This window comes from Dipteris shenzhenensis, chromosome 28 (genome assembly GCF_047967505.1).
Source record: "Dipteris shenzhenensis isolate YYH24624 ecotype China chromosome 28, Dip_SZ_1.0, whole genome shotgun sequence".
Classification (NCBI taxonomy): domain Eukaryota; kingdom Viridiplantae; phylum Streptophyta; class Polypodiopsida; order Gleicheniales; family Dipteridaceae; genus Dipteris; species Dipteris shenzhenensis.
In genome coordinates, this window is record NC_141623.1 from 49,145,698 (window position 1) to 49,199,475 (window position 53,778).

General features: G+C 39.7%; 1 protein-coding gene across 1 annotated transcript; it reads right to left on the reverse strand.

Moving 5' to 3' along the window:
- Positions 1–5,163: 5,163 nt before the first annotated feature.
- On the reverse strand, positions 5,164–19,231 carry LOC147883668 (triacylglycerol lipase 1-like). Its single transcript, XM_087399553.1, has 9 exons — positions 19,024–19,231; positions 7,671–7,781; positions 7,389–7,529; positions 7,032–7,142; positions 6,698–6,841; positions 6,557–6,597; positions 6,380–6,459; positions 6,166–6,261; positions 5,164–5,390 (listed from the first exon to the last, which is right to left on the reverse strand). The coding sequence occupies exons 1-9, from the start codon at positions 19,189–19,191 to the stop codon at positions 5,164–5,166; spliced, it is 1,119 nt and encodes a 372-aa protein (XP_087255679.1). The 5' UTR covers positions 19,192–19,231.
- Positions 19,232–53,778: the final 34,547 nt, after the last annotated feature.

Genomic DNA, 53,778 nt, shown 5'->3' on the forward strand with positions numbered 1-53,778 from the left:
ATCCCCCATCATATTGACCTCATTACTTCAGCTAAGGAGACATTGGATAAGCTCAAGAATATTTACGCCACATCTACTGGACTTAAGGAGCACACTTTATCAGCTATATTGCATGATCTATCCCTCTCTGCCTCTCTAAGGTGGTAGATGATGCTTAATGCTATGTGTTTTTGTGGAGAGTCAATAAAGATTCTCTACCTTGAGTTCTCCCTCTACACTAAATCTATTTGGAGTCAATAAGAAGTACTCTACCCGAGTTTGTCCCCCAAAAATGAATTTATTGTCTTTTACTTTGGTATGATGGTATTGACAGCCCAATTCAAAGTAAGGGGGGGTGACGAGTGATGGTTTGCCCTTGCCAGTTGCAAGTTGATTGAGAAGTCACTATCAAATGGAAGGTGTTAGATAGTTGGACTTTCTCTTTGCAGTATTGCGGTGGAGGGGGGATCGGTCTACTCTTTACATGTTGCATCTCACACTCTTTTCTCTGAAGGGGGGTGTTAGAGATATCATAGCCAAAGAGTGTGTGTGAGATGTAATGTGTGATGTGTTGTACTAGGAGATCTAGCACTAGTTCATGTGTGAGTGCCACGTGTCACTTTGGGACTTATCCCATATGCACTTGGTGCTAGTGTGTGTGTGTAGCCTATATAAGGATTGTACTTCACTTGTCTCATTTAGTGATGATGATGAATGAAGGAAAGCCTTCCATGGTTTCTACATTTTTGTATCACTGTTCTTCACTCCTTAGCCTATCTTTCTCTCTCACTCTCACCATGTTTCTAACAAAAATTACATCCATGCATCAACGTATATTCACAAAAGTATGGAAATAGTATTACTAGAGTTTAATTATATCTACTATCATGAAAAAAATTGTTCCATATGTACTTTCACTAAACTCTTACAAGAGCTAAAGACAAGTGTATATCCATCTAGGAATAAGCCCAAATCTTGATACGGTGCAGTAATATGTGAAATGGCTAGCATTATCATCAACAAGAAAATGATGATGAATGTGGCAAGGATCATTGTAAATGTTGCATGCTCCATCACCTTCATGTCCCAATACATATTTAATGACATTATCAACCATGAAACATACCATTCATTATCACAAAAAGGTTGTTGGTTACAAATTTTTATTAATTGAGACAAATCTATTGATTTATGAAGTACAAATAGCCAGATGAGCTTTGCTTATTTAGCAATTGAAGAAAGGCATAAAATTTACATGAAGTTGTTTGTATGGGGAGTTGCAAGGAAGGTTTTTTACTAGGAGGGTCAGTATTTAATTGTGCTAAAAATGCAATATCAAGATTAAATTTAGAAAAATATTATCATTGAAGGGATGCAAGTAATTATACTCAATTTCATGTCTCTTTAGCACTATATACAATGGAATATAATATAATCATTGCTAAATTATGATGACCTCATACTTTTCATAAACATCAATAATGAAAAACTTCATATTTACCAAGACTGCATATATGCACTCAAGTATTAAAGTATGCTTTTTAACCTTGGATATCCCACTATTGTCTTGGTGCACATTATATATTTGTTGCTCCATCCAAAAATGAACACTATTTTTTCTGAAATCACCATCATGCCATCAACAATCACCATCATCATCATGCGATCAACAATTGCCATCACCATCATGCCATCAACAATCCATTTGAAAATTAAAAGCAAATCATGATATTGCTCCAAACTCTGCCAAAGATATAGCAACCAAGAATTGCATCTTACTGAGACATAAGATGACCCCTGACCCGAGGAAGAAAAAGAATCTTGAATCAATCATCTGAGATCCAAATATCTAGCCTAGTCATAGTACCCCCACCTAATTTGTACCTATCCAAAAAGTGGTCACATGTCTACATGTAGTTATGTGATGACTGGGTACCTTCGTGTTATTAATCTAGCAAGTCACGTAGGTGTGTGCACCAATGATGAGCAAGTCATCCACTCATAGAATGAAGACCAATCTCTTGTTCCCCCTCAACAACTAAGTATATGATGGTACATACGATCTTTGTAATGTAGGTTCATCCGCTAATATCAAGATCTCTCGTACAACACCTTGCAAAATATCCAAACTCTAATCTAAGGTAGAGATATCAAATTAGAGATTCTCCACTAGTTGCATCTGGATACCTGACCTTATCTCCAATTGTCTCTAAAGCGTACTAGCTTTGAAGAGTTGTATGCAAGATATTAAAGTCCTCTAAAATCTTCACAACATACTCCTCTACTAATGGCTTCCTAGTCCTTAAATCGTCAACTAGTTTTATCGAATGAATCTCCATTCTTGTGCAATTGGTAACGTGCATGTGGCTTCTTGAACATCTATCTCTATTATAGAACTCGCTCTATGTGCCACAATCTTCTAGCACGAGGCATCAAATGCTTTTACAGTGATGTCACCACCTTTTTCTATTCTAAAGGTCTTCAACCCTGTTCTTTCAGTACCTAAGTGCACTTGGACTAGAACATGTCCCCAAAACATGCTATAGTAATAACAACAAAGACGCTAACTATCAATGCCTCAGTCTTTGGATACTTCATCTTCTGATTGCCCCGTCTATTCTATCTGTTGAGTCAAAGGCTTCAAGGCCTTTGATGATTGCCTTTAAGGGCTGCCATCAGTCTATTTCAATGACTTCAAACATATACAAACATTAAGTTGATCCTAGTCCTCACATTTTTCTATTTTGATCCCAATGGTATCAGAGTAGCATGGTTCCTTTTGATATGAAGAAGGTTGGAGGGAGTCTGTGCAGCAAATTGCAGTGGGGACGTAGTCGGTACAGGAGGGAGCACGGTTGGGATATTTTCCAATTTTGTAATTTGTCCCTACCCTGGACTAGTGGTAATACCATACTCCATTAGCCTCTCCCTCCCTCCATTGCGCATCAGGTTGGATCTAGTCTTCACCCATGTGCATGTACACCTTGTGGCCAAGGGGATTTTTTTTTCTTTTCTCTGGCAATCAATGTCGCAGCAGTTGATGGGTCTAGAAATCTTACATCATGGGACCCATCCAAGATTGCAGAAGCAAGATTGTATCCTTCAGCACAATTCGCCAAAATATGCATGTACTTAGCTTTGAAAGTACTTAGTGGTGATTCTAGGGGTAATCAAAATATACATTACAAGGTGAAATAAAACCAAAAGAGAGCATGTGCAACATAGAAAGGCTTGCCATAACACCACACATCCCTTACAAGTGACTACGATAGTGTGCAATTCGTTCCTCAACAAGTGTTGGCACCACATCATTAAATTCATCCATGTTATGCATGCTAACTAAAGATCCACTCATATTCACTACCAACGTTTTCCACAATAGCCTCCATGATGTGTGTCTTTGCGATTTCTTGCATGTGGATGAAGAGATAGCATGAGTAGAAATGGAGTGCACAAGTTATAGAACATGTATACTAGGCCATTACCACCAAATGGTTTCAATCTTTTCTCCCTCTTCAAGTGGATGAAATCAAACACCGATCATTGTTACCAATAGCTTTTAGAAAAGGCTACCATAGTAAAGATATGCCTTGCGACACATTGCAACTCTAATGACTTGCACCATGTGGGGACATCAACTTTGTGCATGCATCTATGTGTTAAGGGTCATCAAACAACCAAGGAGCAATCACAATCATAGTATGTCATACAACCTTTATGGTAGTAATATATTAATGCACCTCAAACTCAAGATGTAGCACACAAGTAGCTCCATGTAAGAGTACGTGCAACTTACCATAGGATGTCCATGTTATTTGCATTATTGTAGCATGGTCTCTTGCATTGAACTTATAAAAAAAAAGTTATTTCATTTCAAGCCTCTTCCATTTTTTAACACATCCTTTCCAAGATGAATTTCTTAGTATCTTACAATTTGTTTTTGATTGTCTACCATTCATAGGTGAAGAAAAATGGTTTACTATATCCATGATCCTTTTCATATTATACCATAACAAAATGAGTGAAAAAGATTGCAACAGTTTGCAGCATCCAAAAGATATCTTTCCACCAACTAGCACCAACATCTATCTACAATGGTTTCTATAAGATCTGCTCTCACTTGTCTATGAAGAAATATTGGAAGCAGCTTATTCGAATGTATCCAAAATAGAGCAATTGTGTTTGCATCTTGTAGGGCTAACTAAAAAGGAGGCAACGTGCCAATGCCTTGCAAGAGCAAGCTGAGGGTATGCACATAGCAGGAAATCCAAGCAATCTGACCATACATTTCCATGATATGTTGATTGATAGGCTTGTATTTGGAGGCATTTTGTGTGACAATGGTGGTGACATCTTTTGGGTCACCCAACTTTGCGATTGCTCTGTCATCTATCCACTCAAGATATGCTCGACATTCAAAGATGCATTGATAGCCTCAAGAAAACAAACCCTTTGGACACATGGATGTTATATTGACCAAAGGCCTACTCTAATAGCTTGTCCAACCATAAATCACAATGGTATAACCATATGCACACAAGGGAGGGGTGCAAGAATGCCATCTATACTGGCACAAACCTGACTACAAAGTCTGTTGGTGTATCAATTAAACCTTCATCGTTCTATGTACCCAGTGCAAAGATCTTTATTATAGGTGCTGATTGTTACTGACCTAATTCAAAAAATTCCTTCCATTATTCCTTCCAATGACTAACTCCTTGTTAGAGAGACTAACTATCAGCCCAAACACTCCAAAAGAAAGCCAACTTTCAAATGTAAACTCCTTGCTAGAGAGACTAACTATCAGCCCAAACACTCCAAAAGAAAGCCAACTTTCAAAGGTAAACTGCGCACTGGCCTTGATAACATTCATACATCTGCAAAAACATCGCAGCACCAATCCTGTAATTTCTTCCATAAAATACATACTATTACAAATTCATGTACAACCATGTGTGGGCCTCCATAAAAGAGCCCTGTGTTTAGAAGCAACTGCCCACAATATATATTGGGTCTCTAGACTGATGACCTCTTAGCAATAGATTACATTGTGATACAAGTTGCCTTTGGCCCTTGACACTCATAAAACCCATTCAATTTATATTTTTCGACAGATACAATGGTCCCATCATAAGATGGTACAACTCATTCTGACAGATGTACTGGAGCCATCATAAAACTGAGCTATCCAGTTGTGATTTGAAGAAATTGATTAGACCACAGCAATTTCTCAAGCATAAGAAGAACATCATACGGGTCAGCCAAAGCATCTTGTCCTCCATATGCCATCCACACAGGAAGATCTTTGGGAATGCTAGAAAGATCATATTCTGGTGCTGAAGTCCTTGAATAATGCCTCAAATTTCCAACCCAGCCATAGTCAAACTTCTCAAACGTACCCTTTCTGATCACTGCTAACAACAGCAATGTAAACAGATACTTTGAGCTTCATAAAGTAAAAACACCAAAGCTCACACATTCAGGATTTTTAGCACAAAAAAAGGAAAATTCACAAAAATACATAAACATGCACAATAGAGAGAGAGGCGGAGGGGAGAGATTATATATATATATATATATATATATATATATAATATCACAAAAACACATAAACATGCACAATAGAGAGAGAGGCGGGAGGGGCGGGGGGAGAGATTTTATATATATATATATATATATATATATATATATATATATATATATAGAGAGAGAGAGAGAGAGAGAGAGAGAGAAGAAAACCAAATTTAAAAAGGAAACAAAGCAATTCTTATTATCTCATCATTACTTGAGTAAGCTGCCCTTTGAATCTCAACAGCACATTTAACGATTTCACTCCTCCAGTCATTACATTCAAGTTTCCAAAAGCTGACTAGAAGTAGCAGTGACGAGAAAGAACAAGTTTCACATCAACTGGCAGATTCTATGTTTAACTTCCAACACCTCAAATGTGAAATTATTAAAAACAGATACTCTATTTAGTACGAGCAGGAGCACATAATGAAAGCTTGTCAAATAAGAAATGTGTAATCTCCAGAGCTATCATCATTCAAAAAACACACCCTGATTCCTCCTTAGTGATTAAGGTTTCATGAGGTACAGTGTCTTCTTTGCTAGCCAGATGAGATTACCATTAGACTTGTGCAGATAGAGACTATTCAAACTTATTTGAGGAACAAAAAAACATACTCTGAAAAAGATGCTCAATATTCTTTGTAGATGACGGATGTGGTTCAAATTTCAGATAATATGGGATTCTTGAAACGTTAAAACAGCAGTTTGGTCCTGCAAGAAGGCACCAAGTGCTGGATCTATTGAGAAACTGTGTCAATGAATACTAAATGGCACTGTGGAAAATCTGAACAAAAATCCTTTGGTGGCACATGGATAAGCATGTATGTACCTGTAATTGATGTCAGCAGGTCCCCACAGTTCACTTCATTTGAAGAGCAAACCATATCCACAATCTGAACAGCTAACTCACTGCCCAGAAGCAATCCATGTTTGGCTTCTTTGATAACTGGGGGTAAAACAATCTTTATATGTGGACAGAGAGAGAGGGAGAGAGACAGATCCTTACCTTCGAAGATTGAGCTGGTGGACCCCTATGCTTTTCACGAACTGAGCAAAAGGTGATCCAATGTCAACCATGAGTACTTCAATCACACTCCAGCCATGAGCTTATTTAGAAATTTAAAGCTCAAAAAAGGTAGGCAATTACTTGATCAAGATGCATATGCACTGCTGCATGAGCAAATGGAGAAGTGATATTGGAAAGAAAAGCAATAGGACTCAACAGGGCAGCTGCTGAGATCATTTTCGTTACACTTGGCTCAGTAAATGCAGCAAAGGCCATTATAGTTCCCTGAAAATCCAAACAAAGCATGTCCTCCTTTGAAGAGAGCAAAAAGAGGCAGCAATGGACAGTCTTTTTTCAAGCACATCAACAGAAGCACGAAAATAAAAGACGATATATTATTATGTAAGAAAGGCTTTATATCTGACATTTGGGTTGGCATAGAGTCAGGCAATTCATTGTCACAAACCAAACAAACCTGAGAATGACCAACATAATACACTTGTGACTGTGATACATTATAAACCAGCTCAAGCATCGCAGGGAGGTCATGCCCTGCCAGTTCATCCCAGCTCCAATCCCAGAATTCCTGTGATGAAGAGTTCAATCAATAAACTAGCCACTCAAACAATTTGACTAGTCAGTGCCTCACTAAACAACATTACCAAGCACATACTTATGAAAAGAATGAAGCCATGTCTTTGCTTACTATCTATTGCCACCATAATCTTCTCTTTCCTTCTTAAAAGTAGAAGAGGAGGCAGGGGTGGATGTATTTTCCTAACTCCCTTAAACCGTTTTATATATGCAGATAATTTGAGAATGAGAAAGAGACCTTTGTGCCTTTTGATAGGGACACATGTCCATGACTCCAGCGTGTTCCTCGCACATTACCAACCCAAACATCAAAGCCTGAATCTGCCAATATAAAGCCTAGTGATTGGTCCGGTGTGTTTTCAAACCAGGTATCGCCACCCTATTCCAAGCCAGTAGGGAAAAAATTTCAAGGGTGTCACAAATATCCAAGCTGAAATCTAATGATTGGACTGTAGACTTTTCCAAACCCGCATTACACCCTGTTTTGCACCATTTTGATAGACTACACCTATGTACTGACCTGGAACAAGCCATGCTGCAGAAACACAGGGGGTCCTGAGATCGATGACTGTCCATGACGGCCATGTGGAATTCTCTGTACTCCAAGGATAAAGCCATCATCTGTAGTAACCTACAGGTAGGCCAGATCAAGACAAATGGTACCATTTGAGCTTTGGCAAAGTTAACAAGCACATACTATGGATAGTATTAGCTGCAATACCATGCTTAATATTTTGAACAATATACATGAAGTTTTCTTGTATATAAAGGGCCTAATAACACGTCATATTATTCCCTTCAATAGTTAAGAGAAGACCATATTTGTGCTACAATTAACAAGCATACTCCAAGACAATTAATTCTCTAGACATGCCACGTAAGTGAACCAACTAATTTTTAAAAATAGTAAATACAGAAAGGCAGCGAATAAACCAAAGCTTATTGTGCTACAATTAACAAGCGTACCCCAAGAGAAATAATTCTCTAGACAGGCCACAAGTAAACCAATTGATTTTAAAAAATAGTAAATTCAGAAATGTAGACAGTAAACCAAAGCCTATTTTCTGCTGCACGGAATCTACAGCAGCTAGTGGTAATGTGGTATCAAAGCTCCCTCCAACACTAGTTATCAGAAATCCCCTGCTCTACCTTGACTGCCAAAATTCCAGCAATCTCGCATTCTCATAGCATGTTGAGTAATAAAGGGAGCGCTAACAGCAGACAATGAAGTATTTGACAAGACTTTGTAGCACAAATATGGGCCATCCATAAATCCACTTGTCATTATAGAATCCCTGAAATCCATATGAGACCTAGGGCTGCTGCTATATCAATCCTGAATAGTACCAAAACATTATTCTTATGCTGTCGGTGTATTATGTCGTGTATCATGGCAACATTTCACAATTTACCATGCCATTATTGACCTTATGTGGTGAATATGATAATCAAAATTTATTCCTACAAAAAAAGTGGTACTTGCTAGATTGAAACTTTTGACAAATAGAAAACAAATGGTAGGACTTTCCAAAGATTGACCACCCTCGCTTTCATCTGAAAGTCAGATTACCAATATGAGCATTGTAAGAAATCCTAGATTTACAAATAGAATGGAAAGAATCCACCTGGCATAGATTAGAGCTGCCAGACTGTGCTGAAAAGCATGTACCAGCGGTGGGCTTCGGGCTGGAAAGAGTACAGCATCAATTGCAAGTTGAAGGAGGTCCTGATGTTGAGTTGGTAGAAGACAAAAGTCAGGCTTCAGATTTCGAAATTAGGGTTTGCTGTAGAGGGAGGCGATTCAGTGACCAAACAGTCCGGTTGTGGGCAGAAATATGTCGCCAGCGATAGCACGATCAACCTGTTGGGGCTCGATCTGTTGATAGAGGCGAGATCTTGGAAAAAGATGGACTCGTTTGCAGTAGAAGAAGATGGCGAATTTCTGGCACCTACGCCTTGTTTGCAGAAATCCGGGCAGCAAGATGACGATAGAGGCTGCAAAGGGGATCTGTTCGAACCAGAGGTCTTGTATGCAGGTATGCAAAAGAGCTGGCTGACGCAGGCAATCGAGAACTATGCAAGATGGAGGCCTGACGAAGGGCACGGCTTGCTGCAAGGATATGGCGCAATCACAAACGGCAAAAAAAGGCGAAACATATTTCAGGAATTTGCATTTTGATTCGTGCACCTATTGCTGGGTGGTGGTTACCAAATATTAAAAAGTGGGTTTAGAGAATCCTTGGGTTGTCTAGGGTTAGGCCTTGGGTGTAGGGCTGGTTGCCCTTTTTAGGCCCTCTAGGCACCCTTTTGTAGGTTGGTGCTTGGTGCCAAAAGGTGTGTCTATTCTAAGGGGTATGACCCTTGGAATAGGTGTACCTTTTCATGAAGGGGTGTAACCCTGTTTTAAAGAGGGGTGTCCCAACACGAAAAGATGTGTCCTTTTTTTTTCCACGATGGGGTGTGTCCCTTGGGTGAGGAGTCAAAACTCTTCATCAAAAGGTGCGTCCCTTGGTTTTGGGACAGCCCAAGCACATCAAAAGACACGATTTTTGTCGTGTCCATTCACATCAACTCGTGATGTAAGGGAGATGGAGAGGCCACTGATGACTTTAGGTGGGGTTGGCGCTAAAAGATTTTACGTTCATTCTCTCCATCTCTTTCACGCACAACGTGCGTGGATATCCTTCTGGCGGAAAAAGATGTATCAGATAGGCGCTAGAAGGTGGGGGGAATTTCCTACAGGTAGGAGCGAAATTTGCTCTGATACCACTATAAGAAATCCTAGATTTACTATATTTAGAAATGTGCTAAGGAACAGAAAGGAGACTGAAATAGTAGAGAACAAGGAATATTTGTATTGCTTAGGTGTCTGTCAAGTGTCATCCATACAGTTGGGCCTCTCTTATATAGAGAGTGAAGAGTCACACATGAAAAGGTGTGTACTCCAAAGTGTATGTGCATGAAGAGGTGTGTACCCCTTGTGAAGGGTGTGACCCTTGATGAGAGGGTACATTACAATGGTAGTGTCTCTTCAATAGAATGTCTCTTGTGAAGGGTTGTGCCTCATAGGAAGTGTCCCGTCGAAAGGGCATACCCTTCCACAAGTGTCCATTCATCAAACCATCCATTAGTCTAAGGTATAGAGAAAGGAATACGTCACAGATCGTGACAAGCATCCTTTCACTTCTCTAACTAAAGTGAAACAAAGATCCCTGATAGCCTACTACAATTTGAAGAGAAGACAAGGCATGACAACCTAGGGAATTATCGCTGAGTGATGGCGTTCCATTGACCAATCCCTCTCAATCAATACTCCATCTACCACTCATCCAAATTGGGCTAACTTGCCAGTTATCAACCTATTCTCTATTGGCCTTTCCTCACATCCCACATGTCTTCTTAGCCTTCAATGGGCGACTAAGGGAAAGGCCAAATGGCCTCCTATATATAAGGTGAGGGCTGGCAGTCTGCCCCCCTCAGAATCTGACCACCTCGGCTCCAAGCTGGTCTGTATATTGATGGACTTGGGTCGATTTCTAACAGAAGCACCATTTGGAAATAGGTATACATGTACAATAGAATGATGTGTAAGGCTGACAAGGTTTCAAAAATCTAAAGATGGTGAAGGGTTCATGCACAAATTGGCCATGCGAGTGCAGCTTTTGGCCAATTGACCCAGCATCTAGTGTTTCATGTGGCATTAGTTAAAATATACATTGATCCAAGATAAAACATTGTTGGATCCCCGGAGATTGCAGACACGTCACAAAGCTAGACCTAGAGAAGATTCTTCTCCAAGGTTGAAGAGTGGAGGCAGAAACCATAGCAGATTTTCTCCATCAAAGTTCAAGCATTTGAGGACTCTGGAAGCAGTAACTTGTAAGCATTTGACCACTGTGAGGCCTCTTGTCAGCATACAAGGAGGCCATGCAAATTGATCAAACTATTTGAACTTCAGCAGAAGGAGATGTCACATGCATCCCTAATAGAGATATGCACATGCATTCTCCTCCTAATACCATCACCTTCTCAATTTGTGATGCTCTCCTTCAGAGGGTGTTTGTATATGCAGACCTGGATTTTGTACAGGTGGATCTATAGCAGCAAGAGGTGAATCTACAGAACAACAGCACATTCAGGTCAGCTACCACATCAGCTGTTGGCCATGTCAGCAGGGTGACTGCCACATCAGCAGTCGGCCAGCTCAGCAGTAGGTCAAGGGTATGCCACCTCAGTACTCGACTCTTCTACAGACCTAATTGGCCCCTACTCTAGTCGAGTCTCTTCTGGACAGGTTGGACCTATAGAAGGAGCCCCTTCCCTCATTCTAGAGCATCAGCTGCTGGCCATGTCAGCAGGCTGACTGCCACAGCAGTCAGCCAGCTCAGCAAGCCATACCCAACATATCCATAAAGGGTGACACGACCACGATCGCTCCTGGAAATCCAGACCTGCACACAAGCACAAACCAACAGTCATAGGACCACAAAGAGAGGTGCGAGCATGCTCACCACCCAACCGTGATGCTCACAGGTCTAGGACCCGTAGAATCCATAGGGCACCCATAGGACCTCAAGACTGTGCTTGGAATCCGGGCTACGCTAGAAAGCAAGTGTGTGTCCGCAACATGATTCCAGGATGCAAACCAGCAAGGAAGAGCTAGACTTGCTCTGAGTTGCGTGCATGAAAACTGAACCCATGGGCCTCTTATATAGACTCTGGCCCAGTGCCGCTAAAAATAGCTGAAACCCAACCTGAGAATCGCTTGCCTAACCACTAGCCTCCCTAGGCTATCAAAGCTAGTCTTGTGCGCCTAAGCACACGTCAGATACAATCCGTGTACATGACATACTCCCCTTCCTCTAAGAACTCACTCCGAGTTCAAAAGAAAGTCCGGAAACTCTCTTTGAAGGTTAGTCAATGTCTCCCATGTAGAGTCCTCCTTGACACGATCCTTCCACTTAATCTAGTATTCCGTAATCGTCCTATTTCTAACTTGACATTCACAAAAGCCAAGAATACTCTCAGGCTCATGTGGTATAAAGGTTAAATCTTCAACCTCTAAAGTTCCTGAGGAGTTACTACCTGATCCTCAGCACCCAACACTTCTTTCAGTCTACTGACATGAAAGACTAGATGAATCCTTACATTAGTAGGCAAATCCAATTCATATGCAACTTGGCCAATTCTTTGGATAACCCTAAATGGACCACAGTATCTAGGGGATAACTTCCTAAACCTGTCTAATACTGAGACTCTTGGATTCCTTAGGAATATGCAAGTATACCATTGTTCCAATAGAGAACTCTCTAGGCGAATGATGTCTATTAGCATAGAATCTGTACCTATCTTGGGCACTTCTAATAGACTTTTGGCAAACTGCAACATGTCTTGCAAAAATGTTTTCACAGCATCAATCTTGATTCCCTTGAATTCGACCATTACTGGAGATTTAGGTTGAAACCCGTGGGCCGTACATAAGCATAAAAGGACTGAAACCAATACTAGAATGGTTTGCACTGTTATAAGCAAACTCAACCACAGGTAAGTAATCTTCCCATGATGACTGATATGCGCAAAGCATATCCTCTAGAAGTTGATTCACAACGTATGTCTCACCATCAGATTGTGCATGTTCAAAGGAGCTCAAACTAAGAGTGGTATCCAACTTCTCAAAGACAAGCATTCAGAATTTTCTCGTAAACTTAGAGTCCCGATCATGGACTATGTTAGCCGGTGACCCGTACAAACGAAACAATTGGTCAACGAATTGTTGAGCCAACTAAGTTGCTGTGACTGCGGATCTAGTAGGTATAAATCTAGCCATCTTTGTCAAGCGGTCCATGATAACCCATATGGAGTCATGACCCTTGCGCATTCGTGGCAATCCCGTAATAAAATCCATGGAAATACTTTCCCACTTATTACCAGGAATGTCCAAGGGTTGTAGCAACCCCACACTTATAGAGCGTTCTGCCTTGGTCACTTTACAAATACGGCAACCTACCACATAGTTTGGAACAAATTCTCTCATCTTAGGTGAGTAAAAACTATGTTTCACAAAGACAAGTTCCTATGTACTCCAGGATGTCCTGCACTAGGTGCGTCATGACACCTCTTCTTGGATCGAAGATTCGACACATCTGCTACACAAAGTTTTTTATTTCGGAATAGCAAGCCATCCCAAATCATCCACTGACCTCCCACCGCCGAAACCGTAGGTGGCACAATCCCTGAGTCTTGGTCAATCATACCGGTACCATCCTCGACCTTCTGCCAATAATGATTGAAATGACTATCAGTCGCGCAAAGCCCTCTCAAAGATTGAAATAGGTCAGAGGATATCTCGGTAAATGACAAAGCATTCACCATCTTAATCCAACTTAGAGCATCATCAACAGTATTAAAAGAATCTTCCCTATAACGAATCTCAAAATCAAAATCCTGCATCAACCCAGTCAATCGAGCCTTCCTGCTCCTCAAGAATCATCCCCTTCACACATATCGCATCAATTGATGATCAGTCAACTACAGGTAATGCCTCCAAACCTTGAGAGCATATACGATTGCATAAAGCTCCTTTTCCATGGTAGGACAACAATATTGAGTATCATCAAGCTTTTTACTCTCAAAAGCTACAGATCGGCCCTCTTGGAATAATGCTACACCGATGGCATAGTCACTCGCATTAGCCTCCAACACATAAGGCCGAGTAGGATCGAGCAACGCTAGAATAGGCGCACTCTTGATACAATTTTTCAGAGTATCGATGAAACCTTGGACCAAATAATTACTCCAAATATTCTCTCTTATGCTCTCTCTCTCACTCCCTCTCTCCACAGATGCACTAGGGCCCAGGACAAAACGTCGGGTTGGACCCCCCCGAAGGTTTTCATTCATGAAGAGAGAAAGCTGTTACAAAAGTTCAGCATAGAGCTGCTTGATACAAAAATCCAACGTGAATCCATATTACAAGAGCTTCAAGCTCCTTTCAAATTGGCAACATGCCACTTGTCTAAAATCTAGACTAAGTCCTATTACATGCCACTAAGGGCAACTCTGGAGTCTTCGAAGCACTTGGTCACGCGAACCGCCTCCTAGATGCTTGTTAGGCTCCCGTAGCGCTTAGGAAAATAACTCTTCCTAGTACCTGCAACAATTAATTAATTTGCACCACCATGGCACCCATTAATTGTTAACACTTTACATGTAAATAACACATTGTGGACTAATTTCTAGTCACGGTGGGCGTCCCCACTGAACACATGTGCACACATAACAAATATAAAAATATATATTTATTCTCTGGTTGACTGAAGTCAACGCTCTTGATCATAATTAAGAGGCTTTGACCAAGGGTCGAGGCGCCTTAATTATAATCAAGTCTCTCAACCGAAGTTGGCACATCTTGGTTAACAGTAGTTAATCCTCTTGGCGCATGCCAAGTCTCGTTGGCCGAAGTCAACACTCTCTGACCGTAGTCAGCTCTGTGGTTCTCTGGTTAACCGCAGTTAACCCTCTTGGTAATAAACCAAGTCTCCCCGACCAAAGTCAAGTATTTTTGACCATAGTCAATTCTTTGACCATTAAAAGAACTCTTTGACCATAATTAACACATATGAAAACTCTTTAATTATGATCAAATAAATGGTCAACTGTACTTTGACTTAGGATATTTACATTGTGGTGACATCCCCTCGGCTTCTATTCAGTTGACCTCAACTGAAAAGCTTCCTTGTGAACATCCAAAAGCTGTGGATGATCGAACAACATGTCTTCATCCATCCACTTGGCATCCAATGCCGTATAATTCTTAAATTTTACAAGATACCTGTAAAACTCCTTGCCCTGAGGGCCTTTGTGTACAGTATGGTACACAATCTGCTCTAGCTGAAGGACCTCCTCCAGCTCATCCACTTCTGGTGGATCCTCTTATACTGGCTCTGTAGGTTCTGGCCCCTAGAATTTCTTTAGAAGACTCACATGGAATGCATTGTGAATCCTCCAATACTCTGGCAATGCCAACCTGTATGCAACTTCATTTATTCTTTCTGTAATCCTGAAAGGGCCATTGTACCTGGAAGATAACTTCGCATACACTTTCTGTTTGCCTTTAAACTTGCGGAGCCTAGCTTTCTCGAACTTCAAAAGTACCCAATCCCTTTCCTTGAGATTTAACCGTCTCCAATGCTTCTCTTGAGACCTTTCAATTGCTGTCCGGACTTGGCTGTAAGCTGTCTGGAGGTCTCTCACAAACTGATCAACTGCAAATATTTAATCCTTGGTCCTCAGGATAGGTGGCACAATCACCTTCCCATAAATGACCTCAAAGGGGGCTTTCCCTATAGAGCTGTGTACTATATTATTGTAAGCAAACTCTACCAATGGTAGGTACTTTTCCCAGTTTGAACCTTGGTCACCCACGTAGCATTTCAGCATATCCAATGCTGTAGAATTTGCTACTTCACTTTGACCATCTGTCTGGGGATGGAAAGAAGAAGAAAAATTCAAATTCGTCCCCATATTATCAAATAAAGCTCTCCAAAATAGACTGGTCATTAAGTAAATGATATGTTTCATGAAGAAATAAGTCTTGCTGTAAACCAAGATATCATCCAAGAACATAACAACAAACTTGCCCAAGAACTCTCGGAACAAGTCATTCATCATTTGTTGGAAAGTCGTGGGAGCATTGGTCAATTCAAAAGGTAATACGAGAAACTCGTAATGACCATATCTAGTCCGAAATGCTGTCCTTTCTATATGTTTAACATAAATCCGAATCTGGTAGTAGCCAGCAGTCCGTGAGTCAATATTAATGAAAGACTTTGGCGTTTGCTCCTGCCAATCTATGTATTAAGTCTTCAGCACGAGGGAGAGGATACTTATTCTTAACCGTGATTTTATTCAGTCTTTAATAATCCACACACATTCTCCATGTTTCATACTTTCTTCTTCCTCAAAAGAACAGGAGCACCCCAAGGTGATTTGTTTGGGCAAATATACCCCAACTTCAAGTATTATTGAAGTTGCTGAGCTAACTCGTTCTCCTCTAAACTGGCTCATCCTATAAGGTGGTATACCTATAGGCTGAGAACCATGGACCAAATCTATGTGATAGTCTACTACCAATTCTGGAGGCAAGCCTATCAACAATTGTTCAGGAAATACATCTAAAATCATTCAACAACTTCTTTAATTCAATATGTTCAACCACACTAAAATCATTTGCATCAAACACAAATATAACAAATGAAGAAAATAGAATCAAAACACATTGAAACTCATCATAAAGAAGTTGTCTGTAATATATTTCGAACTTCAATCGCATTAACAAGAAGTCCCTCAGAGGAATGTAAATCATCACACTGTATCAAAAGTCGGGTGTCTGCATACAAAGGAAAAAGGGTATGAGCTTCCCAATCAAAATGGACATGATGGGTTTTAAACCATTCAATGCCCAACAACAAGTCTACATGATCCAAGTGCATAACATAGCACTCCAAAATATCGTCTTAGGCTTGAATCCAGACGGGAAGTCGATCCACCTTGCAATCCCAAAACTGCTTCTTAGCTGGAAGCTGCACCTCGTAGGTGTGATCACTAGGCATCGTAATCAACTGTAGCTTCTGCACAAGTTTGTGATTAACAAAGTTGTGAGAACTACCTAGGTCAAAAAGAATGTGAACCCATGTCCCTTGGATCTCACCATAAGCCCGGTAAAGATCATGGTGAATTATTAAAAAATCCGGACCTTCACACAAGCACAAACCAAATGATCATAGGATCACAAAGAGAGGCGCAAACATGCTCACGGGTCCAAGACCCGTAGAATTTGAGCATCCCCGGGCCACAGGCTTGGCTACTGGCACAAACATCTACATCCAACTAGTCCACAACGTTCTGGAGTCACATACCACAAGAAGGCACCCATAGGGCCTTAGGACTGCGCTGGGAATCCGCGCTATGCTAGAAAGCAAGTGCACATCCGTAACACGATCCAGGATCCAGACCAACAAGGAAGAGCTAGACGTGCTCTGACTTGCGTGAATGAAAACTGAACCCCTATGCCCCTTATATAGGCTCTAGCCCAGTGCCGCTAAAAATAGCTAGAACCCTAACTCGTCCGTTGCCCTTGCAACCCAACCTGAGAATCGCCTGCCTAGCCACTAGCCTCCCAGACTATCAAAGCTAGTCTTGTGCGCCTAAGCACACGTTAGATACAATCCGTGCACATGACAAAGGGCAAGCCATATTCTTTGAGCAATTGGGGATTGCCAAGATCAAAGCAATAAAGTAGAAAGTTCGCATATCGCAAAGTCTTCCACTGTGAGCTAGTCTATGTGTGTGTGATAAACATCATAGACATGATGAGTGATGTGGGATTTCTCTCTTATTCCAGGTAGCACTCATGCTTCTGCATTGTGAGAGAAACATCTAGCCCTCATGCCCGTTAATTCTTCGAGCACTTGCTGACAAGCAATGATATACTGCAGTCAGCCAGCAAGGAGGGTGCACACCTATAAAGCGAAGCCCTCGCCTCCTCATTCTTCACCTTCTACTGCAGCCTCAACTTTCTCTTCCAAGCAGCAGCCTTTGAACCAGTAGGCATGGGTAGCTTGGAGAGTTGAGGAGATTATACATTTTGGAGATGCATGCACTCCACCTAAGTTAGAACCAAAAGTTAAACAGTAATTAGAAGGAGCATCTTACATCATGGATCTATGATGGCTGTACCTCCCTTCAGCTTCCACTTTAGGTATTGAACTACCTCTTCACCGTGAAGCATCCTTGCCATGGTGTAAACTACACAACAAGGGTGGTACAACCCAAGATTAAAAATGAAGGGATGTGAAAATCATGAGAAACATTTACAGCTTCATCCCAGTTAGGAGACAAGAGAAGGCTAATATTTGTGGTGCAGGAAGCGGCCCACATTAGGAATTGATGGAGGGGCATTTCCTCAGTATCCAGGCAAGAGAAGGGCTCTTGGCCATGCGAGGCCTCCACGAAGCCCAATAGTTTAAGTAACAGCAAGCACACTAGTACTAATGTAAGCGAGCCCTCCTTGCCTTGCTCCTAGTACAGGCTACATGGGATACTTAGCTTGAGATGTCATACTTAGCTTGTCTACATGTGCAACCAAGAAACAATCGAGAATCCAAAATTTGAAGTCCTCACATTCGAAATTGCTATTGCCAACAACGCAATTTGACGTATAATAAAAACCAATGATTCAATATCACCTTTCTTACGCTCTCTCCACTCTCTATCCCGCCTGCCTCCTTGATTTTTCCGAGCGTGAAAGGGCATGTGCAAATTTTGCCGCTGCTGGTTTGATAAACCTCTTTGGTCTCGTTCTTGCTAGTGCTATTTCACTGATTGAACTTCTCAGGTAAGAACTTCTCAGGTAAGAAACAGCACATTCATTGATGGCAGGGACCAGATAATTATCTTCGACCATTGCAATAGACTCATAAAGTGGAACACAAGTATGCCCGTACGATGTTTTTCTGGCAAGGTAGAGTCAGTAATGTTTAATGTGGCCTCCGAATTCAAAATACGTATATTATGAGCTACATCAACGTCTAATACGTGTTTTGTTTTATATATTGCTGTACGTCAGAGGAACCAGGTTTCTAAGCAAAAGGCTAGACATCAACACTAAGATCCTTGCACTTCAGAGACCAACTGTGAAGCATCTCTCCCATGCCATCAGGAAAGCGTAAGGCATACTGCACAACCAGAGACAGGATTCTGAGGAAAGGGTGTGAAGATCACGAAGACCCATCATGGAGGCGACGGAGAGGGCTGGTGCAAGAAGGTGCCCACAACAGAATTCGACGGAGGATGAGGAGAAACAGGTGATTTACCGAGTATTCGAGACAAGGGTAACCCCAGGGATGAAGAATGGCGGAGCAGAGACTGGAATTGTGAAGGTGCAGGGGCTCCTGACCAAGCGAGCCCCCCACGAAGCCCAGCACTCCCAGTAGAAGCAAGCACAGCATGGTCCTCATCCTATGGCTCTCTGGCTCCATCATCCAAGAGTGCTTGCTTGTAGATCCTTTTTCGTGTTGTAATTTGTAAAGTATATTTTCTTTATTTTAAAAAGGGGGAATAAAAAGGAAAAAAGATTTGCCTATCTTCACGGAATTAATCCGTCCTAAATGCATGTCCCTAGCTTTATCCGATGAAAGTGGCGTTTATTTCATGGGAAAGCCAATTTATTCATTTCCTATACATATACATATTATGTGTGTGTGTGTGTGTGTGTGTGTCTCTCTCTCTCTCTCTCTATATATGTGTGTGTACATGTTACCAATTATGAAGTTGAGATCACTAGTATGTGAATTCTTTAAGATTTTGCCAAAGGAGTTTGATATAAATGTAATAATCAAAGGGAAATCATCTTGATTTGAAAACCCCACTTTATTATGCAAGAATGTAATCTAGGAAGTTTACTAGAATATCATTAAACGAAACATTCTTAACACCTATAGATGTGGAAGATGGAGTCCCTTTACGTTTCCCCATGAAGATCGGGAATTTGATATAAGATGAAGTCCACATGAAGAAAAGAATCAAGAGTTTGATATAAATGTAATAATGAAAGGGAAATCACCTTCATTTGAAAACACCACTTTATTATGCAAGAATGCAATTTGTAAAAGTGTCTAGAGATGCTCTTTCATCATTAACCGGAACATTCTTAACACATGTAGACAAGGATGATGTAGCTCCTTTATTACTTTTGTAACATTTTTCCCATGGAGAAATCCAAGAGTTTGATATAATTGTAATAATGAAAGGGATTTTATTTTGATTTGGAAATGCCACTTTATTATGCAAGAATGCAATTTGTAAAAGTGTCTAGAGATGCTCTTTCTTTATTGAACATCATTAAACGAAACATTCCAAACACATGTTGATGAGGAAAATGTAGTCCCTTTATATCTTCCTGTGAGAAAAGAATCCCGGAGTTTGATGTAAATGTAATAATGAAAGGGAATTTGATATGAAAACGTCACTTTATTGTGCAAGAATGCAATCTGTAGAGTATCTACAGATACTCTTTCTTTACTGAATATCATTAAACGGAACATTCTTAACACATGTAGATGAGAAAGATGTTGTTCCTTTATTACTTTTTAAACATTGTGCAAGAATGCAATCTGTAAAGTATCCAGAGATACTCCTTCTTTATCGAATATCATTAAACAGAACATTCTTAACACATGTCGACGAGGAAGATGTTGTTCCTTTAATACTTTTTAAACATATCCCATGAAGAAAAGAATCAAGTTGTTGCCTAATTTGCATTAATTCATCCGAATTTTTTTTAATTCGAAAAAATGGGTCAAATATGCATTTTTTCCAATTTAAGTCAGAGCAACCCTGAGTTATCATGTTTTATTTATACAAACGCTTTCTTCATATTCGTACGAATAACACACTTTATTTGTATGAATATAAGCACTATAAAGAGACTAGACCTTCATTTACAGCTTGTATTCAAACGAATACTCCTATCATTTGCTTCTTCCCTACTTGCCTACTAGTGCCCTCACTTGCCTACCAGTGCACTCGTTTTGCTCTCGCACAGGTAAACTTATTTCACATGTTCGAGACTAGCACTCATCTCTCTTATGAGAGTTGTGTGTTGCAGTCTCAGTTTCAATATTCATGTTTGCATGTTTGCATGTTTGCATTCAGGGCTAGCACTCATCTCTTTAACGAGAGTTGTGTGGTGTAGTCTCCGCTTTGATTTTAATGTTTGTTTTTAATATAAGGCTGTTACTCATCTCTCTTGTGAGAGTTGTTGTTGCAGTCTCGGTTTCAATATTCATGTTTGCATGTTTGCATTCGGGGCTAGCACTCATCATCTCTTTTATGAGAGTTGTGTGTTATAGTGTTCGCTTTGATTTTAATGTTTGTTGTTTATCTAAGGTGGCACTCATCTCTCTTGCGAGAGTTGTGTGTTGCAGTCTCAGTTTCAATATTTGTATTTGCATTTGGGGCTAGCATTCATCTCTTTTACAAGAGTTGTGTGTTGTAGTCTACACTTTGATTTTAATGTTTGTTTTTAATCTAAGACCGGCACTCATCTCTCTTGCTAGAGTTGTGTGTTGCAGTCTCAATTTTTATACACGCTTAGTCTCGCACTCATCTCTCTTATCAATCTTGAGAGTTGTCTGTCGCAGTCTAAGTTTAGAGATGTTTTCATAGACGCTCAGTTTGGCACTCATGTCTCTCTTGAGAGTTGTGTGCCATAGTCTAAGATTGATATGATGTGATGTGTTCATAAACACTATAGGTTTGGCACTCAATTGTCCCTTGATAGTTGTGTGTTGTTGCAGTTAAAGCCTAGTATTAGATGTACATGACCAGTTAGTCAACACATTCACAAGGTCTTATAAATAGATTTGTTGTGATTTGATATGAGTAAAGACGTAGGTTTGGCATTGAATTGGTTTTGAATTCTATGTTGCAGCTTCATGGCTCACGTGGGAGAGAGGATAAGGTCTGATCTCACTAAAATCCAAAAGAAGGTGCTAATGAATGAGAACGTGCACTTCTTAATGAATGTCGATCAAGACATCATTGAGACCGCTTTCAACTAAGCGGCGTGCAAAATCCTGCACGAATGATGGCTGAGGGTGGAGCAAGGGCATTGCGTGAACAATTTCCAAAAAACTTTTTAGGACAATCTGGAGATCAATTCATGCGTCACTTTGCATTGGAGAGTCAGTGATGTCTTGGTCAAATAGATCGAGACATCCTTGCCTGCGACACAAAGTGGGAGGATCCTACCATAGAAGCTAGAGTCACACACATTAAACATGTGTGGCGAGCCTTTAAGGGCGAGGGAGCTGCCTCATCCTTCATTCCACAAGTGCACCCACATCCCCAGCACCCACCTCAATTATCATTGCATCCCCAAGTATCATTGCATCCCCTTCCTTCACAGTCACAACCACTGCATCCCTTGCATCCACAGCCACAACCATTGCATCCCCCACATCCATAGCCACAACCACTGCTTTCCTTTTTTGCACATGGTCCTCCACGCCTTGTATCACCATATCCACATCCGACTTACGTTCTGACATTTGTTGCACATCCCCCAAAGAGGCCACATCATGATTCTCGCCTTCACCAGTAATCACACCACCAAAATAGCATGCTGAACCCGTTGAAGCGAGCATGCCACAATGACCAACACTCGTGCTTCTCCAACGAAGGATGTTCGATTCACACCAGTAGCACAACAGCTGTGGCACTAACATATCTGGCAATGTTAGCATGTGCCACATTTCCATCAGCTCATTGGATCCCCATAAAATTTGCGCATGCATGGTGTTGAAGCACTCCAGGATAGTAGAGGATTTGCAGAGGAAAGCATTGGCAGAAGCCACATGCATGGGGGATGTCACACACCCAAGTGGTCTAGTATCTGAGACTAATCATTGATAATATTCCCATTTTGGAATGGAAATCATTTGGATAGATGGATGACCTATCTCAGACATGATGGAAAGAGGCCCTCTTCAATGGGTCACAGAGATGATGCAAAAATGCATGTTAGAGCTCCACGTGTCTGTCAACATGTTTTTGATATTCTAAGTGCGCTTGTATGCACTGTTCATTACATGCACCAACATAACGTCCTACATAATGATTTGCATTCTCGAAGTCATCCGAAGAAGTGTATCTGGGCATTTTTTATTGGGGAATGATGACACCGACGAGAACCAACAAGCAGTATGCGGCATTGAAGAGTAATAATCCTACGATTGTTACGTCTTTTGCTCAAAGATTTTGCCATGTAGCTCCATGGTGCCTTTCCACTAATCCCCCACCTTTTAGTACTGCACAAGATGTATACGCAATGTCCCACCATATTCTTAAGATGATAAGCGTTTGTGAACCACAACTTATACTGGTCCTACCATGCTTTGATCGTGTAGCTGCGAAGACTTTGTAGTCCAAGGCAAGCGCACAAACCCAAACAATTCTCCACCAACAATAGAGTTTTGTAGTGTTTTTAATATTGCAGCAAGTTGTGGTTTGCAGCTCATTCCCAACCAAGGACTTAGACTAACGCTAATACAACTTTGTACATTTTGTGACATGATGGCTCATAACATGATCATTTTTTGTATATTGTTGAGTCCTGAGCATTTAAATATTATTTGTATAATTTGAAATTAAGCAAGCTATTTAAGTAAGTGTCATGTTGCTACGATTTTAAAAAATAAGGAAATTGAAATAAAGTAATATTGCTACGATTCATGTATGATGTTGCTATAGTTTTAAAAAAACTAATAATCTGAAATTAAGTAATTTGTTTAAATAAGTGTCATGCTACTATGATTGAATTTAATAAGTGTTTTGTTGCTATTCTTTAATATGGTTTAATGCAATTATCATTATTTTATACACATTCGTACGTTCTTGATGCGTTAATTGTGTCATGTTTTAGGGTTAATTTTAGGATTGAAATGAGCATAGAGGGAGCGAATGTACCCAATCAGGAGCATCTCGAGGTATCTATGGACACATTCCAAACGCTGTAGGGTCTCAAGAGGCCAATTTGGATGAGCAACTAAATCATGTTGAGGCTCAAGCGATTTTGAATGAGCAACGAGAGATGCTTGGAAGGGAGGGATTAGGTGTGTTCGCCATGGGTCTGGTGGATGACGAGACCATGCAAGGTGAGCCATTATCTCTTCACCACGGGTCTGGTGGATGATGAGACCATGTAAGGTGAGCCAGTATCTCTTCGACAAGTGGCCAGGCGAGTGAGTTTGTAAGAAACACATTGTTTCATCATCTTTAGAAATAAGTATTCACATCCCAAGTTATCTGATCTACGACACAAGGCTCTTGCGCACATTCTGCTCCAACAATTCATAGAAGTTGAAGGGAACATGCCAAATGATCAACAAATTCTTGTCCACTTCATCTAGCAAGTGTACGTACACGATGTCTTGCATCGATGCATAGACTGGACCGATAGGGACATCTTACCGAACACAAGTGAGCAAGGATTGAGTACAGAGAGCCAACATCTTCAGAGGCATTGTGTATTGAGTCCATAGGCACACAATGACCTTATTGACCTAGCTATGTCTACCATACCTCTCCGCCAATTGGGTGTTATCGATGAGGACTTGCAAGCTGAGATTGCAAGACAAGCCAAAGAGATTGAGGACTTACAAGCACGTGTCCACACACTAGAGATGCAGCTCTAACAATATTGAACCAAATCGGGGACTTATATGTAGAAGATGATGTTGATACCTTTGATATTGTGGACTTGACCAATTTGGATAGCCAGGGTGTAGGACCTAGCACTCATGGTACTTCTGATGTGGACCCTAGCACATTGGTCGATTGAGATGTTTTTCACACAAACATCTTTTATGAGACACTCTATTGTGAACATGTGTATCTGGATTCTGGAATGCAATTTTATAAAGATGATCTTGAAATATATTGACTCTTTTTCAAGTTCCGTATGCAATACAATTTTGTAAACATGTTACAGTCCTTAACCTTTTGCTTTTAATGTTCTACTTCTTTGTGCTCCGTTTTCCTCTCTTGCTTGCACAATAGAAAGACTTGGGAAATGTGGATTATAGAAACACATTATAGCAATGGACATAGAGTGCATGAATTAACTCCAACACAACTTTTTTCCAAGGCGACATGTTAAGAACAAAAGAAGACAATATGGACACCCGACCATTATAATAACACAACGAAGCATACATGCACCAGAGTTAAACGACCATAATTTTCCACAAAAGCGTACAAGTCAAGATGACGAGACAAGATGGATACGAGCATATGTGACCTTTCATAACTTAACACTTGATGGCTTTAACTGATTGCGTTCTTTGAATGAATAAAATCATAGACACTCCAATTTTGGTCACATGCACCTGATGATGCAGCAACAAAGAGCACACATGTTGCAATATGCTACAATTCCAATGTCTCTCCACCATATTCCTTCCACCAAGTAGGTGCAACCGTCATCTTAATAGGATCAAGATTCCAAGGATTGCCAAAAGAACCTTCACGGTTTGTATACTTCACTCGTTGTTGATAGGCCAATTTGCCTTGCTCACCTGGAAGCAAGTTTCAACAAACGTCTTGAAAGTTATGTATGACCTCCGGAATCTGTGATTGAGCATGCATATTGGTATTGTGGATGCTCCGTGCAAAGGGGTTGTGGATACTCCATGCAAAGGGGTATGCATTTGTTTCCATCTCTTACTTGCCAAAAGCAAGACCTATTCCTTTTCCTTAGCTACAAAGCGCACAGATTCTCTAACTTGTCGTATTGTTTCAGACATCTTCCAATATACTTTATCCATAACAAAGGCATCCGCGTCAACCATCCTCAATACAAGCACAAATGGCTCACATCTTCTTTGATTTTTTCTACATTTCTCCAAAATGCAGATGATTGTACAAGATGTGCACGTCTATTACCCGGCATTGTGTACTCGCGCTTCTTCTCAAGCTAGTTCATCCATCGTCTATCATCAATAGTCTCGATTAAAGCCTGGCACACTTCCAACAATTGAGCAAGCACAATAAAAGATGTGGCAAATCTAGTTTGACAAAATTGTCGTAGCGCCTTTGCTGAGTGCTCTTTGAATACTGCATGCAAGTATTGATGGCTCTTTTTAAAAATAACAATCTACAAGATATTTTAAAAATAACAATCACATTAGCATCTTGTAGAACTGGTTGCACAAATGGCAATTGTCCGATATCTTTTAACAACAAGTTTAGAGTATGAGTACCACAAGGCAGGTCCCATGTAATCGTGGGATACTTTGCTATTATCTTCTTACCCGCTGTCTTTTAGTTTAATGCATTATCTGTTACTAATGCAGTAATATTCTCATTGCGACCAATTTTGTGAATTGCTATTTCATATATTCTAAAAATATATGTTGTAGTTTTTTCTTTTAGGGAGGTGTCAATACTCTCCAAGAACATTGTTCCCTTGGGAATAATGCACATTACATTTATCAACGATATGGCATGGTTACTAGTCCATCCATCAAAAGCAAGAGTGCACCCATATGTAGGAAATTTTTTTCTTTAGACAATCTACCACAATCTTTTTTACTCTATCAAGATGATACCACCTGTAAACTTGTGTCCACAATGTTTACACTGCAAGAAAGAGACTGAGGCATGCACTTTCCATATCTCCATCACATATGACCAAATCTTGCCACGCACCATGCTTTTGAAGTTGCATGCAAATACATAAATGATAAATAAAATATAGCTTAAACACATAAAGGACACATAAATAATTCTAAAAGAACACAATACAATAAATATTTCATTAAAAGTAATAAATATTCATCCAAACACACTTTCAAGAATATAAGATTATGGATACATCCATTCAATGACAAGTACAATAGTATTTATCTTTCCTCCATTCATTCACATTCTCTTAAAAGAATACAAAATATTGATTCAAAAGAAAGTATAAGAATAAGTGATTATAAATGCAAATCATTCATTCACATTCTCCTAAAAGAATATAAAGTATTCTTTCAAAAGAAGTATAAGAATGAGTGAATATAAATGGAAATCATGCATTCACATTCTATTGAAAGAATATTCAATATTCATTCAAAAGAAAGTGTAAGAATGAGTGAATGTAAGTGCAAATCATTCATTCACATTCTCCTAAAAGAATGTACAAAGAAAGTGTAAGAATTAGTGAATGTAAATGGAAATCATTCATTCACATTCTTTGAAAGACTATAGAGTATTCTTTCAAATAAAGAAAGTTAAGAATGAGTGATTATAAGTCCAAATAATTCATTCACATTCTTTGAAAGAATATAAAGCATGCTTTCGAAAAACGTGTAAGAATGAGTGAATGTAAATGAAAATCATTCATTCACATTCTATTGAAAGAATATTCAATATTCATTCAAAAGAAAGTGTAAGAATGTTAAAAATTTTAATTAATTCAAACAAAGAAGTAACAACTTTAATTCAAACAAAGAATTAATCTTTATAATTCACTTTCAAAGGAAAACTCTAGACACTCTTGCCAAGTAAAAGGACTAAAACAACAAACACCTAAATAAGACAAGCAAACCCACAATAACAATTCAAACAAGACCCACAATCACAACTAATACATGAGACCTACAACTCTCAACAAGCAAACAAACACACAAAAACAACTCACAAAAGAGATCTTAGGCACTCAACAGAGAGACCCTTGAACTCCCACATACAAAAATAAACCCATTTACTAGGCTGAGAGAGCCGACATCTTGCATAGAAGACCCTGAGTCACTTCCTCTAATTTGTTCTTTCTTTTCAATACCCACACCAATGCAATCGTTACCCAATAGGTCAAAGTTTATAGAGTCTCCCGGGAAAACATATAAGATCACACCTTCCCCCACGGTTTTTGTTTTGCTCTCATCCCATAAGACAACCTTTTTCTCTTTCCAAGATTCACGAATGAAATTGTCAGTTTCTAATGAAGAAACTGGCATTGCCTCAACATAAGGTCGCTCAGGCTCACTTGGTGCAGCTTCTTCAGTTACCGCATCATCTAAAGAATCACCAACATGTTTTAGAGAGCCCTTAGGCCACTTGACAACGCTCCAAATTGCCTCACCAACAAGCACTGCATCCATAGTGGGAAATGGCAAGAGCATTTCACTATTGATAGACTTCTCCACTATCACCGATACATTTTCTGTCCCAATCTTCACACCACTACAGTAGGCCTCCGGATCTATTGCACACACTCCACCAATTCCAACCACTTCATTCCCCACCATCATCATGACCTTCTCCCCGCTTCTGATAACCATCCCCTGTCATTACGATTACGGAGAATTAATTATGAACAAATTACAACCAAAGAATTTCATAAGACCATCAAACATGTCCTAGAGGGGAAGAATGGCATTGGTGCAAATCTCTATAAAGCATGAATGAGTCTATACAAAATTTTCATGAAAGCATGAATTATTTCCCTAAAAATTTTAGCAATTTGATAAAACTTTTTCTAAAGCATGAATTATTTTCACCATCGTCATGACCTGATTCATGCATCTGATAGTAGCCATCCCCTCTCATTACGATGACAAGAAATTGATTATGAACAAACTACAACCAAAGAATTTCATAAGACCAACAAAGTTGTCCTTGTAGCGGGGGGAGAATGGCACCAGTGCCATTCTCCATGTGAATTTGGCTAACCTATGGAGAATTGCATATATCCCATCTTTGAAAAGGGGAATGGCACCAGTGCCATTCTCCCCATGCATTGACTTGTGAAAAACATTTGTCTTCATAAGAGGAGAACAGACTAGTGCCATTCTTCCTTTGGAAGACAAAATTTTGACTTGGGACTTTGCCTTGGGAGAATGCCAATGGTGCCATGCTCCCTTTGCAAAGCCAAAATTTTATATTAGGACATTGCAATGGGAGAATGGAACTGGAGAATAGGAAAATGGAGAATGGCACTAGTGCCATTCTCCTAATGGAAAATGGAGAATGGCACTAGTGCCATTCTCCCAATGGAATGTCCTAATTTTTTGGCTTTGTAATAGGAAAATGGAGAATGGCACTAGGAATAGGAAAATGGAGAATGGCACTAGTGCCATTCTCCCAATGGAATGTCCTAATTTTTTGGCTTTGTAATAAGAAAATGGAGAATGGCACTAGTGCCATTCTCCCATTGGAAAATGGAGAATGGCAGTAGTGCCATTCTCCCAATGGAATGTCCTAATTCAAAATTTTGGCTTCACAAAGGTAGAAGGGCACCAATGCCATTCTCCCATTGGAATTAGTGGTATGTCAATCTATAGGTTTAGTGCCATTCTCCATTGTAATAGGAAAATGGAGAATGGCACTAGGAATAGGAAAATGGAGAATGGCACTAGTGCCATTCTCCCATTGGAAAACGGAGAATGGCACTAGTGCCATTCTCCCAATGGAATGTCCCAATTTTTTGGCTTTGTAATAGGAAAATGGAGAATGGCACTAGGAATAGGAAAATGGAGAATGGCACTAGTGCAGTTCTCCCATTGGAAAATGGAGAATGGCACTAGTGCCATTCTCCCAATGGAATGTCCCAATGGAATGTCCTAATTTTTTGGCTTTGTAATAGGAAAATGAAGAATGCCACTAGTGCCACTCTCCCATTGGAAAATGGAGAATGGCACTAGTGCCATTCTCCAAATGGAATGTCCTAATTCAAAATTTTGGCTTCACAAAGGCAAAAGGGCACCAATGCCATTCTCCCATTGGAATTAGTGGAATGTCAATCTATAGGTTTAGTGCCATTCTCCATTGTAATAGGAAAATGGAGAAAGGCACTAGGCATTGGAAAATGTGCCATTCTCCCAATGGAATGTCCTAATTTTTTGGCTTTGTAATAGGAAAATGGAGAAAGGCACTAGTGCCATTCTAATGGAGAAAGGCACTAGTGCCATTGTAATAGGAAAATTAGTGGAATGTCAATCTATAGGTTTAGTTTGTCTAGATTACCACTAGGGGAGAATGGCAGTGATGCCAATCTCATGCTGGCACCTAGGCATAATGACATTGAGATCATCAAACTCACATGTGCCATTTTGACTCTGTGAAGCCAAAACTTTGAATCTGGGAGAATGGCACTAGTGCCATTTCCCCTTTGCACAGCCAAGATTTGAATCAGGAAATCATAATGGGAGAATGGCACTGGTGCCATTCCCCTTATGCAATGGGAGAATGGAAGTGGAGCAAATTTAAAAAAAAATTAGCTTTGTAAAATGGGGAGATTGGAGGATGGGAGTGTGTGTGTGTGTGTGTGTGTGTGTGTGTGTGTGTGAACGTGGTATTCATTTGAAACCATACACTATTTTACTTCCATTTATTCATATATGTGGTAAAGTTGATCGATATTACTTTATGAAACCTAGCTCGTTATGTGAGTTTATTCACGTTAGTTTGGTTATGCTAGGTTGGTCAAGTTACAAATTTTTATGTTAGAGTATGTTTTTTCTTGATCAAGGTCCAAGTAATGTAAAATTTTGCTTTTCGTATATCTCGCCGTCCTTGCTGTCTTGACTTAAGAGGTAAACTTACCGCCCAATACAATATTCTCCTATACATTTCGTTGTGCTCTCTCTCTCTCTCTCTCTCTCTCTCTCTCTCTCTCTCTCTCTCTCTCTCTCTCTCTCTCTCTCTCTCTCTCTCTCTCTGTGGCTTTGACCTCAGCTCAGACGTGCCCCTCTGTAGGCTAAGGTGCCCTTAAGTTGGCAGCTTGAATGCTTATGCTGTTTTCACACTAGAGCTGCCTAGGTCCCTCTATGGTGCATTGAATGCATCTGTGCCATGGGTTGGATGGGGCGGGCAATCTTGCCCATCCATGATGTGTGGGTGGTGCCCATGGTGCGCCAATGAGAGTAACTCCTTTTGAATAAAGGTGCACTTGAATTATGTCCTTAATCTACTTGATCTAGATGCTTAATGTTTTAGAATTATCATCCTTAACTCCTAGCCCATCAATTTCTTAAGAAGCACTCTTTAAGGAAGGGGCTAGCATAGGGGCGATGAGGGGATGGAGCGAATAAGAAGGAATGTCACATCCAAGCAAGGGATGGGATGGCTTATCTAGGGGCGAGGGGGATGGCGTAGCCAAGAGGTGCAACGAGATGGGGAAGGGGATGGCAAAAAGCATGCAAAAACCGCTCTTTAATTGAAAATCAGGTGTGAAAGTACTTTACTTTTCACTTTTGCATCAAGTTAACCTCCAACTCGTTGTTAGGACATCCCCTAAGCACATCTTCAAATTGTGTAAATCACAATTTCAACCTAAAAGATAATGGATTGATATTTTAACCTCTTTTACAAAGTTGTAGATAGCAATTCAAGCTTTATAACACATCAAAAAGATCCCCAATCGAAGTTTGGGACCAAAAGTTATGAGTGAAATAGTGACTGCTACGTTTTTCTTGGAAGAGGAGACTCGGATTGTGTTAAATCAAATTTTCAGCCTAATGATCATGGACTTATATTTTGACCTTTCCTACAAAGTTGTAGACAGAAATTCAATATTTCTAATGCGTTAAAAAGATTTTCAATCTGAGTTTGGGATCAAAAATTATAATCAAAATAGTGACTACTATGTGAATTAAATTTCAATCGAATAGTTCATGGATTCAGATTTTGACCTCTTCTACAAAGTTGTAGATAGAAATTTGAGATTTCCAACGCATCAAAAAACTCTTCAATCAAAGTTTGGGATCAAAAGTTATGATCAAAATAGTGACTGCTGTTGCTTTTTTCTTGGAAGAGGCAACTTGTTGTGTCAATGCAAAACATCGAGATAGTGGATAACTTTACTTGTAGGCACTAGTTCCCCAAGTCATTATAAGTGCATCTAAATTTCTTTGAAGCATATCATTTCATAGTGAGTTCAATCTTGAACTCGATGTTGGATATTGAGTGCAAGCTTGAACTAGATGTCAAACATCGAGTTGAAGCTTTGACTTGATGTTAGACATCAACATTAAGCTTGTAGTCGATGTCTCGCATTGAGTTCCAGCTTTAATTCCTTCAAGAATGTCAAATTTAACTTTTTTAGGATTCGTGATTACGTTGAATCTATTTGCTTTCAAAAATCATGTTATTTCTTGGATTTTTTTTGTTATTAGAATTTTGAGAAATATGGCTTTTTTAGGTCATTTTAGAAAGTCCTTTAGTCATGACTAAAGCACTTTATAAAAAGCTCCTTTTTTATGCAGAATATTTCAAAGATTCTAAATGTTTCCCCTAAGGAGGAAATATTACCCAAATACTCTACAATGGTGTTCTCATCGAGACACCATTGAACAAATAGTAACATGTCTCTATCTCACACCTAGGGCTACCACATTTTGAACTCAAGATTAGAGCACAACAATTAAATGACCATTCACTACAAAATTGCTTACTAAAATGCAATACAGATGAAGCACAACAAAACTAGAGCATGGATCCATTTATAGACATATTGGTGCATGCCAGATTGATGCAAATGCCATTTTGCAATACTTTCAAAAATTTTCTTCAAAGCAATTACACTTCATTACTAGCTCAACATGGATTCATTCTTGGGGCAGTCACTCTCTAAAAACCTATAAAATGCATACGACCAAGCGCACATTTAAAATACCCCCATGTTTAATTAAAAATAGTGTATACATCATGTTATTTTGGATTTAAAAAACCCCTCTGTGTATGTACATACCATAATTATATTAGGTAAGAATTTTAAAACCCCAATCCATTTGTAAATGGTTTGTAATTCCCCAAGGGTAAAAAAGGCCTTCCATTAATGGACCTACTATGCTACATGTTGTAGAGAGCGACCAGCCCAGGGATTCGTTATGGAGAGAAAAGCTAAATAATAAGGTCATAATTGCTAAAGATGTTAAAAATAAACCCAACTTAGACTTAATCCTAAAATCCAATATTGGCTATTGATATCTTGAATGCATTAGAGCCTGTAGTGCCAGAGAAAAGGTCAATTTGTAATGATCTGCCAACTACGTCCTCCAACCTTCTATGCAACATTCACAAAGTGGTGAAAGCAATTGATCGCAAATCAATGCCCTGAAAAAGCTATGAACACCATGCAATCAAGTAGAGATTGTCAATATCCCAACATTCCAATTAGTTCATTGATCACCCAATCACGTATGCACTTATGACTACCATATAAGAAACTTCTAAAAGCTAATAAAAGAAGAATCTTCAAATACATCCAGGATTTCTACTTGCTATTGAGTTCCAAAACTATGGAAGCGAACATGACCACATTTTGCTATGGTTAAAGTATGGCCCTATTTTTGGTAGACAAACAAACCAAGAGGTAACATAACTTTGTCGACCAATATCTATCATGTGATGCCACATTGCTTCCTGACACACTACAAATAGCACAATGTCCCAAGCGCACATGCATGTGTTCATATGCAGTTTTCACATTCCATTAACTCTAATGGACAAAATAACTATTTGAGAACCTCTAGAGATGGAATTCAAAAAATGGATCCATTCTAGCTAGCATCTACAAAGAATTGAATGAGATGATCCCATGTTCCTTAGAAAATTTAGATGAATTCCTAAAAAGACTACAAATTACCAAAAAAGAATACACAACATGCCTATGAGAAAATCTAAAGTAGCCAACATTGTTCTTGAAAAGAAAGGCATCCGATGCTTAGATAAACACTTTTGTAAAATTGGCAGCACCATTATGTTACACAAATACTGATGCTGAATTTATACTTGAACCATATGCAACAACTGCATATTGCATATTGCATGCCATATCTGACAAAAGTACACTTGAACCATATGCAACAAGTTCATATTGCATGCCATATCTGACAAAAGTAGATAAAACAATAAGAAAAATATTCCATGATATATCAAGAAATCCAACCAAACAAACTATTGCTACTGAGTGCATAAGAAAAATGGGAGTTGCATTCTAGAACTTGTAGCTAATGTTAGCCCAACAAGTGGTTTACATACCTGGGGGATTCACAGGGGAAACTTATGATATCACGTGAGTGTACAATAGGGGGGTTTTTTGAAATGAGGCATAAGCTTATACATTTGGGGTGGGGGCCCTTTTTATTTTTTCCCAATATTGAATTTAAGTTAGGGGGGCCATGCCATATTTAAGAGGGGGGAACATAGTATATGCTACCTTAGGTAACTAGTGCGAACAAGTTTGGTTTTGTGTATGGTTTTAAATAGTCGTAGGGAAAGTAATCTAAATTTGCTTATTGTGTAATCTAAATGCTTCAGAAAGAATGTATATTTAAGGAAAGGGGGGGACATAATAGAAATTTTGTGGTATCTTATAAGCTTAAATAGGGGTGTTTTATCATCCTACGTGGATCTTAAATAGGGGGGTTTTCTTGAAGTTCATACAGGCAGGTGACGTCCCCCTTTAATGAAGAGTGAATCCCCCATTTACACAATACTTTAATTATCATTAAATGATGCTTCTAGAACAAAAAAATTCATAAACATATGGCCTTCACATCACAAACGACAATACTTTTAAACCTAATAAAATCCTATAAACACTACCGGATGACTCAAGTAACATCATGTGCCTTTTAATTATTGACTGCTACGTAAGAAGGCCAAGCAAAATCAAATATGTATCCCTTGCAGAATTTTCATCTCAGTCAATAGTAAACCTACAAAAAGAAGAGAAAACCATATGTAATCAAATACACACAATTTGATAAGCATCAAGACCCAAACAAAACAAGCATATCAGGCATATCAAAAAGCTTACATAAAACCTATCAATCATATTGAAAAAGATCACAAAAATCACAATTACAACATAAAATCTGATGATAAAATACCAAATTTTGGCAAAACTTTGAAGTCCGAGAAATGGCCATAAAAGCAAATAACAATATATGGGCTAAGGCATTTAGCAATGCTATTATGATAAACCCGCATAATATAATATAATAGATGTGACACATCATAGCCACATGGAAAATCCAACATTAGACATTACAAAACAACAAAAGACATGCAATAGCGTGTTTCAACTTTTGTAGCCACCAGAATAGAAAATTCCCTAATATGGTAGGAGATTCACCAATCAGAATGCCAATGGTTAAGTAGGGTACCTCGACAAAAAACAAAGAAGAAAGACATACATTTGATGACATAATATGGCAAAAGAAAAATGATCCCCATGACCCAATCTACCTATTTCTTACGAGAGGAGACGAAACTGGCAAAACCACAGTTGTAGGAACTCTCATGCAACAGTTGCTTCATCTATATAACAAAGACCCTGATTCACATCCACTCCAAACAAAAATACTTAAAATGACATTCATAGGCAAAGCTGCATATAACATCGATGGGACAAATCTCCATTTCACATTAGCCATACAAATAAATTTCAAAACAATCCTGAACTGACAGTCAAACAAGCTAGACAACCTCAGTGGGTGCATTTGTCCAAATATGGTTAGTTTAGGATATGCAAATTGTGATTGATGTTCCGTTTGCTAGATATAACTGGTTGTGTCCCATGAGCTTTGTTAATCATGTTTTCTTTTATGAATCTTATAGAATGTTGATGTTCAAATCTCCTATTAGGAATGTTGTGTAAAGTGTTGGTTTTTGGTTTAATATTTATTTAAAAAATTGAAAAAATGTATTGAAATTACATGCTTCAGTACAATATACCACGACTATGCACATTAATTATCTTGAATTCAGTTGAATATGTGATGTGATTACCTCAATTCCATTCATAGTGATTGGTTTTTGTGAAGTTAAGTAAAGTTTAGGCTTGTATAGTAGTGATGTGTGCATTTTGTTGATGTTCCATTTGCTGGATGTAGCTGGTTGTGTCCCATGAGCTTTGCTAATTGTGCTTTCTTTGGTGAATCTAGTAGAATGTTGATGTTCAAATCTCCTGGTAGCAATGTTGTGTAAAGCATTGGTTTTGGTTTAATATTTCTTAGTAAAAATGTATTGAAATTTCATGCTTCAGTACAATATACCACAACTATGCACCTTGATTATCTTGAATTCGGTTGAATATGTGATGTGATTACCTCAAGTCCATTTGTAGTGATTGTTTTTTATGAAGTTAAGTTTAGGTCTGTATAGTAGTGATGTTTGCATTTTGTTGAATGTTGTGGTTGTGGAAAACTTTTCCATGTTAATGTATATGAAGGGGTCCATTGTTTCAGCTTCATTAAGGTAAAGTAGGTCTAATGCAAGGTTGTAGTCTCCATTTAATTCAGCATGGTGGGAGTGTAGTGATCGTGTGTTCATGGGTTTGTATGACTGTGAGTTTGGGCCAATTTTTGCAAGCATGGTACATTAAATTGCCTAATGTATTGCCAAGTTGCTAAGGTGAGGAGCCTATCCATTTTGTCTTTAATGGATGTATATATATGGGAGTGATTGGTTTTCAATGGTTTAGGAAGTTATAAGTTTTCTTTACGGTGTACCCTTGAGAGTGTTGTATATATGATCCCATGTTGTGGTCGGCCTATTGGATCAAAACATAGTGTTTCTAGTATAATCCTCGGACATGATGGACCCATTCTTATTGATGTTGTGGTTGGCCGATTGGATTAAAATATAGTGTTTCTAGTATAATCCTCAGGCATGACGGACCCATTCTTGTTGATGTTGGCTATATTGGATATTGTGTTTGTGTGATTGTATAGTTGTTGTTTTCTCGATTTGTATTTCTTTTGTAACTAGGGGTATTGTTGTGCAAGGTTTATTGATGTGGTCTTATACAAGTCTTGTTTGTTGACATGTATGAGCAATATTGTTATTACTAAAGATCTATATCCACACAATTGCGAGTGCTTGACATTGTGTTGTGTCTTTGAATTGTCCACATTGGCTCCATTTACGAGTCCATCAATTGTGTTATAGTTTCCTATGCATGACTTGATGAGCATGTTTTTTTTAAATAAATATTTCTTTATGAAGCCAACAACCTTGCTAGGGCCATTTAGCAAGGATGAAGTATTGGAGGTAGTTTCAATATTGTTTGTTTATGGCATAAAAAATGCAAGTCTCTTTGTTTGCTTGTAGAAATACATGCTCATGATGTGCACGGGGTTGGTCTCTTCGTGCATATTAAGTGCGACAATGTTAAGTCTAGTGGTGCACATCGACATCATATGGAATTAATCGTATTGATGCCTTGTTGCTATTATGTGTTTGTTCGAAATTTGTTTAGGATGTGACAATTGATAGATCATCTTGTTGCATGATAGTGGTAAGATGGTAGCATTTGACTATTCATTCTAATAGTTTGCTTTGTTGCTGGAAGACTCATTTGTTATGTGCGGGGGGTAAATGGTATAGAACTACAGTTATTATGACATCTAGGCCATCGAATGGGTTGTTATGCACATGTTTGCTGGCACCCGAGCATTGTCAACAAATCCAAATATTCTTTTCCAAACCTAGGATATTTCATCCAGAATGATTGTTTAAAGTACCATGTATTGTTTAGATCAAAAGTCTTAGAACATCGAATTCTAATAAAAGCACATACAACGTGTCAATGTATTGTCATTAAAATAATCTAACCCTCCACAACATACCAAAACACAAATAACGTGTATTTTCGATATGCCTATAGCAAGTGCCTACGTGCATCAGTTCACCCTTGTTTCTTAGGATGGGTTTTACAATAAGTGCCAACATTCACTTGCTTGGAAATTTTTTAAAACTACTATGTAGGGGGAATTGTTCCTAATGGACCATTTCTTTTCTTTGCTTTCTTGTTACAATGGTGTGCATTCAATTCATGATCGAGTGCAATATAAAATGTAATCAATTAATTTCTCACACCCCAATAATTTTACCATGCACATGTTCAAGACTTTTGAGCTTTCTTCGAAGTTGCCTTTTTAGTGTAGCATAATCTTCTTCTTCTTTAAAACCCATAGCAATAACCTAAGTAGAAAAATTCGAATTCATGATTTGAAAAATATGAGAAAATTGGATGAATGATTCGATAGGGAGAATAAATTGAGCAACAAAACACTAACATGTCACTATTTTTCATAAATCAACATATCATCCAAACATATTCTTACAAATAATTTTATTTGTATGAATAAGTATTCATACAAATATTTTTATTAGTATGAATAAACATGTATTAGTCCGAATACATTCTTCTATTTAAGCTGGTTGCATGTCATTTATGCGTTTCTCATGCTTGGTTCTCTAGTCAAGCAGAAGAGATCAAAGAAGGAGAACCCTCTGAGGTAGCTTGTGCAGCCGGATCAAGGCTCAATTGGCAGCCACAAAAAGTCAAGATGAGCGCAATTCGCTGATGGTCGCTGATGGAAGAGAGAAAGATGCATATGATACAGCAACAAAGTTGTAGGAACTTATACTATGCATGGCGTAGGTACTCCGAGATGGATCCAAAAAAGTATGTATGCATAATCCATGATAAGATGGACCAAAAAAAGACGGCAATTCCAAGACTTCGGGTGAGGTCCAAGGACACCGATTCTGCATGGCAATTACAGGTTTCACTCATTGGAATGGTTACCCATGGGCATGGAAACGGTCATTATGGACACTTCACCCTCAATGGTTTGTGGCCATCTGATCTCAACCTGATGATTGGATCGCTCTCAATTTGTTTGCGCAACCTCGAGAGGATGGATATGCATGACCTTGGAGACCTTGCTACCAATGGGATTCCTAGAAGCAATGCTCGCCTTTTGAATGCTCTATGTTCAAGAAATGCTTTGGACTCCCATTACAGTTCTAAAGGTGCACATGTTTCCACAAGTGGAGCTAGCTTGTCTGAAAATGTAGATGTCACGATCACAAATGCAAATCTAGAAACTGTATCGGAAAGTGACCCGAAGTCTATCACGGAGGCCATGACAACTTCCATTGCAAGGGCTACAGACACATGTGTGAATTTTTTTCCGTCAAATACAAGAGAAAACCCACCCTCTTTAGAGGGGAGTGTTGCTATTGAGCCACCATTCCAAAAGTTGCCAGAGAACTTGCTACTCCAACTAGATAATTGTGGGTCTGAGAACAAAAATAGATACTTGTTTGCATACCTTTCTCTTCTTGTAGCAAGGGGCATTTTCAAGACAGTTCAATTGGGCTTCTTGATGGTAGGGCACACACATGAGGACATTGATGCAATGTTCAGCAGGTTTTCTGAGAGCTTGCGAGTGGGACAAACATTCACTTTCCCGCATCTGATGGATACATTCAAAAAATGTACATCATCTTCACGGGGATGAGCATTTTCTGAGCGAAATCTTCCCAGCGTCCGAGCGAAGGAAAAAAAAAGCTTCCAACTATGCATAAATATGGCAAAAATCGATCAGAAGAAAACATAGTTTCACTTAGAAATATGCAAAGTATTATAGCAATGCCTATTTTATACAAAAATCTTTAGGTGAATCTTTAGGAGTGCTGAGAGCATAATGGGATGGCTTTTGAAGAAACCCACATTTAGAGTAGACTTCTCTATGAAAATTCCCTTATGATCCTTCTTACAACTTTTACTTAATTGAAAACCCTCTCTCAACCTATCTTCATGAAAGGGTTTCTTCAAAGAAAACTCATTGAAGCAAGCCATCCAGGTAGTTTCGCCAGCGAAACCCCTTTGAAGTAGGTCTCCCAAGGTAGTTTCGCTGGCGAAACTACCTTGGACAGCACTTTTAAAAGTAACATAACTTTCATATCCAATGTCCAAATATAGTCATTCAACCACTCAAATTGATCGGAACACCCCCTTTGAGCACATCTATGGAGTTATATTTTGGAAAATCTTGCATATATTGTATTAAATACTACATGTATTTTATGAGAGTGATATATAAGCCCAAGTTAATACTTATTTATAGTAATTTAAACTTCTTTAGAAACATGTCCATAAATATCTTGTTATTTATGCTATGAAAACACTAAAAAGACATTGCCATATGATATAAATGTGTTAATAAGTAATTATCTATGCATAGTATTATTACATTGAGAGTGATTATGAGGGATGTTTCTTAAAGGAATCAACACTTTTTTAAGGTAATAACAGGGGTACAAAGGGATGTCTCTAAATAAGAAATTTATGTTGTGTAAAAATGAATGAGTGACTAGTCTATATATTTTTATGATAAAGGGATCTAGTTCTAGTGAAACTAAAAGTGTAAAAACCATATTTCCTAAAGAAATACATTTTTTTAAATCTCTTGAAAAACACGCTCGGATAAACCTGCTCATAGGTTTTTGCTCGTAAAATTGACGCATCCCATCTTCACCGGCACCATTTGTTCTTACACGGGTTCCTAACTTCAAGGATTATGTAGATGGCTACCTATGTGATGGGCAAGAAATGCTAGTTGGACATGCAAAGCCATTACAATTTCGATTTTACATGCAAGGTGACATACCAATGATGCAGTACAAGGTGCATCCAAAATCCCCGAACTGGATGCCCATTGAAGGGGGAATTGAGCTATGGAAGAAAGATAGTGAGGGTCGATCATTGTTGCCAACAGGTTGTCCGGATATACTGCCAATGTGGCAATGTGCATTCTTCTATGTAGTGGAATGTCAATCTATAGGTTTAGTTTGTCTAGACAACCACTAGTGGAAAATGGCAGTGATGCCAAACTCATGGTGGCACCTACATAATGACACTGAGATCATCAGAGTCACATGTGGATTGGAATCGGACACCACTCTCCTATGATGATTGGAATACCCCTGAAAACATGCACAAGAAATCCTAAACTCACATGTGCAGAGATCATATGGAATTGTGCCAATCTCTGTGGAGAATGCCACCAGTGGAGAATGGCAGTGGTGCCAATCTCATACCATGACCTAAAAACATGCACAAGGAATCCTAAACTCACATGTGCATTCTTCTATGTAGTGGTGCCAATCTCATACCATGACCTGAAAACATGCACAAGGAATCCTAAACTCACATGTGCATAGGCACTTTTGCCATTATCCTAGTACCATTGTCCGCTAGTGGTAATGTGCATTCTTCTATGTAGTGATCATTGTCTCCGCTGTGTAGGGATCATATGGAATTGTGTCAATCTCTGTGGAGAATGCCACTAGTGGAGAATGATAGTGGTGCCAATCTCATAACATGACCTGCAAACATGCACAAGGAATCCTAAACTCACATGTGCATTCTTCTATGTAGTGATCACTGTCTCCGTTGTGCAGTGATCATATGGAATTGTGTCAATCTCTTATTAGGCCTTGGAATGTCAATCTATAGTTTTAGTTTGTCTAGACAACCACTAGTGGAGAATGGCAGTGATGCCAAACTCATGGTGGCACCTACATAATGATGCTGAGATCATCAGATTCACATGTGGATTGGAATCGGACACCACTCTCCTATGATCACTGGAATACCCCTCCTAGAATAGTAGGGTAAACATTTGTACAAGTGAAGAATGGCACTAGTGCCAATCTCTTATTAGGCCCTAAGAAATGTCATTGAGAAGCCTAAACTCACATGTGCAGAGATCATATGGAATTGTGCCAATCTCTGTGGAGAATGCCACCAGTGAAGAATGGTAGTGGTGCCAATCTCATACCATGACCTGAAAACATGCACAAGGAATCCTAAACTCACATGTGCATTGGCACTTTTGCCATTATCCTACTACCATTCTCCGCTAGTGGTAATGTGCATTCTTCAATGTAGTGGAATGTCAATCTATAGGTTCAGTTTGTCTAGATTACCACTAGCGGAGAATGGCAGTGATGCCAATCTCATGCTTGCAACTACTCTTGTGGAATGGAATAGGACACCACTCTCCTATGATCACTGGAATACCCCTCCTAGAATAGTAGGGTAAACATTTGTACAACTGGAGAATGGCAGTGGTGCCAATCTCTTGTTAGGCCCTAAGAAATGGCATTGAGAAGCCTAAACTCACATGTGCATTCTTCTATGTAGTGATCACTGTCTCCACTGTGCAGAGATCATATGTGGAATGGAAGGTAATAGGACACCACTCTCCTTCTATGTATTGATCACTGTCTCCGCTGTGCAGAGATCATATGGAGAATGGAAGGTAATGTGCATTCTTCTATGTAGTGATCACTGTCTCCGCTGTGTAGGGATCATATGTGGATCATCAAACTCACATGTGGAATGGAATAGGACACCACTCTCCTATGATCACTGGAATACCCCTCCTAGAATAGTAGGGTAAACAAGTGGAGAATGGCAGTGGTGCCAATGTCTTATTAGGCCCTAAGAAATGGCATTGAGAAGCCTAAATTCACATGTGCAGAGATCACATGGAATTGTGTCAATCTTTGTGGAGAATGCCACCAGTGGAGAATGGCAGTGCTGCCAATCTCACATGTGCATTGGCACTTTTGCCATTATCCTACTGCCATTCTCCGCTAGTGGCAATGTGCATTCTTATATGTAGTGGAATGTCAATCTATAGGTTTAGTTTGTCTAGACAACCACTAGTGGAAAATGGCAGTGATGCCAAACTCATGGTGGCACCTACATAATGACACTGAGATCATCAGACTCACATGTGGATTGGAATCGGACACCACTCTCCTATGATGATTGGAATACCCCTGAAAACATGCACAAGAAATCCTAAACTCACATGTGCATTGGCAATTTTGCCATTATCCTACTGCAGCCAATAAAATTAGTAGAATGTCAATCTATAGGTTCAGTTTGTCTAGACTACTACTAGCGGAGAATGGCAGTGGTGCCAATCTCATGCTTGCAACTACATAATGACACTGAGATCATCAAACTCACATGTGGAATGGAATAGGACACCACTCTCCTATGATCACTAGAATACCCCTCCTAGAATAGTAGGCTAAATATTTATACAAGTGAAGAATGGCAGTGGTGCCAATCTCTTATTAGGCCCTAAGAAATGGCATTGAGAAGCCTAAACTCACATGTGCAGAGATCATATGGAATTGTGTCAATCTCTGTGGAGAATGCCACCAGTGGAGAATGGCAGTGGTGCCAATCTCATACCATGACATGAAAACATATAAAGGAATCCTAAACTCACATGTGCATTCTTCTATGTAGTGATCACTGTCTCCGCTGTGTAGAGATCATATGGAATTGTGTCAATCTCTGAGATCATCAAACTCACATGTGGATTAGAATCGGAGACCACTCTCCTATGATCATTGGAATACCCCTCCTAGAATAGTAGGGTAAACATTTGTACAAGTGAAGAATGGCAGTGGTGCCAGTCTCTTATTAGGCCCTAAGAAATGGCATTGAGAAGCCTAAATTCACATGTGCAGAGATCACATGGAATTGTGTCAATCTATGTGGAGAATGCCACCAGTGGAGAATGGCAGTGGTGCTAATCTCACATGTGCATTGGTACTTCTGCCATTATCCTACTGCCATTCTCCGCTAGTGGTGATGTGCATTCTTCTATGTAGTGGAATGTCAATCTATAGGTTTAGTTTGTCTAGACAACCACTAGTGGAAATGGCAGTGATGCCAAACTCATGATGGCACCTACATAATGACACTGAGATCATCAGACTCACATGTGGGTTGGAATCGGACACCACTCTCCTATGTTGATTGGAATACCCCTCCTAGAATAGTAGGGTAAACATTTGTGCAAGTGGAGAATGGAAGTGGTGCCAATCTCTTATTAGGGCCTAAGAAATGGCATTCAGAAGCCTATCCTTCTATGTAGTCATCACTGTCTCTGCTGTGTAGAGATCATATGGAATTGTGTCAATCTCTTTGGAGAATGCCACCAGTTGAGAATGGCAGTGGTGCCAATCTCATACCATGACCTAAAAACATGCACAAGGAATCCTAAACTCACATGTGCATTGGCAAGTTTGTCAATCTATAGGTTTAGTTTGTCTAGACAACCACTAGTGGAGAATGGCAGTGATGCCAAACTCATGGTGGCACCTACATAATGATGCTGAGATCATCAGACTCACATGTGGATTGGAATCGGACACTACTCTCCTATGATCACTGGAATACCCCTCCTAGAATAGTAGGGTAAACATCTGTACAAGTGAAGAATGGCACTGGTGCCAATCTCTTATTAGGCCCTAAGAAATGTCTTTGAGAAGCCTAAACTCACATGTGCAGAGATCATATGGAATTGTGCCAATCTATGAGGAGAATGCCACCAGTGGAGAATGGTAGTGGTGCCAATCTCATACCATGACCTGAAAACATGCACAAGGAATCCTAAACTCACATGTGCATTGGCACTTTTGCCATTATCCTACTGCCATTCTCTGCTAGTGGTAATGTGCATTCTTCTATGTAGTGATCACTCTCTCCGCTGTGTAGGGATCATATGGATTTGTGTCAATCTCTGTGGAGGATGCCACCAAAGGAGAATGGCAGTGGTGCCAATCTCATACCATGACCTGAAAACATGCACAAGGAATCCTAAACTCACATGTGCATTGGCACTTTTGCCATTATCCTACTGCCATTCTCCACTAGTGGTAATGTGCATTCTTCAATGTAGTGGAATGTCAATCTATAGGTTCAGTTTGTCTATATTACCACTAGCGGAGAATGGCAGTGATGCCAATCTCATGCTTGCAACTACACTTGTGGAATGGAATAGGACACCACTCTCCTATGATCACTGGAATACCCCTCCTAGAATAGTAGGGTAAACATTTGTACAAGTGGAGAATGGCAGTGGTGCCAATCTCTTGTTAGGCCCTAAGAAATGGCATTGAGAAGCCTAAACTCACATGTGCATTCTTCTATGTAGTGATCACTGTCTCCGCTGTGCAGAGATCATATGTGGAATGGAAGGTAATAGGACACCACTCTCCTTCTATGTATTGATCACTGTCTCCGCTGTGCAGAGATCGTATGGAGAATGGAAGGTAATGTGCATTCTTCTATGTAGTGATCACTGTCTCCGCTCTGTAGGGATCATATGTGGATCATCAAACTCACATCACATGTGGAATGGAATAGGACACCACTCTCCTATGATCACTGGAATACCCCTCCTATAATAGTAGGGTAAACATTTGTACAAGTGGAGAATGGCAGTGGTGCCAATGTCTTATTAGGCCCTAAGAAATGGCATTGAGAAGCCTAAATTCACATGTGCAGAGATCACATGGAATTGTGTCAATCTTTGTGGAGAATGCCACCAATGGAGAATGGCAGTGCTGCCAATCTCACATGTGCATTGACACTTTTGCCATTATCCTACTGCCATTCTCCGCTAGTGGCAATGTGCATTCTTCTATGTAGTGGAATGTCAATCTATAGGTTTAGTTTGTCTAAACCACTAGTGGAAAATGGCAGTGATGCCAAACTCATGGTGGCAGCTACATAATGATACTGAGATCATCAGACTCACATGTGGATTGGAATCGGACACCACTCTCCTATGATGATTGGAATACCCCTGAAAACATGCACAAGAAATCCTAAACTCACATGTGCATTGGCAATTTTGCCATTATCCTACTGCAGCCAATAAAATTAGTAGAATGTCAATCTATAGGTTCAGTTTGTCTAGACTACTACTAGCGGAGAATGGCAGTGGTGCCAATCTTATGCTTGCAACTACATAATGACACTGAGATCATCAAACTCACATGTTTGAGATCATCAGACTCACATGTGGAACAGAATAGGACACCACTCTCCTATGATCACTGGAATACCCCTCCTAGAATAGTAGGGTGAACATTTGTACAAGTGGAGAATGGCAGTGGTGCCAATCTCTTATTAGGCCCTAAGAAATGGCATTGAGAAGCCTAAACTCACATGTGCAGAGATCATATGGAATTGTGCCAATCTCTGTGGAGAATGCCACTAGTGGAGAATGGCAGTGGTGCCAATCTCATACCATGACCTGAAAACATGCACAAGGAATCCTACTGCCATTCTCCGCTAGTGGTAATGTGCATTATTCTATGTAGTGATCACTCTCTCTGCTGTGTAGAGATCATATGGAATTGTGCCAATCTCTATGGAGAATGCCACTAGTGGAGAATGGCAGTGGTGCCAATCTCATACCATGACCTGAAAACATGCACAAGGAATCCTAAACTCACATGTGAATTGGCACTTTTGCCATTATCCTACTGCCATTCTCCGCTAGTGGTAATGTGCATCCTTCAATGTAGTGGAATGTCAGTCTATAGGTTCAGTTTGTCTAGATTACCACTAGCGGAGAATGGCCATGCTTGCAACTACACTATGACAATGAGATCATCAAACTCACATGTGGAATGGAATAGGACACCACTCTCCTATGATCATTGGAATACCCCTCCTAGAATAGTAGGGTAAACATTTGTACAAGTGGAGAATGGCAGTGGTGCTAGTCTCTTATTAGGCCCTAAGAAATGGCATTGAGAAGCCTAAATTCACATGTGCAGAGATCACATGGAATTGTGTCAATCTATGTGGAGAATGCCACCAGTGGAGAATGGCAATGGTGCCAATCTCACATGTGCATTGGCACTTTTGCCATTATCCTACTGCCATTCTCCGCTAGTGGTAATGTGCATTCTTCTATGTAGTGGAATGCCAATCTATAGGTTTAGTTTGTCTAGACAACCACTAGTGGAAAAAGGCAGTGATGCCAAACTCATGGTGGCACCTACATAATGACACTGAGATCATCAGACTCACATGTGGGTTGGAATCGGACACCACTCTCCTATGATGATTGGAATACCCCTCCTAGAATAGTAGGGTATACATTTGTGCAAGTGGAGAATGGCAGTGGTGCCAATCTCTTATTAAGGCCTAAGAAATGGCATTGAGAAGCCTAAAATCACATGTGCATCCTTCTAAGCAGTCATCACTGTCTCCGCTATGTAGAGATCATATGGAATTGTGTCAATCTCTTTGGAGAATGCCACTAGCGGAGAATGGCAGTGGTGCCAATCTCATGCTTGCAACTACATGATGACACTGAGATCATCAAACTCACATGTGGAATGGAATAGGACACCACTCTCCTATGATCACTGGAATGCCCCTCCTAGAATAGTAGGCTAAACTTTTGTACAAGTGGAGAATGGCAGTGGTGCCAATCTCTTATTAGGCCCTAAGAAATGGCATTGAGGAGCCTAAACTCACATGTGCAGAGATCATATGGAATTGTGTCAATCTTTGTGGAGAATGCCACCAGTGGAGAATGGCAGTGGTGCCAATCTCATACCATGACCTGAAAACATGCACAAGGAATCCTATACTCACATGTGCATTCTTCTATGTAGTGATCACTGTCTCCGCTGTGTAGAGATCATATGGAATTGTGTCAATCTCTGAGATCATCAGACTCACATGTGGAATGGAATAGGACACCACTCTCCTATGATCACTGGAATACCCCTCCTAGAATAGTAGGGTGAACATTTGTACAAGTGGAGAATGGCAGTGGTGCCAATCTCTTATTAGGCCCTAAGAAATGGCATTGAGAAGCCTAAACTCACATGTGCATTCTTCTATGTAGTGATCACTGTCTCCGCTGTGCAGAGATCATATGGAATTGTGTCAATCTCTGTGGAGAATGCCACCAGTGGAGAATGGAAGTGGTGCCAATCTCATACCATGACCTGAAAACATGCACAAGGAATCCTAAACTCACATGTGCATTAGCACTACCACTAATGGAGAATGGCAGTGATGCCAATCTCATGTTGGCAACTACATAATGACATTGAGATCATCAAACTCACACTACAGCCAATAAATGATCCTACTACAGCCAATAAATATAGTGGAATGTGAACCTACAGGTTTAGTTTGTCTAGATTACCACTAGTGGAGAATGGCAGTGATGCCAATCTCATGCTGGCAAATACATAATGACACTGAGACCATCAAACTCACATGTGCATTCTTCTATGTAGTGATCACCGTCTCCGCTGTGTAGATATCATATAAAAATTGTGTCAATCTCTGTGGAGAATGCCACCAGTGGAGAATGGTAGCATACAAAGACCTTAAAAATGGCACAAGGAATCCTAAACTCACATGTGCATTGGCACTTTTGCAATTATACTACTACAACCAATAAAATTTGTGGAATGTCAATATACAAGTTTAGTTTATCTAGACTGCCACCAGTGGAGACTAGAAGTGATGCCAATCTCATGCAGATAACTACATAATGACACTGATATCCTCAAACTCACATGTGGATTGGAATCGGGCACCATTATCCTATGATCCTTGGAATACCCCTCTCAGAATATTAGGGTAAACATCTGTACAAGCGGAGAATGGCAGTGGTGCCAATCTCTTATTGGGCCCTAGACAATGGCATTGTGAAGCCTAAACTTAGAATAGTAGGGTAAATATTTGTACAAGTGGAGAATGGCAGTGGTGCCAATCTCTTATTAGGCCCTAAGAAATGGCATTGGGAAGCCTAAACTCACATGTGCATTGGCACAAGGAATCCTAAACTCACATGTGCATTGGCACTTTTGCCATTATCCCACTGCCATTCTTCGCTAGTGGTAATGTGCATTCTTCTATGTAGTGATCATTGTCTCCGCTATGTAGAGATCATATAGAATTGTATCAATCTCTGTGGAGAATGCCACCAGTGGAGAATGGCAGCGGTGCCAATCTCATACCATGACCTGAAAACATGCACAAGGAATCCTAAACTCACATGTGCATTGGCACTTTTGCCATTATCCTACTCCGGCCAATAAAATTAGTGGAATGTCAATCTATAGGTTTAGTTTGTCTAGATTACCACTAGCGGAGAATGGCAGTGATGCCAAACTCATGCTGGCCCTAAGAAATGGCATTGAGAAGCCTAAACTCACATGTGCATTCTTCTATGTAGTGATCACTGTCTCCGCTGTGTAGAGATCATATGGAATTGTGTCAATCTCTTATTAGGCCTTGGAATGTCAATCTATAGGTTTAGTTTGTCTAGACTACCACTAGTGGACAATGGCAGTGATGCCAAACTCATGGTGGCACCTACATAATGACACTGAGATCATCAGGCTCACATGTGGATTGGAATCGGACACCACTCTCCTATGATCACTTGAATACCCCTCCTAGAATAGTAGGGAAACATTTGTACAAGTGGAGAATGGCAGTGGTGCCAATCTCTTATTAGGCCCTAAGAAATGGCATTGAGAAGCCTAAACTCACATGTGCATTCTTCTATGTAGTGATCACTGTCTCCGCTGTGTAGAGATCATATGGAATTGTGTCAATCTCTGTGGAGAATGCCACCAATGGAGAATGGCAGTGGTGCCAATCTCATACCATGACCTGAAAACATGCACAAGGAATCCTAAACTCACAGGTGCATTGGAACTTTTGCCATTATCCTACTGCAGCCAATAAAATTAGTGGAATGTCAATCTATAGGTTCAGTTTGTCTAGACTACCACTAGCGGAGAATGGCAGTGATGCCAATCTCATGCTGGCAACTACATAATGACACTGAGATCATCAAACTCACATGTGGATTGGAATCAGACACCACTCTCCTATGATCATTGGAATACCCCTCCTAGAATAGTAGGGTAAACATCTGTACAAGTGGAGAATGGCAGTGGTGCCAATCTCTTATTAGGCCCTAAGAAATGGCATTGAGAAGCCTGTGTCAATCTCTGTGGAGAATTCCACCAGTGGAGAATGGCAGTGGTGCCAATCTCATACCATGACCTGAAAACATTCACAAGGAATGCTAAACTCACATGTGCATTCTTCTATGTAGTGTTCACTGTCTCCGCTGTGTAGAGATCATATGGAATTGTGTCAATCTATGTGGAGATTGATATTGTGTATATTTGCTTGCTGTGTTGGTGTAGTTTTTCATAATGCATATATAAGTTGCTTCGCCTTGGTTATTTTGTTAATAGAAGTTGCATTGTGGTTGTAATATTTCCTACTACAGTTATGATTTTCTATTATACATTTCATTGTGTCCTTGGTTCTTTTGTTAACAGAACATTGCAAGAATGGCTAGCAAGGGAAAGAGAAAGCTTCGAGAGGTGTCAGTTTATGATGGAGTTAGTTCTGGAAGAGGATGGTTTTTGGATATATACAATAACGAACTCCAAAAACTCCATAAAGTGCATTGTTTTGTGAACATCCAAGGAAAAACTTTTGAAGATGTTGGACAAGTTCAAGAGATGGAGGATACCGAGAAAGACAACGTTCCTTGTCTCAAAATTCATACATTGGGAGGCAATGTGTATCAATTGGATCCTGCTTGTTTTGATCATGCGAGGATGAATGCTACTGAGGAGGACACGATGATATCTAGGGGTTGGATTAATGAGCCAGAAAATTATACCAACCAACAGATATTAGAAAGCTTTGATTTGGTAACAAAAGGGATAAAGCAAGATATAAAAAAGAGTAGAAAAGTTTCGAAAAGAACCAAGAAAAGTGATGTTGAGGGATCAAGCTCTCAAGTGTCTCAGAACACATTGAAAGAGAAGGCTAGAGAGACCGGTGAGGAGGAAACAACAGGTGAGAAGGAAATAAGGTCAAATGGAAAAACAAGCATTGGGGATAAACTGGAGGCTAAAGACAAAGAGACAACTTTAGGAGGAAAACAGGGAGGTACGGGAATAGTCACTGATGGAACTGGAAGTGGAGGTGATGCAACGGGGAGTGGTGAGACACATATAACAGGACATGGTGAGAAATCATCTGAAGCAACTATCATCCTGTATAAGAAAATCCAGCCAGATGTTGACTTTAAGGCACTACAAAAGAAATTGGAAAGGAAGGACACAAGTATGACAGGCTTGATGGAGTACGTAGAGTACTTCCCATTTGGTTTGGAGTTTGAGGTGTTGATCCCAGTGATGAATTGCTTTAGAGCACCAAGCCAATATGTGTACAGGACATTGACCCTCAGCTATGTCAGTGACTTGGTCAAGAGTTTTGCAATGAATGCACGACCTCCTGCAACATGTGCATATCTTATGCCTTACCACATAGGCACAAATACTCCGATGTGCAAGGAAGAGATAAAGGTGGAAAAGTTAAAGGAGTATAATTATTGGATTCTCGCAGGGCAGCATTCGATTTATGCTGCAAGGATATTTATAACTAAAGCACATGGAGAAGCCTTCAATCAACGAAAAGGTTTCTATACACGGAGGAAGGCGAGAATTGTTGTCAACGCACCAGTTGAAGCAAGTTGTAAGATATCATCAATGGCCAACATGGAGGCACAGACCGTTTTGAAAAATCAACCATATATCGATATCTTACAACACCTAAGGGCATAGTGGATTGCATTCGGACGACCAAAGAAACCAGCCCAAGGCCTTGTCAAAGGGCATAAAGATCGACAAAGTTGGGATGTGAGTAATAAACTTTGTTTTGTATGCATTTTTTATTTCAAGAATGTTTATGGCTTTGTAAAAGAAATGATAGTAGTGTTAATTCCCTGATGTGAGAATGGCACTAGTGCCATTCTTCTAGTTACCAAGTCATGCTTTTGACATGGTAATGGGAGAATCGCACTAGTGTCATTATTATCTCTATTACATGATTTGGATTAGAAGAATGTCTAAGATGATTTTGATTTTTTCATATAGAATTTTGTAGGAGTTGCAAGCATATCGATGGGCGCAAACTTTGCTACCAAGGACACACACATGGTCACATACGATGATGACATCTACGAACAATGGATTAGGATTTTGACATTGGTGAAGCAGGGTGATCTTGAGGGTCGAAATCCCACAATAACATATATGAGGTGTTTGCTAGGATTGGAAGACGAAGATGTACGTGCACTTCAAGCAGAGATTGAGTCTAAAGAAATAGTCTTGGTCAAGTCAAGCAAAGACAAGGACTCCATTGAAATGTCTCAATGGGCAATGGAGATTAAGCATGATAGAGCCCTGAAAGAAGCGCTCATCAAGGAGTTCAACTCACGTCACCCTTCGCCCCAACATCAAACATGGGATGCCCTTGCAACTTACTTCAAAATTGATTCAATTGTTTATCAGAGCTTCAAGGGTTCATGTGAGTCATGGGTCAAAGAGAAGCTACAAGTTGGCAAGTCCACACCTGATTTCCCAAAAGCCACGTCAATCTATGTTGATTGGGTGATTAGTTCAATAGAGGGTAACAAGTCTACATCGCAGTCTTGTTTTCCTTGGACAATTATTCAAGTGAACATGGAGATGGAGGGGGAGAGCTTTCTAACATGTCACTCCAAGGGACAACTTCCAATCAGCTTGTGTGTGCTTGACACCTCAGAGGGATCTGCCAAAGGCATGTGTTGGGATAAGGCTGCCTTTAAGAAGTTGCTCTGTGGCTTGATGGAGAGTTGCCACTCCGTCACAGTATGTATTGCTATCATTTATGACAATGACAGAGATGGTAAATCTCAAGGAAGCAATGATAGAGGCTCGATTTTGGCATAGAAGGTTTGTGGGTGTTATCCATGAATCGGATAGTGCACAAAAGGGTTTGTCTGAGACCTTCTGTTTTTTGTCATTTGTCAGCTCACATGATGGGTTTGATGGATTTGAGCACATGTTAGAAATCACAAGGCCATACACAATAATTGAGGACAATATTATTTATTCTGATGAGGGCGATGAGTATGGAAAAGAGGCGGTTGTGAAGCATGGCATCATCAAGGAGTGCATCAGGTGCTATTGTAGTAGGGAACATGAAGTTGTTGTTGACGTCTTTACTAATGGATGTGTGGCATTACAAGCATTGTCAAGCAAAAGAAAAGTGATCTCGCTGGTGAAGACATCCCAACAGGCGACAGAGGTCGAGGCTATGTGTGTGGCACATGCATCAAATAATCCCCATATTAAGATTTGGTCTAGCATTGAGAGGCCTCTTGAGACAAATAAAGCTGATTCACCTATCGATGAAGGAATTAAAGAGGGTGAGCATCACATTGAAGACTTGCGACCTTTAACTGAAGCAGATCTTGAAGCTATCCCAAAGATTACATTGGAAGATTTGGAGCAAGGTCTTTAGCTACTCATTTATTCCTTGTGTATTCAGTATCAAAATAATATGACTTTATGGATTTTCTCGATTGTACATACTCTCATCATATTAAAGATATTAAACATTAGGTATGATAAAATTGTGTGACATAATGACATGGGGAATGGTACTAGTGTCATTCTCCCTATTTCGGGTTATACGTAAGAGGTACTATTAACATTTTATGCGACCTCATATGGAGAATGGCACTAGTGCCATTCTCTCTTTGTGGTTATGTAGAAATGGTAATACTGTTATGTTCCTTTCTTGAATCTATGTTAGTTGAAAGCATTACAGAGATTAAAAATTGTATAATATTAACTATGCTACCAAAGTTTTGATTTGGGTGCTTTCTACAAATCTATTGGACCAAAGTAATACAGTATCTATGCTTTCAGATCATGCATTGTACATTTCTTTTGGGACATGGGGGGAGGCACTAGTAGTATTCTCTCCTCCCAATGAGGGTATAGAGAAAGGCACTAGTGGCATTCTCCATAACCTTATATGTAAAATGGCACTAGCACCACCCCAAGAGAAGAATGGCACTATTGCCATTCTCTCTATGAGTTTAGAGAGAAAGGTTGCACTATTTGCATTCTCAATTGACCCTTAGAGAGATTGGCACTTTTGCCATTCCCCAAAAATACAATGGAATCAGTGAATGACGATGGATAATTCATACTTTATTGTTATTTATTAGTTTCATATGCTTTTGTGCTTCAACATTGTTGAATACACTCTAAAGAATCAAAATATTTCTATATTCCTCAACTTCCACAGGGACCAATGATGCATGGAAGGATGTGGAGACATCAAATGTAGAGGACAACATACCACCCAAAATGGGGACTATCAATTACGCGATGGATACAGGAGGTATAGAAGAAAACATTACCCCAAAAATGGAGAAAATTGCAAGGAATATCACGAATCCTATACTTTTAGAAGAGAACATGGATGAACGTACTGTCTCAACATTGGGGACAAAACTAGATAATCTTATTGTTGTTGCAAACATGTA

Bases quoted from the DNA above. Each gene is read 5' to 3' on its own strand.
- LOC147883668 (XM_087399553.1), bottom strand. From the start codon at position 19,191: ATGATGGAGCCAGAGAGCCATAGGATGAGGACCATGCTGTGCTTGCTT. The intron at 6,460-6,556 runs GTAAGGATCTGT...GCTTCTGGGCAG, and splicing joins CACCAGCTCAATCTTCGAAG to TGAGTTAGCTGTTCAGATTG. The intron at 5,391-6,165 runs GTATGTTTTTTT...TGTTGTTAGCAG, and splicing joins TATTGAGCATCTTTTTCAGA to TGATCAGAAAGGGTACGTTT.